General features: G+C 49.0%; 1 protein-coding gene across 3 annotated transcripts; it reads right to left on the bottom strand.

The window, feature by feature from the left end:
- Positions 1–2,637: 2,637 nt before the first annotated feature.
- On the bottom strand, positions 2,638–16,688 carry SALL4 (spalt like transcription factor 4). 3 transcript variants are annotated; one of them, XM_021534037.3, is made up of 4 exons: positions 16,480–16,688; positions 6,753–9,275; positions 5,870–6,177; positions 2,638–4,800 (listed from the first exon to the last, which is right to left on the bottom strand). In XM_021534037.3, exons 1-4 carry the CDS (start codon positions 16,547–16,549, stop codon positions 4,387–4,389), a joined length of 3,315 nt encoding a protein of 1,104 aa, XP_021389712.2. In that variant the 5' UTR covers positions 16,550–16,688; the 3' UTR covers positions 2,638–4,386. The 3 variants fall into 3 exon arrangements, with proteins under 3 accessions (XP_021389712.2, XP_085414438.1, XP_085414437.1); XM_085558312.1 differs by lacking the exon at positions 16,480–16,688 and adding an exon at positions 15,842–15,956; XM_085558311.1 differs by lacking the exon at positions 16,480–16,688 and adding an exon at positions 13,819–13,924.
- Between the last annotated feature and the right edge of the window lie 46,323 nt (positions 16,689–63,011).

The following is a 63,011-nucleotide window of genomic DNA, read 5'->3' as shown; positions in this document are numbered from 1 at the left end:
GATTTTGCCTAAACCAAGTATGGAAAAGAAGGCCCATGATGAGCTCCACCTGTTCTCATTCTGACTTGAGACTTCCCTTTCTGCACCAAGAAACTGAGTCAGAGAAGTGAATCTCGGGCCTGTGAGATGTGACAATCAGACACATCAATAAAGAAGTTTAAAAGGAGAGTGATGCTGGCAGAGAGTGGCTGGGAAGTCCAGCACAAAATCACTTATAACAGGCATTAACAAAGAAGCTTTCCAATGAAGCAGCCAGCACCAACAGCAACCAGAACGTTGCAAAGAACACAGCCCTTAAATGCAGTGAACTCCAAGTGCACGGAGCAGAAGCTATGCTAACAGAAGAGACAGCATGCAATAGGCTCCAGGAGTGTGTAATTGCTGCTCTTTCTGTGCCTCCGAGCTCTTTCCTGTCCTGCTGGGGCTGTGCAGTGCCAGGAGCTTTTCTAGGTCAGTGGTGAATGTGAGCTGGAGTCAAACACGTGAGCCCAGCGCTCAGCACAGCCCGGCAGCAGAGGCAGGGCAAGGGCAGGCAGAGAGGAGCCCTCTGAGCTGAGCTCTCAGCACAGAAAAGCACCAAGAAAGTCTCAGCTCTGAGCAGGAACTTCTTGGAATCTCACAGATTTCTGTCCTTGCATCACCTTCCCCGACTCCAGACTGCAAACCCTGCACGGAGCCCCATGGCCTTCAACAGAAAAAAATTGAACATTAATGTCATACTCATCTCTTTACTGTTGTTTCAGCCCCTCTCTGCCAGTTCAAGCACCTCAGCCAGGTCCTTCCCTCCCTGCCAGCTGTGGAAAGGCAAATCAGCCTCGCTGAGCTCAGCCCAGAGCTGCTCATCTGCAATTGTCAAATTCCCTCCTCAAAGCTCCCATCGACTTTTTGGGAAGCTTTGAACAGAAAGGGCAGGTTAAAAGAAATCTTTCCTTAGAGGAATACGTGAGGCAATACATTAAGGTAAAGCAAATGCACTTACTGACTGTTCAGCTGTTTTGTTTTAAACAATGCAACATTTAAGTTCAAATCTGACATTTCAAGCAAGCCAGATTTTACCTTAGCTCATGCAAGCAAATATGCTACTCACACAACAGCAACAGCCTGCAAATCCTGTGAGTGAGGGGCAAAGCAAGGAATAACAAACAGCAAGAAGAAAGTCCTCCAGGCAAGAGGAGAGGCTAATGGGCAGAGACAGTGCACATACCGAGCTCACTCTGCTCTCCACTGCAGCTGCACCAGCACGGTGAACTCCCTCCTCATTCACATCAGCAAGGCCACAAGACAATCAACTGTCTCTTTTAATTGTTGAGATGCAAGTGGAGGTGTTACTGTAAGCTGAGCACACTTGCCACAGTGGGCACTTCCAGCACACTGACTTGCCCCAGGCTTGGCTCAGCTCTCACACGTGGGAGGGCAGGTAATCCCCACCCTGCTGGCTTTGCAAACCCTCCCTTGCAGCAGGAGCATCCCTGTGGCCCAGCTCCCGCTGTGGGGACAGCCTCAGAGAGGTCCTACCTGTCACCCAGGTGTTGTGGGAAGATCAGGACTCGGTGGCTTAGCCAGGCATCTCCCCCTGTTCCAGCCTGGAGCTGCCTTGTCAGCAGGCTGCCACAGCCTGGGACACAGCCAGCACCTGCCTGCCACCCTGGCCTGGAGAGCAAAGCCCTGCAGTGCCCGGGGCAGCTCACAGCCCCCAGGGCAGCCTGACCCCAGTGCCCACCACACCTGCCTGCCACAGCCTCCTGCTGTCCTGCTTTGCCCACGTTCCTCGGGGTTTATTTCCACCCCAGCACTCAGGCTTTCCAAAACTCCTTCCCTCATCTCCCCTCACTGTCCAGCCTGCTGAGCCACACACCCGAAGGCAGCAGAGGTGTGAATATGGAATTATGCTGCTATGGATGGTAAAGAAGAGGCAGAGCCCCTCAGCTTGGCCAGAAATCCATTGGAAGGGACAAGAGGTTCCTGGACCTCGGACTTGTCCTGCCCTCCCTACACCTTCCTCGAGAGCTTGGGGCAGAGATGAGAAAACAAGTGTTTGCTTTCTGCCTTTCTTTGCACCCAAGGATTGAGCACAGAGCACCACGGTCAGGCAGCTCTGATGTTGGAAAGGTGCAGCTTTTGGGGTTCCCTGGTTCTGAACCCCTTTTCCTCCTCTCTTACCTCCCAAAGGCAAAATACATTTGCTGGATTATGTTGTCAGAATCAGGGTCTCAGCACTTCTCCATTTTATCAGGGCTGTTCTCAGAACTGTTTCTTTGCTCTTTAGGGGAAGTTATTTATCCCTTTTCTATGCAGCCAGCATCTTCAAGCACTGGCAATTTGACAACTTAATATTATTTTTTCCCTTTGTAGGATGATCACAGCAGAAAAAGGATTGCACATATTCCTGTAATTCTATTCTAGTGTGGAAATCAACATCCCTGGCACATCCCAACCCCTGCATCAAACCCCAGCTGTTCCTGAGGAATGGATCTCCAATTCCTCCATGGCTTCCTAGCTCCTCTTGCTCCAAGGAATGAACTAAAGCCTAACTCTAGCTCCTGGATCTCAGGTCCCTGGAGTGAAGCAGCATGCTGCTCCTGAACTCGCTCTCCAGCAGACAAAAAGCTTTTTGCCAGAAAAATGTTCAGCACCAAGTGTGAAAAAGCCATCCCAAAATTTATTCTCAAAAATGTCAACAGAAACGCATCAGTAGATACTCAAAACTACAGAGTTCTTAGAAATCATACATTCACAATGTAGAAACGTGACCATTGGGATGCCTTTTGCGTGGTCTATGTAACAATATCCATTTTACAGTGTAAACAGGTACTGGTATGTTCTTACCCACGAGTCCAGCAGGAAAGGCACAACTCGGCATACAGAGATCATAAGCAAGAATCAGGTGCAACAGCATCACACAAACTTTTGGTAAATCTGCATTTCTGGGGCCTTCCACAAGAGACTGGACTTGAAGCTTTCCTGCAGTCAACAGCCAGGTTTCTTTCCTTCCTTCAGTCCTTCCACACCAAATGCTCCCTTTGCAGCCTGGTTCAGATCCCATTCCACATCCAGTTCCAGCAGGCGTTCGAGGAATAGTGAAAGGTCAGTCCAGCAACTCCTCAGGTGCTTCCACTAATAATACAACAGGTTTTGGTTTCACATAGTGCATGGAAGCATCTGCTCAAATCTCAGTCATTACAGTGGTCATTATTAGAAAAAATAGACACTACAACTACAAAAGGAAAAAAATGAGGTAGATAACTTAGAATCCAGATGACTATCCCAGCAACCTTCATACAACACACATGGATCATTAATTACCATTTTGGTGGAATGCAGGCTCACAGACCACCAAAAAAGCCTTAATGACCAGAGTAGGAATGCCATCCAAAAACCCACAAAACATTTAACCTAAGCATGAATACTTCATATTTAAATACAGGTTTACATAGACTGATCTCCTAAATTACCCAAACGAAAAAAAAAAAAAAAAAAAAAAGTCTCTTGCTAAGGAAACCAGTTCCCATGGCAAATTGCAACAGTCACCTGAGATTCCTTGCAGAGCTTTCAGACCTGACTTCCCAAGGCAAGCCTTCCCTTTCAAGAGGAGACAACAATAAAAAAAAAAGTATATACATACCCACCCATGCTTGTTTGGGGCTCTTGGTATTGAAATAAAACATCTAGGAAAAACTGCACATCTTTGGAAGCAGGAATTTTGGCACTATACTTGAAGGACTGTCCTAGTAGTAGTATTAAATAAGCAGCAGTCAACAACACAATTAATTACTTAATAGCAGTGACTAAAGAAAAACAGCAACTTCCTTTTCATAGAACTTCTGAGGCAAAAAAACCAAAGGAATTAAAAAAAAAAAAACCAACTTTGTAGTTTTCATAGCAATTATTAAGAAAAAGTACATTCAGAAACCACACAGAGCCAAAAATCCAAACAGAAAAATTCTAAGAGGGTGGCAGACATTCTAGGATATTTACCCGCATCAATAGTTTCCATTTCTCATCAGTAAATAGAAGCTTTTCCATCAACAGTAGGTTGTTTCCACTCTATTCAAAACCCCCATTATCACTCTAAACAAAGAGGTAAATAGTCTAACCTTTGGAATTTCAAGTTGTAGAAACTTCTGTAAGGCTTGTACACATTAAAGTCACACGTAAGAACTACTTTGCAAGACCCGCATCTTTCCAAATAGAAGGAAATCCTATTCTTTATTAATTACTATTTGCAAAGCAACGTCATGATTGTACTCTGGGCAACTCTTACAAAGACAACCATAAAATCATTTGCACGTTGATAGGAAAATAGGAGGCCGAAGTGGAATCTCTTAAAAATATATGTTTGCGTCTATATATATTTGTTCTTTGTGTAGGTCAACTCCTCTCGAGTCTTTAGCTAACGGCGATTTTGTTCTCCTCCAGGAAGAGAGGGAACTGGTGTTTTGGCACACTGTCTGCAGCAGCGCCGCCCGCCTTCTCCGCCTCCGAGGCGGCGCCAGCCTGGCCCGGGTCCGCCTTGGAGGCCGGGCCGGAGTTCACGGGCGAGCCCCCGGGCACGGGCACGGGCAGGGCCCCGCTCTGGATCACCGAGATCTCGTTGGTTTTCACGGCCAGCCCGTTGCTGAGCACGGCCGCGTACTGGTTCCACACGGCGGGGTCGATGCTCACCGAGGGCGCCACCATCTCCTTGGGGAACATCTCCGACACCTTCTTGGGGTCGTTGCCCAGCAGGGCCATGGGGTTATCGATGGACAGCCGCCTGCCCCGCCTGGCCGAGTTGTTCCACATGTGGGTTCCTACGTGGACCTTCCGGAGAGGGGGGGAAGCAAAGAGAATTGTTAATGCTGCAGCTCTTCCGTGGCGCACCCGAATTCTACTTTGCTTGCAGCCAAGTAGCCCAGAGAAGTCAGGCTTGCTCCGTTTGCATTCTGGTAAATATTAAGTTGGGTGATTCTTGTAAGAGCTCCCTTCCTGGCACGTGTAAGACACAGTCATTCACTGTCTGACATCACCGTGGCTCTCTGGAGTTGGCTGCTAGAGGGCTTAGAGGACAGTTTTACACTCGGAATAAGCGCCGTTGGCAAAGACACCCTCTCTCTGCCCAAAACAGAAACCACATTATCTGCTGCAAACAGACCATACTGAAAAAAAATACTGGGTAATGCAAAAAAAACCCCAAAAAACACTAAGTAATTTGGCAGAGAGGTTCATTTAAGCTGAAATCTTCCACACCACATTCTGCTGGTGCTTCCAGCAAGGCACTGCAGAGTATTTTCTCTCCCTCCCCATCAGCATTTATGCAAGAGGACTGAAGAGCTTGAAGAGGTTCCCACAGGGAGGGAAAAACCTCTGTGCAAGTGAGGGAGCTGAATCCCTCACAGGGCAAATGGATTCATCTGGCAAAGGGACAGACTCACAGCACTTCTTCAGCATGTGCTTAGCCACAATCCCCAAGCACTTTCTGCCATCTCAGGATTATCCTAGTTTATCCCTTCTCATCTCACAAAATTTCAAGCAGCGCAGTGTAATGCATTTACTCAGCAGGCAGCGTTTTGTAGCAGTCTATGGAATGCTTATGTCTTGACACATCCAAATCCAAATTAAAAAAGAAAGCAATCTGCTTAGTGAGTGCTAAGCCTCCCCTTCCATCCCAAAAGGAAAGTCAAGGACGGCAGCAAAGACCTGTGGGTGATCTCAGTAGCACACAAAAAACTGTGTGGAAAAAGTCAGGAAGGAGACAAGGGTCAAAAGTAAGTACTCGAGGAACTAAAAGAAAATCAGTGCTGTCTCAGAGGCAGGTCAAATATCAGAAACAGCCTTTCCATCTCTAGTCTTAGTCTCAGAGACCAAGGAGATGACAACAGACAGGACCCACCTTCAGGTTTCCTTTGGTGGTGAAGGCTCTCCCACAGATGGTGCAGGCAAAGGGCTTCTCCCCGGTGTGGGTGCGCTCGTGGATCTGCAGGGCGCTGGCAGAGGAGAAGTTCTTCCCACAGGTAGTGCAGATGTGCTGTTTGGCAGGACGGCAGAACTTGGGGCGTGGCACCAGCAGAGGGGCGACCCCAGGGGACAGAGCTGGAGGGCCAATGAAGTGGCCAGTGCTGAGGGGACGATCGCTGGGCAGCTCCATTTTTATCAGGGCTGGTGGGGCTCTGACAAAAGCAGCTGGAATACTGCTTCGACCTGGAAAGAAAGCAAAGGTGATGCTTATCCCAGCCTAATTCTGCTGCCAAGCTTAAGCCTGGCTGAGACTCCAGGCCCCACCTTTGAAGCTGTGTGTGCCTGAAGAGCACATCTGCAGAGGCCACCACACTTCCCAGGATACCCTAAAACTGATCAGTTCATTCCTGGGTTTGTTGGTGAGATTGAAATACAAAATCTTCCGGCCACATTTAGATCAACCCTAACACCTCAATGCTAAAGAGCCTGAAAACCCCACAAACTATTTTAGGGTCTCCATGTCACACTCCTGGGATAAGCAGTTTTCCCTTAAAACACAAATGTGTATTTTTAAAGAACTATAAAGACATGTTAAGTGGGCCCATGAAAGACAGAGAGGGCACAGTCTGCATTAATTTTAAGGAGATGACAGCATTTAAGCCTTTGAATTTTGGGTCTTAATCAGGAAAACTTTACAGGGCCTTATCCAAACAGAGCAGGAAGAGGGGAAAGCTGAGCAAGTTTTGTTCTACTGCTGGTCCTTTTAGGATTGATTTCCTACTGCCCCATGCCAAATCCCTGGCAGCATTTTGCCTTACCATATTCTCCATTTGCAAAGTGTAGCCCAGGCTCTTCCTTAATGACCTTGCGACCAATATTGCCGTAGGTTAAATCCAACGCGCCGACAACCCCTTCCACTTCTGCAGGAGCATTCTCGGGAGCCTCCGACTTGCTGCCCGTGCCTGCATCCTCCTGGGTGTTGAAGGCAGGCGACTTGGACCTGACGCTCTCAGCCTGGCTGTTGGCCGGGGACGGCGCCTGCAGGGACGCGGCCTCGGAGGCGGCGGGGCTCCTGCCGTTCTGGTAGTCGGCGTCGCCCGCCACCGAGGACGAGTCGTTGGTCATGCCATCGCTCTCTGCCGAGCCGTTGTCGCTGGACTTGAGGCTGCTCTGCCGCTGCAAGCTCAGAGAGGAGGCGACCATCTTCATCTGGTTCTCCAGCGCTGCAACCCCTGAGAAGGCGGGCGACTCTGACTGCGCATCGTACGGAGTGGGAGGCTTGGAAGAGCTCCTGGGGCCATCCTGAGAGTCCACGTCGTCTTCCATGTCTATGCTTTCCACCGTCTCCTCCGGGCGCCCGACGTCTCCGTTCTTCTCGGGCGCGGCGGCCTCGGCCTCGGCGCTGTCGCAGGGGGGTTCTGGCATCGGCGTGTTGGGGATCTGCCCGCCCATGTGCATGCGGATGTGCTGCTGCAGCACCACGGCATTGGTGAACTTCTTCTGGCAAATGGGGCACGAATGCTGCATCTTCAAGGGGGTATTGGCCCGGTGGACGCCGTAGTGGGTTTTAAGGTTCCCTTTAGTGGAGAAGGCACGGCCGCAGATCTTGCACTTGAAGGGCCTCTCCCCAGTGTGGGTGCGGTAATGCATTTTCAGCGAGCTCTGGCAGCTCAACACTCTGTGGCAGATCAGGCACTCGTTGGGGTCAGCAGTGGATTTGTCGATATTTTCAACCAGCTGCTGGAGCTTTGATGTCTCTGAGCCTTGCTCGTTTGACCCACCTACGTGGAAGATGCTCACACTGCAGGCAGCTTGTGGTGAGCTCAAGCTCTGCTCCGTTCCCGACTCGTGACCGACCGCCCCCGATGAGGAGGAGCCACCCTCGCTTTCGGGAGAGGGCCTTGACTGCAGCTCACTTGAGAACGGACTAGGCAGAGCCTCTTTGATGCCTGCCAGGCTGGAGATGCTCTGAGGCGCGCCGCTGGCCACGGAGGTAGGCAGAGTTGTTAGGAGAGGTTTGCTGTCCACAATCAGGTTGGACTCATCCAGTGGCACAGACATCCCGTACGGGATTCCAGTGCTGGTAGGAACATTGTCCAGGTGCTCAGGAACTGGGTAAGGATTCATCTTTATGTGGGGGTACTTGTCTTTGTGACGCTGAAAATGCACTTTGAGGTTTCCTTTGGTCGTGAAGCGGTTCCCACAGATGTTGCATTTATAGGGTCTTTCCCCGGTGTGGGAGCGGAGGTGGATCTGCAGGGCACTGTCGTTGCCAAAGACCTTCCCACAGAATTTACACTTGTGTTTGAAGAACGGCTCCTCTGCGTTCGGTTTGCTTTCAGACACGCTGATGTTGGGGGGCTTCCCCTTGCCCTTCTTTGCGGAATCCATCACAGACGAGACGGCCGAAAGCGGGTTCTGGAAGATGACCGAGCCGGAGGACTGAGGTAGCAAAGGATTTGGGAACTGAGAGATGGAGCCGGGGAGGCCTCGGCTCCCCTCTGGCTTCAGGGGGAAGGAGGAGGAGAGCCCAGCAGCCAGCGAGCTGGCGGCCGCAATGCCAGTGTTCGAGTGAGGTAGTTTTCCTTGCTTCAAGGACTCCAGCGACAGGCTCTGGCTCCCCGCCTTCTGCCCGATTAAAGCCACGGCAGCCGAGAGCTGCTGGGACATGTGGGCACCCAGAGCCTTGAGCGGGTCAGTAGCAGCTGCTATGGAGGGGTGCAGGGCGTGGGGAGCCATCATGGCAATCTGGATGCGGATCTGCTCCGTCAGCTGGATCTGCTGGAGCTGCTGCTGCTGCAAGCACACCAGCTGCTCCAGGATCATGGGGATGGCGTTGAAGCCCGCCGCCGAGGAGGAGATGGCGTCGGACGCCCGCTGGTTCACGGCCACCTTGGTGCCGCGGATGGTCTGCAGAGTCACGTTAGTGTTTGGTACTTTGGCTTTGGGTAGATAGCTTAGGCTGGCAGCCGCAGGCGTGAGGGGGGGCTCTATTTTAAGGTACATTCCTCCTACCGGTTCAGCGTCCATTTTTCCTTCTCTCTTTTCCACAGAGCCAGTGCAGCCCTTGGCCTGAACGTCCTTGCGTGTCCTGCCATCCACTCGGTCGCCTGGGAAGGTCCCCAGAGGAGCCTCGGAGAAGCTCTCGGGGGGGACTGTTCCCTCACTGTCGTTCATGATTAGAACAGGCGGATTTTTAGTGCAATTTTTCTTATGCTCAAGGAATTCGGAGAGAACAAAGAATTCTGCACAGCATTTCTCACAGATTTTGGTTTCCTCCGTGCGGCACCTTTTGGAACTCATTTCACCATCTCTATCACCTGGGACGTCTTGTGGACTCCCTTAAAATAAAAGAAAGTCACATTATTAATTGGTAGATTTAGACCAAGCATTCCCTATTAAGATCACTGACTGCACCTGAATTGCAAGTTAAAGTACATGACACTGGAATCAAGTTTGCAGATCAGTCTGAAGTTCTGCTCTTTGTTTTGAGGCCAATTCCTTCACAATTCAAAATTAATCTGCATCTCAGTTCAGTTTACGAGAAAAAACATATTTTAAAAGGACTCTCACAAGGCTCAATGAAAAGGGATTTCGAAAAAATCTCTTTTCATACAGGTAAAAATCCCCTGGAACAGTTCTGCAAGGCAGCACCTGCAACACAGCTTAAAAGGAACACCAGGACAGAGGAGGCATTGAAACACTGAGCAAAACACCACACATGAGTTATCTGTTACCACATGTTTACACTTCAGGTCCTAATTCTTTGTTACCCACCTCTCAAAAATTCATACAAGATCGTTGACACAGGAATTTTGAGCAATTCTTACTGTACCGATCTAAACGAGTTTTGCTTTATCATTATGAAAATAATTACAACCCAAAAGGGCTGACAACAGCAAAGCAATGCCAATAATTAGCTCTAAAATCCTTTGAAAGCCAACACACCCCAAGCAGTAATCTCTACATGGACACAGTAGCACAGACGTGATTAAATTTCGGAACTTGACACTTGAGTATGCCCGTCCATTGATACTTATGAGAATTAAAATATAATACAAGTAACAAGTCCTGCTTGCAAAACTACACCAAGGCATTTCCGACCTCGTACGAGGCCTCCTTCAAGTGCACCCACAACTCACCCACTTCTGGGAAGGGGCAGGGAAAGCCAAGCTGGGCTCCAAGTCCACTCCTGCCCTTCCACCACCAGCACACCACAGCTCAGAATGAGCAGAATTTGCACGTGGGGAAAAAAGAAAAAAAAAAAATCGGGGAAATATCTGAACTGCAAGAGGTTAAGAGAAATGATAACCAAAACAGGATGTTTTTGCTCAGCCTTGCCATCCCTCAAACAACAAACTCCCAGCCCGCTGGAGGCAGGGCAGGGCTCAGGGCAGCAGTGCTCAGGAGGGAAAAGCTCCAGAGATGGGCAGGCAGAAAGGGCTGGGGCAGGATTCCAGCCCCGTGGGCTGAGACTCACTGGAGCTGACTGGATCTGCCCTAATTTGAAGGGTGCCAAGGCTGCAGTGGGCACAGGCCAGCGGTGTCACCCCTCTGTCCTGCCCAGACCTCCTGGCTCCAGCCCGGTCCCCCATGCCCCCGGCATGGAAGAGCTGAAGCTCAGCAGCTCCTTGTGGCTTTGGTTTGTGCAAAGTGTGGGCAAACCACACCCGGGTGTGTCCTGAATGTGGAGGGGACCATGTCCAGGTGACAACTGGAGCTCGTTACCCTGCTGGAGGGGGTGGAAAAGCACTCTGAGGGAGGATATTGCAAACTCTGCCATTTCTCACCTCAACAAGGGCACTGTGTGTGCTCAACAAAGCCAGCTTCAACTGTTTAATGTTGTGTGGCACGAAGAGCTTGTGAAAGTTTACTTTTAAAAATAAACATTTGATCAATAACAAAAACTCCCAAGTATCAGAGGCCTGCTCTGCTGTGATCTGCAGAGCAATAAATCCAAACCTGCACAAGTCCTTGAACGGGGAGGAAGGGAGTTCTCAGCAGCTATGTTTGGATGCCTCCCATTTAAACAGGGAAAATTAAACACTTCCCCTTCAGCCCAAACAAGTCCTGTAAGTGAAAGAAACAAGAATGGCAGCAGGCATTTCCCATCCCAGGTATCATTAAAGTGATGTCTCTAAAGCTGATTTAACTCTAAAAACACAGAGAAGTCCAGCCTGCAGACAAGTACTACTACACAATTCAGAACTTTGTTGTCAACAGAGTCAACCAGGATCAAGAACAAATTATTTTAAACTCATTTTGCACGAGTCTGAGTAGATATACTTGGAAAAAAGGTATCTAGATTAAAAAAAAAAAAAAAAAAAAAAAAAGAAAAAAAAAAAAAGACAAACTTCCAGAACTACTCTACACTGGTTTGAGAGGTTTTGACTTTCCTATTTCATGCAGTACACTAAAACATGAAAACCTCTTTTCCATGTCCTTAAGTGTTTGGGGCTTTCCCAGTCCCATCTCCCAGGCAGAACGACATTGTTTCCACATCACAAAATATTAAAAAATAAACCTCAGCTTTTACTTTTTCCAGTGGCACAAAAACATGTACACCAAACACTGTTGCCCACCCCTCAGGAGATATTCCAGGATAATGTCTAGACAAGTCCTCAAACTTTAACTGCTTCAAAGCATCCGATCATTTATCTCCTTTCCCTTGATAAAACTTCTTATTTTTCTACTTCTGTGCTGATAAGATCACACTGAATTCAATGCCCCTTTCCCAATCTCCAGCACAGCTCACATTCCTCATTTTCATAATTCTGAGGCTCTCTGGTAACTTCTGTGGTTCTGAGCAGCAGTTGCCATCTCAGAGAAAGGGACTCCAGTACACTGAAGGTCCCTGTGCTGGGCAGCAGAGGTTGGCAGCCCTGCCCTGTCACATATTTTTGTGTCCCTGAAGCATTAGCTTAACTCTGAATAAATTCAATTCAGAGCTTTGAAACGACTTGCTGCATGGCAAATAGAGAAGTCATGCATTATTTTCCCTTTTGCCTTAAAGAAAGGGTTTTAGATAAATTCACAAGCAGGACGCTGGGTTATTTTACAGTAGCTGGAATAACAAAGGAGCAATTGACTATTTCTGTAAAAAACCCAACAGCTCCTGTGAAACCCATCGTGATTTGTAACCTCCTCTGCCAGCCCAAGTGCTGCCATCAGAGCACCTCGGGCACCCGAGCCCAGCAGAGAAATGAAAGAACGGGCTGAGCTCGGGGCTGCCCACGCCAGGAGGGCAGCTCTGCCCACCCAGGATTTATTTATCCATCAGTGAAATGAAAGAACGGGCTGAGCTCGGGGCTGCCCACGCCAGGAGGGCAGCTCTGCCCACCCAGGATTTATTTATCCATCAGTGAAATGAAAGAACGGGCTGAGCTCGGGGCTGCCCATGCCAGGAAGGCAGCTCTGCCCACCCAGGATTTACCCAGCTCTGCCCTGCCAGGCAATTCCTCGTGCACTTCACTTAACCCTCTCCAAAGGCTTCCCAGGGACAGGACTTCTACTGTGGTTTTTTTGGTTTTTTTTTATCTCCCCACCCCCGAATTTCAGGAATGTTATCTCTCAGCATCTAGTTATCCAATAAGTTAGAAGAATGCAGTAAACCCAGCAGGGGGGTTAGATTCAATCACTGGCAAATGGATGGATAAAATCCACTATTGTGTAGGACAAGGCAGTCATCGACAAGGAAGGCTGATAAAATCCACACTGCTTGAATTTTTTTTTTATTTTTTTTTTTTTAGGAAAACAGTAAAAGGAGTGAAGTAAATCTGGTTTGATGTGATTTCAAGCAGGGTGCTGCTGGCCTATCACTCATCTAGGCCATTAATGACTTTTTTTCTCAACTTTATTTCACTTGACTTAGAGTAAAACACAACTCAAGCTTTCCCACCCACTTTTTTAAATGAAGAGTTTTAATACCTTTGGTGAGGTTACTTTCCCCACAGCTTACATTTGATCAACTACTTTTACTTTAAGGTTAACAAAAACCATGCACTTCCCCGGTTTAAATTAACTCGTGAAGGATTGATTACCCACCCTCCACTCCTGACACGAACCCTCTGCCATGAGCTCGCTGTCGCTCTCAGGGTCGCGCTTCCCTGATGCTTTTATTCTCCAAAGGAGAGGACTGCCAAAAACTCCAAACTGCCCCAAATCGCCCTTCTCCTACTATCAAACACCATTCAACTGCGACAAAATCACTTTCTTGACTAAGATGCACAACTGACAACTTGCAGAGCTACTCCAAAGGCCTCGATGCTTTCTAGGCTGAATCCATCAGCTGCCTTTTCCTACCCAAGAACGAGGCAGAATCGCGCATCACCCACAATCACCAGCATTTCACGGGCTTGCGGCCTCTCTCTCAAGCCTTTAATTAATTATCTACTTACTAATTCCCCCTTTGGCCTATCCACAACTTCAAGCGACACATCCAGCTGGAAGGCAGAACAAACCAGAGCGGTTGTGAAGGGCAGAGCCGGCGCTGAAAGGCGCGGGGAGCGGCGGCGCTGCCCCCGGGGGCTCCGGGCTGCCGGCCCCGCTCCGGGCCGGTACTCGCGGCCCCGCTCCGGTACTCGCGGCCCCGGAGCTGCCGGGGCCGGTCGGTGGAGGGCACTCACGGCCCGCCGGGCCACCGCCGCCCCGGGCGGGGCCGCCGCCGCCCCGGCACCCACCGGAGCCGCCGGCCGGCCCCGCACACCGCGACCCACAACCACGGGGGTCGCTCCGGCCGGCCCCCAGCCCGCCGCCCCCCGAGCCCCCCGGCCCGGAGCGCACTTAAACACTCGCACGGTGTTCGGGAGCGAGCTAAACGGCACAAACCCCGCTGCCAAGGTCAATTGCATGAGAGTCCTAATTGTGAGCCTGACATCAACTTACCACCCACAGCAAGCAGGAGGAGGCAAAGGTTAGAGCAGCAGCTCTGTCAAAACGTCACACGCCGCCCGAGCGCGGCGAAAGGGCTCCATCCCTGCTACGAATATAATGTTTCACTTACGTAAAAGGAAAAGCAAGCCGGGCATCGCCCCCCTCCGCCCCCCGGCACCCTCTCCCCCTTCCCGGGGCTGCGGCACCCCGGGGATGCTCCCGCACCCCGGGGATGCTCCCGCACCCCGGGGATGCTCCCGGCCACCCTCGCCAGCGCCTTCGGGCAACCGAGACAAACCTAAGATCAACCACCACAAAACTCGGGCTTTCCTTGTTCAACCTTTCCTCCTCCAACATCCCTCTCCAGTTCTACAGAGCTCGGCACACGAATCGGAGATACAATTGAAGCAAAGCTACGCTAATTTTACCCTAAGGAGGAAAAAAAAAAAAAAGTTGCAGTTTGATACTGTATTTTTAAGAATGAATCCGATTTTTAATGGCAGCAATCCAGCACAATAGGCATTTTCAAGCCCTTTGTGGAAATGCTAATTTCCAGTATGTAGCATTATTCCCCTGTGACCACCTGCTGATTTTTTGACCTGTTAATGGATCCCCAGGTTCGCGGGACACTTTAACCCGCTGCATTGTTCACAGAGGTGGGTCCCAAATCGCTCTGCGAAAAAAGGGAATGCTTGCAAAAAAGGAGATAAGGACTTGATTTTATTATTACGAGTATGTGTATATCCTCGCTAATGCCCCAGACAAATCCCTGCGGAATTTCGACTTTGTTATTCAACTTCATCACTTATTATTTACGGGCACACCTGGAGCGGGGAATATCAAGACTTATTTGGGAGATTGGCGGGCGGTCCGAGCCGTCGGAGCCGCAGCCTCGGGTTGCATTTCGGAGAGCGGAGATCCCGCACGGATCAGTGCGGGACCTGCCCCGACCCCCCAAATCCACAGCACCCCACGAGCAGCAGGAGAATCCCCCGGGCGGCGCCACAGCTTCCGCAGATCCGCCGGCCTGGGCGGCCGCCGAGGACTCCCGGAGGGATTTCATCCCGCGTTTGGTTGTTAAAACTGAGAACGGGAGGGGGAGGAAAAAAAAAAAAAAAAAAGCCCGAACAACAATAACAAAAAAGCAGCTGGCCATTGCCCCGGAGAGCGCGGTGTGGAGCGATCCTCCCTCCCTCCCGCACGCCTCCCCCGCCCCAGCGCCGCATCAGGAGTGATTAACCCTTTTGTTTCAGCGCGGGGCCGGAGGTGCCTTTCCAGCAGCGGGCAGAGATTTACATGTGGAAACATCACCTCCATCCCCCCAACCTAACCATATGCACAAAGGAAAACAGTCATGCATTAAACATGGGATTTATTGCCTTCTGGCCAGCATGCTGTTTCTTAAGTCACCATTAACCGGACCCAACAATTGCACATTTCGACTCAAAGAAGAGAAGGGGGAGGAGGGGAAAAAAAAAAAAAATTAAAGAGCCCGAACCTCCTGCGGGCTGGGAATAAGCAGCTCCCGTAACGTGCGTGGGTTTCGATCAGTTCTAGGCACGGAAACAAAACCAGTCCCAAAAGCAAGCAAACATCCCAAAGAAAGTTCTTGGGGGGCACATTCGGGCACAACAACCGCAACAACTCCGAACAAACTCTCCCCATCCGGGCGGGCCGTGCCTTCCTCCCGCCGCATTCCGGCCGGGAGCGGGACGGGCACCGCGGAGCGTCCCGAGCTCCGCTCCGAGCACCGAGGGAGCGATCGCGGCGGGCCCGGGAGCCGCGGGTCCCGCAGCCGGCTCGGGAAGATGCTGCTCCGGGAGCCCGGGCCCGCTCCCGCGGGGGACCGGCGAGTGCCCCCGTCCCTTCCCCCGCCCCACCGGCAGCTCCCGGCCGATTTCAGGCAGAATTTCTGCTTTTCCCGAACGCGGCCCCGAAATGCGAGCTCCCCGAAGATGGGGAGAGCGCTCCGCGGTGGCGAGTCCCCCACGCCGCCCAAATACAAAGCGCTCGCGCACACCCCGCATTAGCTCACCGGAGTTATTTTAGGAAGTCGGAAATCAAAGATGGCTGGAGGTCAAGCTACAAAAGGTCCAGGGCGATTGTGATCTCCAACAAAAATAGTCCGAGCGTGGAAGTTTTTCCCCCCGTTTTCTATTTTTTTTTTTTTTTTAAACCCCACAAAAATTCTCATCGAACTCCCGACAAAGTGCTAAGCACACCGAGGAAACCCAGCCCGAGCCATTTCCTACCCCTCCGAAGTTCTCGGTAATTTCTCCCCCTGCTCCCCCACCCCTTACCCCCATCCCCCCAATTCCCTCCGCCTGGGGAGGCTTTGGGGTTCCCCTCCCGCGCGGCCGCGGCCCCACGCGGGACCCGGCGGAGGCTCCGCGGGCGCGGGGGGAGCGTGCGGGGCATCGCGGGGCACCCGCCCAAAGCCGAACCCCCCCAAAAATAACGAGGAGCCCGCGCCTCGCTCAGCCCCGCGGGGGAGTTGGGCCCCCCAAAAAAGCCGGGGCGAGCCGAGGGTCGGCTCCTGGCGGAGCCCGCGGGGGGAAAGGCGCGGGGGCGAAGCACGAGGGTGGAAAAAGCCCCCCGGGAAGCGCCCCTCGCTCCCCGCCGCCTCCGCGCATCAGCCGAGCCGCGGCCGCCCCGCGCCCCCTCTGCGCTCACCACTTGCAGCATCTGGGGGCTGCTCCTCGGAGTTGATGTGCTGGGGCTTCGCCTGCTTCCGTCGCGACATGGTGCACCAGCATCGGGAGCGTGCAATAGTAGCAATTATTTTCCTCTTCACAACAAATTCCTAGAGTTGGGAAATTTGGGCGGAATGCGCATGTCAGAGTAATTATTATTATCAATAATGCATTGCGATTTATCATGGGTCCCTGACGGCTGATTGGCCTGAGTCCAAGGGCTCACAGATTATTCAAATCAGCCCCATTGATCCGCGCAGCGGGGCACGCTGGGCCATGTAGTCCCCGCGCCCGGCCCGCCCCGGCGGGCGACAAAGGCGAGAGCCCCGCGGGGCCGCGGCCGCCCCGCTAAACAAACAGCGCGGCTCTCCGCCCGCATGGGACGCTGCCTCTGCTGTCTCACCTGCGCCTTTGCTAGGTGCTGGAACGAGTTTTCCCCCTCCCCCCCTGTGGCAAGCGGGACAATGCTCCTTCTTCCCTTTGTGGCCCGAGAAGGTGGCCGGGGACGCGCCCCGAGAGATGCGCGGGGTCCCGCGGCGGGGCGGCCGGCCGGAGGGGCTTTAAAAGCGGATGCAGACAGCGTAATTAGGCGGGTTTGCTTCAGCTGTTTGAGGACTCTTTAAAGTCTCGCTTTCTGGGAATCGGGCGAAGCTGAGCCAGTGGTATTTTTAACAGCGAGTAAAACGTGAGGCACGTGAAGGCTCGTGTGAAAAAGTTGAAGCAGAAGCGCTTTGAGAGTGTTTTCCCACACTAAGCTGGCTGCGTTAATACAGGCTGGAATAATTTTCATCTTTACTCCCCTTTTCGGCTGTTGGGGTCCATGGGAACGTGAGCCACGTGGAAATCTTCCCCACAGCCCCGGCCGGGTGGCCCCCGGTGTTGGGTGGCACATTGGGGACAGTCCGAGTGGCTGCAGGTGACTGCAGGACCCGGCTCAGCTGAGCCTCCCACTGAACTGTGCTGTAAAACCCCGAGTGGCACAGCAGAGTCACCCCAACCCCTCTGACCCCAAAGCCAGACTGGTCCTGCAAAAGTGAAAATGTGAGCATCCTTGAATGTGCGGAGATCTGGACTGCACACCTCCAAAAACTGCAAACAACTCACAAAAACTGCAAATGCCCCAAAGTCCTCCAAAAACTGCAAACACTCCAAACAACTCCAAAAACTGCAAATGCCCCAAACAACTCCAAAACCTGCAAATGCTCCAAACATTGCAAAATCTCTGTGGGACACACAATTACTTTTTGATTTAATGTAGAACAACACACACGCCCCAGGTCTATCTGTGAAAAATGAAATGGTTTGCTGGAAAAGACTGGGGAGAGATTGATTTGATGATGATGATGATGATGTGGAGGAGGAGGAGATGAGAGAGGGGTCCAGGAGAATCAGGTCCAGCTGAAGGCACGCTCGGTTTGCACTTCCCATTGCATTCATCAGCAAGCAATCGAGCAGGGTCCGTGCCTCAGTTTCCTGCCTGTGCAGTGAGGGTTCCAGCTGCAGAGCTGCTGTGTGAGCAGCATCCACCCCAGGTGATGGGGTGGTGCAGGAAGGTGGTGCAGAGTGGAAAACCCAAATCTGACTGATGGGGTGGTGCAGGAGTGTGGTGCAGAGTGGAAAACCCAAACATGACTCGCCAGCGGGAGGGAGGAAGCGATGGCACCTCAGGCAGCCACAGGACTGCCACAGGACATTGCACAACCCCAAGTTTCACCTGGTTCTCTGCTGGCACTTTTACCCTGCAAAACCCCCGGGGGCTGTACAACATCTGCTCAGTACCAAAATTCGTGCTTGTGCACAGTCATGCCAAATACTGGTCAGGATTATTTTTATTTTGGTGGTGCTTGATGAGGGGGGACCTGCATGGGACAGGCATAAAATATCTTAGTATAGTAGATCGAGGTAAGCAGCGCATCCTGATCTAATTAGTTCTGTATCCTCCCGGGGCTTGGTTTTGTTTTTATAGTGTCTCATAAGGGGGTTCTATTTAGCTAAGGATAACACAAATCTTGCAGAGCAGAAGGTGCCACCCTCCTCCTTGGACAATGTCTGAACATGGAGGTCAGGGGACAAATGTTGGTTTCCAGGCCACTTTCTTCTGTAAGCAAAAAATGGTTTGAAAGGCCCATTCTTGATGCACTTGATGACATCAAGAGAAACTCTGAACTTACTAATATGAGATGGGAGAGATGAACAGGTATTTGAAATCACTGACCATTTTTGTCTGGCGTTTACTCCACCCCCAAGTTGCCCAAAGAGCTTCTCTATATTTGTTTGTTTAACCAACAGTTTGAAATGCTCTTTGTTCCCAAAGTGAGTCCCGAGGAAACAGACTGTTAAACAAGATTGATACCAATCGATCCACAGATAGATATTCACATTGATGAATCCTCTCCTTTTACACTTGATATGCTCAGTGTGACCTGCAGATTTTCAGTTATTACACGGAAAGCTCCCAAGCCACACCAATGAATTTATTAAACCATGCTGGTTTATGTATCCAGCTGAGACTGACAGCCCTGTACAGTAGATCCATACTTAAAACAGACAACTCCTGCGGAGCGTTTGTACTGAATTTAAAGGAATATATTATATGAAATCAATAGAAGTTTTGGTATTGATTTCACAGGACTGGGATTTCACTCAGCACGGCTCTGAAACACGGATAAAATAGAGTGCATGGCAAGCATTAGTTTAAAATAAAAAATTAAAAAGGTGTTGTATTTAAGGCTGGGAAGACAGCACAAATAGGCAAAAGAGTACAAAGAAAGTGAAAAATGCAGGGAGGAAGAGGAAGAATGTGACCAAGGGAAAGCTGTCCTGATTGTATTTTTCTGGGAAGGTGCTCCCAGCCAGTGCTGGTTATAAATAGGCTACCCTGGCTGATTACATCATATGCAAAAGGCATTTTGCTTGGCTTTAGCACGATCATATGGATTAGCATGATTACAGCTCCTGGATTTGAAAAGTAGCAGGCTTCCTTTTTCGGGCTTGACATTTGATTTATTTTTTTAAGAAAAGTCCAGAGGAACAATCTCCCCTACCACCAACAGAGCTGCGGCAGCGTCCCTGGCAGGCGAATTTCCAGGAGCGGCTGGCGGTGATAGCGGAGCTTTTCAACGCCCTGCCCCGGCAGCACGTGGAGCTCCTGCCTCCAGAAAGCCACCGCTGCCAGCCCTGGAAATTCCTCCTCTGGAATGGCGCTGCAAATGGTTACATCCACGGGAAAACCTGATGGGGCTGTTTGCTGAATATACAATATATTGCGTTCATCTCCCCGTGCTCGCTTCCTAGCTCGCAGCGAGGGGAAGGCGCTGCCTTCAATCCCGCCTCGTCTCCTCCGAGCAGCTCTGGTTGTTGCTGGGAGGAACACGCAGGTTTCAATGGGAAGTCTTCTATTTGTTCAGAATCCAAAAGTAACTACAAACGTCCTTTCCTGTGTGTTACCTCCATCATGGAGGTAACCTGTGTGTTATCTCCAGCATGGAGAGCCGAGGAAGGGAAAGGTTTTTGGGGCACGCTTGGCCGAGGTGCTCCTGCCCTGCTCCTGCTGCAGCTGCCAGGCTCAGCTCCAGCGCCTGGCAGGCACCTGGAGCTCCCCGCTGCAACACGTTCGGGGAGCTGCGAGGTTGTTGATATGAAGTTGCCCGTAGCTCTGCAGGCAATGTAAATCAGGGTCATTAACATTCATGGTTGGGCCAGTTAATCAAGATTGAGTGCGGAGACGCAGACATTCAAATTCAGCAGCTCTTAAGGGTGTTAAACCCAGTGTTGGCAAGGGCAGTGCCTCCTCCAGACTAGGCTCTGTCCCAGTCCAAACCCAGGAGACTCCTCCTTAAACACCTTTTATACCGTTGTAACTATGATAATGGAGGGATTTTTTTTTTCCTCCTGTATACCAAAATAAACGTTGTGTTTTCCCTCAGTCTATTTTCCTTTTTAAAGCTGCTGAGCACCTTGGTCAAACCTGAGAGAAGTTCTGCCATGAGTTTGTGTTCACTGTGTAACAATCATCACCTGGAGAGAGAAGAAATATCCAAATTAATGTGCTCACTGGAGGCAGAACTGGGGTTCAAACCCTACCCACGCAGCAGCCAGCAAGGCAGAGGCACCAAAGAGAGACTGAGCAGTGGGAGAAGGACGGAGAAGAATCCTTCAGCAGCCCCAGGCACCACCCAGGGAACTGCCTGGCCTGGTGCTGCTTCGGTCCAGCTGCAGAGGATGCAGGCACAGCATCGCTGAGAGATGAGGCAGGAGAAGCAGCTTCCCTCATTTTCTTCTGAGGGAAGAGAAGCAGGGAATTGGTGGTAATGCACACAGCACTGCCTGCCATCATTGTCTCAAAAAAACGCGATTTCAATGCTTTATCCCCAGCTTTGCTGACATTTCCAACACCATCCTTTGACATGAACTGAGCGGGTTTTGTCTGGCTTTTCAGAGGTGCTGAAGTGCCACAGCAGCACGAGCCCTCTGAAGTTAGGCTTGTACTTTTAATATTATTTGATATCTCTGCTCAGACTGGGCACCCAGGCCACGTTCCTGGTTTTGTGAGTGTTTTCAGGCTGATACAATTACAGGCTGCCCTGTTCATTACCAGCCTTCTGGCCAGAGTTAGAAACTTTCTTTCCAAGCTCAGCTCTCCCCAGCAAGGGAAGGGAATAACAGGGGAATTTAAGTTTTTGAAAGACCCACCAAGGAGCTCCCAGCCAGGAGGAATGAACGGCATGTGGGTTAGGCAGGTAAACAAACAAATCTCGGGGTGTTTGTTAAAATGCCCGAGCGTTTCACCTGCGCAGGAGTAAACTGGATCAGCTCTGATTTCTCACAGCGTGCAAAGTGTCCTTGTGCAATGTCTTGTATTAGATGTCAGCTGCAATCTGAGAGCAGGAGGTCCAGCCTTCCCCAAGAATACCAGGATTTTTTGAATGGGTTTTCAGGGTGTTAAGTGAATAACATTCCCCCTCCTCTGCAATATTTGTTCAATTTCAAACACTTACTTGCTTCTGAATAAACCTAAGATCAGAGGTAGGTGCAACTTGGCTTTGTCTGCCGTCTTCTTTGAATTTCATGGCCCAGTGATACATCAGGGAGAGTAACAGGAATCCTGTGAGATCCTCTCCTCCCAGACAAGGTACACAAACCCTTTCTTTTAGCACTGGGCTGCAACGGAGCCTAGGGAGGTGTCTCATTATTGCCCCTTTTCACAGCAGTGCTCTGAGGGTGCACCAGGGCTGCCACAGCCTGTGCTGAATCCCCTGCATGCTTTGGAATTGGGCTAGGAGGCTTTTTTTTTTATTTTTATTTTTTTTTTATTTAATTCAGGGAATACCAAACAGTATCTGAATGTGCCGGTGAAATATTGAACCGGCTGGCAATGAAAATGCAGCTTAGTGGGCAGCACAGGAGGACAGCCTCGCTGGGTCCCTGTCTCAGACACTGCTGCTCCATCCCCCTGTGCTGCTGCACTTTGTGTTACCCTCAAAAGCAGCTCCGAGAGGCACCAGAGCTCGCTGCCTGCTCTGCCACAGGGCTGGTTTTGGTCCCAGCTCCGTGTTCCTGGAGCCTGCACAGAAAATCGTCTGTGTGGGGATGACTTGAGACAGCAGCTCCAGAGAGAATTATCAATTTCCTTGCTCGTGCCAGCGGAGCACCAAGATCGAAACTGAATTATTTTCAGATGTCAAAATACCACTTAGCAGGGGGCTTTTACTTAGTAAAATTAGCTTTCATTTTCTGCTTTTATGACTATGATTAATAACATTTTTTTTAATGTGGTAGGCCTAATCCCATTTTTTCTGCTACAGCAGTTTTTCAATTACTTTTATCAGTTATATCCCAGTCCTGAATTTGGTACTTTCCATATGGGTGAATTTGGTTCATGCTACACTTTGAGAAGGCTGGCGACCAATTGGAGATTCAGAGCAGGTTTGGGAGGTCCCATCTGCTCTTTGATAACTCAACTTTTAGTTAAAAAAAATATTATCAACAACTAAAAAATCCCCAAGCCCCTTGTCTTCAACTGTTGTGGCTGGAAGTCAATAGGAAAAAACCCAACCCAAAACATTAACACTTAAAACCATGAATAGAAATGAACACAAAACTATCCAAATAAAAGCTGTTAGAAAAAAAAGGACACAAATGTATGAGTTGTTATTTTTTTGAAGTGTTAGCCTGGAACGATGACTTGTATCCCTAAAATGATTAAATTTAGTGCTCTGCTCTTTATGCCAGGAGGGAGGGGGAAATGCAGGGGATGGAACAGAGTGATCACTCTTCAGCAGCTGCAGAATTTACTCTGTGTTGTCTTTTTATCACAATTTATAGATCTTACCAAGAGTAAAGTGTGGAAGGAGCTCATCCCTTCCTTGTCCCCATTCCAACTTCCCTGCAGGTCATTTCTTGTCCAGGACTCAAAGCTGCTGCTCTGCTCTGCCTGCCATCGTCCTCTCACCAAATGATGATTTCAATGCATTACCCCCAGCTTTGCTGACATTTCCAACACCGCCTTCCACATGAGCTGAGGGGTTTTGTCTGGCTTTTCAGAGGTGCTGAAGTGCCACAGCACAACGAGCCCACCGAAGTTAAAACTACACTTTTAATGTTATTTGCTATCTCTGGTCAGACTGGGCACAGCTGAGTGTAGCAGCTCCTCTGAGAGCCTTGGGAAGCTCTTGGGGTGGCAGGTGAGGCTGGATTTGTGCCACCCCTGGGTGCCAGGCTGGCTGCTCCAGCTGTGCCAGGCTGTCTGTTCCAGCTGTGCCAGGCTGGCTGCTCCAGCTGTGCCAGCTCCAGCTGTGCCAGCCTGGCTGCTCCAGCTGTGCCCCAGCTCCAGCTGTGCCAGCTCCAGCTGTGCCAGGCTGGCTGCTCCAGCTGTGCCACACGCTGAGCAGGGAAGGTGCCAGGCAGCTGCACAGTTTCAGGGCGATGCCCCTGTGGATGTGGCTCTGCCTCTGTGGAAGGAGCTGGGATGGAGAATTCGGGAGGCAGGAAACAACCAGCCAGAGCTGAATCGCTCGTGTTTGGCTCAGAACAAAAGGACTTTTGAAGGTCCTTCACAATTATCATCTTGGCAGGGATTTGGCTGCAAGGAGAGCTGGTGCAGGGTTTGGATTCCACGAGGATAAACCCATTTCCATTGCCAACCTCCCACTTTCCAGCTAGTTCTGTCTTGTAACTTGGTTGTCCCTGGATCAACAGCTAAATTTTAATGTAGTTATGTTGGCTGAGGTCCAGTCTACTCCACAGATTTTAACTAGATTAAGAGGCAGATCAGCTATAATTGGAGTCCCTGATTGAATTAGATTGGGATTACAAATATAATTGGATACTACCCTATTTGTGACACTTCAAAGGAAATATATCTTCGGAGCATGAAAGCTGAAAAATCAACAAACCTTTGGGAATCCTTGAGCCTGTTTCCTGTGTGGATGCAGGCAGGCCCGTGGAGCTCCAGAAAGATATTTTTTAACAGACAGTTCACTCGTAAAAACCCTAAATCAGATTCCTGATTTACATTCAATGTAACCTTGCCACTTTTTAATCTTGCCGTGGTGGTGGTACAGCCAGATTAGGCTAAAACTGTGCCTGAAAGAAGCTTTAAAACCTTGTAGCAAGTCCTAAGTATGGACTAACAGGACTGAGGTTTTATTGTGGGGTATAAGCAGCAGCCAGAGTGGAAGTCAAAACCTCCTTTGGCTGATGTGGCTTGTGCAGAATTTCCATTTGAAAGGGGCAGTCGGGTGAACAATGCTCCCGGCCTGGCTCAGTGCTTGACACCTTGCAGCACGTCAAGGACAAAAGCTGAAAACGGTTTTTTTTCCCCCCACCTATGATATCTTTTCCTGTTTGTGGCCTTTAGTCTGTCACTCCTGCCAGCCTCCAGCCACTGGGTAAGTAGGTCAGGCCGTGAACAGGCTGATCACAGTCACAGCAGGCGCACAGAAAAACCTCCCGGGGACAGTTTGGGAAGAAAACCAAAAATCCGACTGCCTCTGAAGGGACCGGCCATGAGAGGGAAGGAAATTTCAGCTGCACCCTCCGAGTGCCCAGTCCTGCTCAGCGTGAGCCCCCGGAGGATCCAGCGCTGCCGGGAGGATGCTCCAGCCTGGTCCAGGCACCAGCTCCCATCTTCCCCGCCTCAATCTCCTAATCCTGGCCTCCCCAAAGCCCCAAACGCTCCATTTTACATGGAAATAAACCATTATGTGAGGGGTGTTCTCACGGAAACACCCAGCCTGGGCTGCTGTGTGTTCTTTTTTGGACGTTCCCTTTCTTCACCTTCTCCTTGCACAGAAATTTGTTGCCCGCAGAAAGAGCTGGGGTTGTGCACAGCTCAGGGTCTCAAAGTGCCTTCCACACATGAAATATGGGTTAGAGAATAAAAACCGGCCCCAGCCAACCACAATGCCCTGACCTATTCCCCATAACACTCCTGGCTCTGTCTCCACCAAAACTCCAGAGCAGCAAAGCCCCTCCACAGGACACTGGGATAAATGAATTAATTGTACCCTCACACTCGTGTTTCCCCACGCTCTTTTGGTGATTAATTGTTAACAACATCCCTGTTTAAAAGTGTGCCAGGACACACTTGGTCCTGATTTATGTTTGGACATTCCACTTTTAGGTATTTCTAGGCAAAAAGATAAATGCATTAAAGTAATTCCGTGGCCCATAGTGAGACCTGTAACCACGAAAAATACAGGAGATATGGGACTCCTGGCTCCTTTGTGTAACAGATCATGGGAAGCTGGGAGAGCTTTTATTTATATGTCATTTGTAAACACAAGATTTATGCTTGCAATTAAGTTTCAGTGTAAATTGGCCTGGCCTGGGTGCATGTTTAATTGCAGGTGCAAATCAAGCTGGTAACACATCTCTTTTCTGCCCCTTCCGATTTGGTGTCAGCTCACATCGGAGCTCCCAAAATCCGGGTGGGGATTCGCAGATGGCAGAAAGCCTCACAGGAAGATCCGAGCTCTTACCTGTAAATGGCCCCTTATAGGTTTTAATTAAAGAGCTTTTCCACAAGAAGCCACTCTTGTTAGGTTCGGGTGCACAAATTCACTCCATTGTGCACATCAAGAGAGTAAATCGTCTCCAAATATTGATATATGTTGAAACTATTGATCCAGCCGGGCAGGTATCTTCCCTGTAGCTGCGATTGTCCAATTTCTGAGGCCGGTGTTGTGTGACATCTTTAGCATGAGCAATCTTTATCTCGGTGCTGCTTAATTGGGAGGGCTCAGGTTTCCCTGAGCCAGCCATTCCGGCTGGGGGTTGCTGTCATTCGGGACATCAGGAATTTGGGCTCCAAGAACAATTCTTTTCAAACTTTTCATCTCCAAGATTAACTGGGAAGTTTGCAGGGAGGAAAGGGAGAATAGTTTGGGTGGGAAGCACTGAAGAGATTGGCAGTCACCTTGCCTGTGCTAAAGGGTGACCAAAGAGAGGAAGAAAATGCAATTTCCTTTATTTACTAAGCTTGCTCCGTTCTCGGTTTTGTACCACTTGGGAACAATGTATTGATTTTCAGGAGTTTCTTTTTACAATTACAAAAGAAAAAGAAATTACTGATCGGGAAGGAAAACTTCTTTGTTCTGTTTTGTAAAAGAACCAGGGAGTTTCGTGTGTTTGGAAGAAATAGAAATGCATTAAAAGATGAAAAAGGGAAGGAAGAAGATGATGCCACAGAAATCAATACAGAGAATTAGGTGAAATAGAACACCTTGTATGTTCTTCAGAAAATCATTTTCCATACACTAAATACATTTACAGACTTGTTTCCTACAAACCTTTTCAAGCTGTTATTGGAGTCTGAAGCCACAAGTTTCAAAATGGCTGAGGAATATTTCTTATTTTCTGGGGGGGGGGGGGAGCAAAAGACTGGGAGGCACTTTGGGCTTTCAGAGACCAGGTGAGGTGACCTCAAGAGATGCACACATTTTATCGAGGCAGAAGAGCCTGAATTTTGGGTGAAATTTAGTCAGAGGAGCCTGAATTTTGGGCGAAATCAAAGATGAGTGGCCTGAATTTTGGGTGAAATCAGAGCTGAGGAGCCTGGATTTTGGGTGAAACCAAGACTGAGGAGCCTGAATTTTGGGTGAAATTGAGGCAGAGGAGCCTGAATTTTGGGCGAAATAAAGGCAGAGGAGCCTAAATTTTGGGAGCTGATACCCCTGGCAGAAATGGAGTCTCTGCAGCCCCATCCCCTCGGGCTGCCCCTGGTTTTTACTCAGGGCTCTCAGTGTGCTCAGGGCTGTGAAACCAGGACGGGGCAAAGCCCAGGAGGCTCAGCCAGGAGCCTGACGTGGAGCAAAGGTTGGGATGAGCCCAATTCCTGCTTCCAGGAGCCATGGGCACAGGCAGGACGGTGGCAGCAGGGCCAAACCCTCCCCTGCACTCGGGGACATGGGAGCACCAGCAGCATCATGGCTCAGCCAGCCTGTGCTCCCACCTCGCTTTTGTCCCTTTTGTGCTGCACTGGCTGAAAAAGAACCCAGTTACAAAAAAAGAAAAAGAGCTGCAGGCTCAGCGGGGTCATTTCCTCAGCCCACAGCTCAGAAAGTGTCTGTGGGTCCCTGCAGGGAGGAGGGGAGGCTCCATGGGGCTCAGAACCCCAGAGCTGCCCAGCCAGGCTCAGCCCAGCTTTGTGCAGGAACATTTCTGCTCCTGAAAAGGCTCCGCTGGTCTTTTTGCCACCAGGGTAACTTCACCTCGAGGAAAGGGGAAATTAGGCTGCAATTATGTAATTATCAGCCACCCTGCAGCTCAATTAATGCCTTTTGTAACTCTTCCTGGGGAGGGGGATGTCTGTTGGGTGCAGGGGGTAAAAGTGAGCTGGGGGATTTCTCCCTGCAGCCTTGCCTGGCTCTGGTTTAGCTCGAGGCAGGCTGAGCTCACGCAGGGTTTGCCTCTGCACCCCTGGCCTGGCTGGGCTCATCTCAGGAATTCTGCTGGGAACACACAGAGTGCATCTCCTGCCTGGGCTACATTTACCTCCCCATGGATGGGACAGCAGAGCAGAATCCTTAAAATCACCTAAAATCTCTTAAAATCCCCTAAAATCTCATAAAATCCCCTACAATCCCCTAAAAGCCTCTGCTCCCTGCTTGGCAGTGCAGTGCTGCAGGTGCCCCCCAGGTGAAGCAGCTTTGCCAATACTGAGGTGTCAGCAGAGCTGAGCAGGGGCAGTGGCACCAAAATAAGGTTTGCTGTAGAAAAGGAGCTTAGCAAGGCTTTGAAATGTTGTGTAACAAGGCAAGGCTTGGTCCTGGCCCTGCACAAACACCGGGGCTGGTGTCCCAAGGGGCGTTGCAGCCCCCCCTGCAATGGGTTTGTCCCTTTGCCAGCTCCCAGGCAGGGAATGGCACTGCCATGCAGGAGGGCAAGGCCACAGGAATCCATAAATTCACTTTTCCCTCTTGCCCAGCAGTGGGATCAGCTCTGCTGCAGCTCCACAGCCAGGGAGCAGCATCTGCCCCCAGCCCCGTCCCCAGGGCTCGGCTCCTTCCCCAGCACGGCCCTGCTGGGCAGATTGGGGTGCTCAGAGCCCTGCTGGGGCAGATTGGGGTGCTCAGGGCTCCCCTGGGATGGATTGGGGTGCTCAGGGCTCTGCTGGGATGGATTGGGGTGCTCAGGGATCCCCTGGGATGGGTTGGGGTGCTCAGGGCTCTCCTTGGATGGATTGGGGTGCTCAGGGATCCTCTGGGCTGGATTGGGGTGCTCAGAGCCTTGGTGGATGGATTGGGGTGCTCAGGGCTCCCCTGGGATGGATTGGGGTGCTCACAGCCCTGCTGGGATGGGTTGGGGTGCTCAGGGATCCTCTGGGCTGGATTGGGGTGCTCAGGGCTCCCCTGGGATGGATTGGGGTGCTCACAGCCCTGCTGGGATGGGTTGGGGTGCTCAGGGATCCTCTGGGCTGGATTGGGGTGCTCAGGGCTCCCCTGGGATGGATTGGGGTGCTCAGGGATCCTCTGGAATGGGTTGGGGTGCTCAGGGCTCTCCTGGGATGGATTGGGGTGCTCAGAGCCCTGGTGGATGGGTTGGGGTGCTCAGGGCTCTCCTGGGATGGATTGGGGTGCTCAGGGCTCCCCTGGGATGGATTGGGGTGCTAAAAGCCCTGCTGGGGTGGATTGGAGTGCTCAGAGCCCTGGTGGATGGATTGGGGTGCTCAGAGATCCCCTGGGCTGGATTGGGGTGCTCAGGGATCCCCTGGAATGGGTTGGGGTGCTCAGGGCTCTCCTGGGATGGATTGGGGTGCTCAGGGCTCCCCTGGGCTGGGTCGGGGTGCCCATGAGCAGTGGGGTGTGGGAACACCTGAGGCTCTGGCCCCACAGTGCTGGTGACCCATCAGCTCCTTCCTGCCCTCTTTCAACATTCACTCTGGAAAAACAGATTTTATTTCATAGAGCCAAGAGTCTCCTGGGTTAAAAGGGACCCACAAAGATCCCCTGACACCCCCAAAGCCCAGCTGAGAGCGTTCTCCAGGGATCCTGGAGCTCTGGCAACCAAACCTCACGTGGGATTTTGTTATCTGTGAAACCTGATGGAGCTTCCACCCCTGTGTGCTCAGAAAACAGGCAAAAAGGGGTTTAATTCAGGTGTGAGGGGCTATTTTTGCAAACTTCCATGACTTTGGGGCTCTGCAGTTACAGAGGCAGCTGATGGTCATTCTGAGCATGAATGAGGACTATTCAGAGCCTCATGCTCACATCCAGCAGGTTCTTGATGCAAACTCTGGTTTCAGGTTTCCAGCTCCCAGGATATTTGAGGTTTCGTGTAGAACTGAAGCTCCTAGAGAAACAAATGCTTGTAAGAGAAGCTTTTCTTCTGCAGATCTCAAAAGTAATCTTAAAATATGGGATAATAAAGAGGAGCTTGAAAATGTGGGGTCTTGGTGGGGTTCATCCCAAGGTCATAAACCCTCAGAAAGTAAACAGAACATTTATATATATACATATATATAGTATATAGATATTTCCAGTATTTATATATAACCTCTCTATGTGTATATATGTATTTACTTATACACACAGAGTGACACTTTCCTGCAGGCACAAAGATCCCTCAGCAAGGCTGAGCTTAACTAAGTGGCAGATCCACACTGGGCCTGCAGCCATCAAACAGATTTGCCAAGCTGCCTTTGATTCATTATGAGCTCAAAAAGCACGTTAAATATTTTTATTTAATTTTTTTCCTCCCTCAGGAAGGGATTACCATAAATAATGCAGCAGAAGGCTGAGTGCAGCACTCAGTGGTGCCCACCTGAACCCTGCTGAGTCTGGAATTAGGGCAGGTGTGTGTGGGTTCAGTGTGGGCACAAACCAGCACCCAGGGAGAGAGAATTATCTGAGCTGCTGCTTATTGCTGGGCTTTCGAGCTCATCCTGAGGGACATCTCACCTTTCCTGCAGAGTGTGAGCACCGAAACCTGATTTTAGGATAACAGAAATGGGTGTGTGGGACAGAAAGAACCAAACCAGGAGGCAGAAATGCTCAAACCAGGAGGAGGGAAAGGTTCCTGTCCCATCCAGCAACGGGTTTTGATACTGGGCATCATCTGATGCTCAGGAAAGATGGTGTCAAAGAGCAGCAAGATAATCAGGCACCACATTTGGTTCTGTTTTCAGCTGAAAATCAGAGTACAGATCCCACTCTGAAGCCCGAGGTGAAAGCAGCAGAAATGCCATTAACAACAGCAGCTAAACCAAGATACTTCTGTCATCCAGTCTGTGCAGGAAACTTTTAAAATCCTTGTTGGTGGCCATGAGTCCCACAGTTCAATAAATCACCTCCCTGAGAAAGCATTTCCTATGAAGCTGCTGTCTAATGAAATGAAATATCTCTCGAATGTCATGTCCCCTTTTTGTGTATCTCACTGCAAATTAGAAATGATTTTCCTTCCTGCTGGAACTGGGCTGTTGTTCAATCTGAAAAAGCCTCTTGTCTGATTCCAGAAGTGCTGAGCAGCCACAAACAGAGCCAGTGGCCTCTGAGGGAGCCAAGAGCTCCTTAGGATCTCCTTAGGATCTCCTTAGGATCTTCTCAGGGCTCTGTGAGGGCTCAGAGCTCCTTTAGGATCTCCACAGGATCTCCTTTAGGATCTCCTCAGGATCTCTTCAGGGCTCTGTGAGAGCTGAGATCTCCTTTAGAATCTCCTTTAGGATCTCCTCAGGCCTCTGTGAGGACTGAGATCTCCTCAGGATCTCCTGAGGGTTCTGTGGGAGCTGAGATCTCCTCAGGATCTCCTGAGGGTTCTGTGGGAGCTGAGATCTCCTCAGGATCTCCTCAGGATCTCCTGAGGGCTCTGTGGGAGCTGAGATCTCCTCAGGATCTCCTCAGGATCTCCTGAGGGCCCTGTGGGAGCTGAGATCTCCTCAGGATCTCCTCAGGATCTCCTCAGGGCCCTGTGGGGGCTGAGATCTCCTCAGGATCTCCTCAGGATCTCCTGAGGGCTCTGTGGGAGCTGAGATCTCCTCAGGATCTCCTCAGGATCTCCTGAGGGCCCTGTGGGAGCTGAGATCTCCTCAGGATCTCCTCAGGATCTCCTGAGGGCTCTGTGGGAGCTGAGATCTCCTCAGGATCTCCTCAGGATCTCCTCAGGGCCCTGTGGGGGCTGAGATCTCCTCAGGATCTCCTCAGGATCTCCTCAGGGCCCTGTGGGGGCTGAGGGCTCCTCAGGACCAGGGCAGGTGCTGGTGCTCGGGCGCTCAGTGCTGAATTCCCCATGAGCAGCCAGAGCAGGGTCACAGCTCGGAGTACATATGTACTTTCCCCTGTGGAGGGATGCACTACCTGCTCTAAAGACATGTTTCAAGAATTCAGTCCAAAGCTGGCTCCCAATCCAACTGACCTCTCACCTTGGCATCTCCAGGGGATTTTAACCTCCTGAGTGACAATTGCAGCGAACCAGCCCGGGACGGCCGCGTGTCCCAGGCTCCTGCTGTGGTGACGTGGGTGGGCTGGGGGCTGAATTCCCAAATTAAAGTTGCACAGGAGAGGGCTGCACCAGCCCATGGCTGTTCTGTAGCTGAGCTCGCTCCGTGCAAGTAAAATATTTTGCTTATAAAGAATTTTCATAAACATGTCTTGGGATGTGTATGAGAGGTGGGTGCATTAGGGGAAGCTAAACACGCTGGTATAAACACAGGCCTGGCTCTGCAGGGCAGCAGGATAAATGGCTCTGCTCTGTCCCACCGAGCCCCAGACCTGCAGGGTCAAACCCAAAACAGAGATCCTGCCTCGTCCCAAATGCCTTTAAACTGCAACCACACCTAACCCACCTTCAGCTAAAATACCAAAGGGCAGCTCTGCCTCAGTGCTGAAAATACCTGAGATTTCCCAGGCGTGGAAAGGACAAATCCCAGAGAGGGAGGGGAGTTTGCTGGGTTTGCTGGTGAACACGTTCTCCAAGTGCCCCGCCGGGTTTTGGAAGGGATTTTGGCACTGAGGGCAGAGTCAGGCATGGAAGGGGCTGTCAGGAGAGTCTGAGCTCTTCAGGTGCCCAATTCCCCCTGGAATTCAGACTCACCTCAGAATTCTCCCTTCGCTTTCATCTGCAGCCTTGATTCCCATTAAACCCCAGCTCAGGCAAACCTCAGCTGGAAAAATCAGATGTTCAGCATTTAAACTCTGGGAGTTGCCTAAATATAGATGCAAGTGCCTAATTTGAGACTTCCACTAAACCCGTGTTTAAAACTGCCACCACGTCTGACCCATACAAAGGCACAAACCCACCCTGGATAATCAAACCAATAATTGAATTCAAACGCTTTCATCCAGATAAAGGGCAGCAATTGAATTAAAATCCACAAGGATTTTTGGAGCCAGGGTGGACAGTGTAGGTTATAATCTAGTTTATGGTATAAAGTACTAATTATATGTCCATGGTATTCATCAGACTGAAATGCTTCCTGTGTGAGGTAAGAAAAAGTATGGTAAGGATTAATTTAATTATACATTTTATAGAAGAAACTATGTTTCTAATATTTTGTAACTAACAATAACTTTAAAGGGCAACTGTAAATATATAGTATTTTGAGACCTTAAAAGACTAAAACAAATAACATATGGAGCAAAGTAACGCGTGAGGCCTGGATTACAGTTTTGCTAACATCACTTTCAGAAGCACAATACCTCAATACCTTCCTGACAAGTGTGACCAGCAGGACACCCAGCTCCATAGAAACTCTGAAATATTGCCCAGAAAAGGATTTTTACAGGAGAAGCTGGGAGGTGTTTAAGCTAAATTGCCAAAAGTGAGGCAGGGAGGGCTGGCAGGAGGGAGGCAGCTCAGAGCCTGGCTGTGCTGGACAGACCTGCCAGGGGATCTGCATTTCCCAGCTGTCAGCACCATCCATTGAAAGGCCACATAGTAAATGACAATTCCCACCTCATTTGTCTCATTTCCTCAATCCTGCCTCACCTCTGTGCTGACACTTTGGGGCAGGGGGATCTCTGTGCCTGGTCACTGTGTGCTGCTGGAGCATCCTCTGCATCACCATGACTGCTCAGGAAGGTGAAGTCCAGAGAAGCCAGAGCTCAGGTGAACCTTCCTCTGCTCCTCATCCTCAGCTGGGAATGGCTGTCTCTGCCTCTGGGAACCCAGAGCTTCCCTCTGGCTGCCCTGGGACCCTGGCAGGGGCCAGGAACCCCTGGACAGAGCCCCAGAGACACTGTCTTGATCTCTGTCCATGGAAAAGAGTTTTCAATCTCACAGGATGAATTACTAGCTCTGAGTGTTTGATATAAGTGATAATTGTGTGGCACAAGTGCAAAAGTAGAATTTTAAGATTCTAGATAAGGGGTTCAAAAGAAGCAAGATAGAAGAAATTGGGTGTGTCTTGTCTTTTTCTTCTTCTTCATGCCCTCCATGTTTCACTGTAGTGTTGGCATTTTTCTATTAATTTAGACTAGAGACACACTATTCAACGTAGGTGACAGATATTGGCACGTTCTTGTAAATCCAGCCCAGGGAGTTTCTGGTATTGAATGTTTGTCACATCCCACTGAGGGCAGAGCCCCACACGCTGTCCCACACCTGCCCATCCCACAGCTCCTGGTGCCACATGACAAACCCATCAGGGACAGACCCTGCTAACCAAACAGCCCCAAGTTTGCTTTCCCGGCACAGTAATTAATTGTGGTGATTATTTCCTGAGCCAGAGGCTCTGTTCTCTGCCTGGGACAGGAGTTAAATCATTGCTGTGGGAAAGGAGGCTGGGGGCAGCAGCAGCTGTGGAAACCATTGCTGCTCCAAAAGCCCCGACACAGAAGGAGCAGAGCAATCTCCCTGCCGCAGCAAACAAAGAATTTCTATGTGAAGATGTCTACGTGTGGCCACTCTTGTCCAAAGCCTTTCCCCCTTCTTTTTTCCCCTGTTTATTTTGTGGCCTCTGTCTGATTAAGGCCCCTTTTTGTGTTCTGCAGGGCCTCGTAGGCTGCATCAGTAACAACTCGGTGCTATTTAGTTTTATTTGCTCTTAAAATGAACAAGGCATTCTTAGGATGTGTTACGTGATACTCCTGGTTTGTTACTTCCCCTGGATAATAAACAGTCTGGAAATTAATGATTTATAAAGGGTTAGTGTTTGGGTGACAGAAACTAGGACAAGTGGCTTGACTCAGATCTCCTGTGCCTGTAACTCCAAATATTTCAGATAATTCTGAATAAATTTGCATTTGTTCAGACTCCTGCACCTCTTTTAGCACACGGGAGCCAGCTGAGCTTTCAGCACTGATGTCCTGGCCTCTGATGAGGGAACCCGGTGCCAGCCATGCCTGTATTTTCTCTGCAATGAAATACACTCACAGCTGAGTTATATTAGGGGACAATTCTGCGTGGTAGACTCCAACTGGGCCCTGTTTGATGTACAAATGAGCTTCAGCCCTCCAGGAGTTTGGAAGACAGAGCATCAACCCTGCTGGGGAGGGATTCTCCCATGGGAACAGCATCATCTGCAGGCTGGGGCCATCCTTAACCTGAGCTGCAGATTCTTTACCGTGGCTTGGGCACGCTTGTGCTGTCCAGTAATCCTGATTCCCTCCATGCTGCACCAAAAATCCTTCCTTGCTGGAACTCAAAATGTCCCTCAGACATTTTTGGAGGTTCCAGGCCCTGGTCAGAAGCATTTGAGACCCTGGCAGGCAGCTGGAAACAGCTGTGATTTTGGGTTTGAGCCATGGAATGATTGACCAACCTTGCAGGAAGAACAAGAAGTCACAAAAGTTTAGATATTAGAGTAGAAGTAGTCACAAAGTAGAGGGAAGAATTTTTGAGTGCTGTACAGGGGGGTTTTGGTTTTGTACATGGGGGTCAGAGGGTTTAAGATGGATTTGGGATTTGGGCCTGCCCTGTCCTCCCTCTTTCTCCTTCTTACCTCCATGTTCTTGGTGATGTTGGCACTCACAGATTGGTTTAGAGTAGAAAAGCACCATTTAATATAGGTAATAGGCATTGGGGAAAAACTGTAAACATGTAACACGTAATGTACCATATAAAAGATAGAAAATCACCATTTAATATAGGTAATAGGCATTGGGGAAAACTGTAACCATGTCACACGTAATGTACCATATAAAAGATAGAAAATCACCATTTAATATAGGTAATAGGCATTGGGGAAAACTGTAACCATGTCACACGTAATGTCCCATATAAACGACAGCAGCAGCCCTGGCGGGGAGAGAAGAAGCAGTCGGGGTCAGAGAGGATGTCAGGGTGTGTGTGTGCCTCTGCCTGAGCTGTGAGCAAACCACAGCAGCCCCAGGAGAAAATCTTTGAGATAACTTGCAATAAACTGCCTTGAGACCCAACACCAGAGACTGCTGAGCCTTTCTTGGGAAGCAGGGTTGGAGGAGAGACTTTTCCAGCACACGGAGCCCCTGACCCAGGCTGGGTTCTGACATTTCCTGTGCTGGCCCACCTTGTTCTGAGATCTGTCACCCAGCCAGGGAACTGGTCCAGTTTAAAACCACAGAAATTAAGGGATGGAGCCTGGGAAAGGGGCAAGGATGAGCTGAGCCCTGGCTGCCAAGAAGCCACGGCCACAATCCAGAGACTTTGGGCCTCTGGAGTAGTTTTCAGCATGAGGATTATGCTGCCTGCACATAATAAGGTTTGATTCTGCAATTAAACATAATTGTTTGCTAACTAACACAACATTTGCACTAAAATGAAGTTATGAATAGCTGCACACATCCTCAGCTGCTTTGGACTTGATTAAGCACTGGCTGGACTGCACAAACTGCCCCACCTATGTAATATATTTAAATGAAATATACTCAAACACATCATTACTAAATAAAACCGAGCAATTCTCTGTGGTGCAACACAAAATTAGGAGATCACTGCTAAAAATCAACCTTCAGATTGCTGTGGAGGGCTCTTGCTGCAGCTGAAATTTGGACCAGCTCTGCACAGCCTGAGGAAAAAGCCCTTTTTTAAGCTGTGCACCTGCACAAATGCCACTAAGAACCCAGAGAGAAGTAGCAGCAAGCAGATCTGTTGCTGCATTTTTCTGACAGATCCGTGCCAGCTTTTCCAGATAAGGACCTGTCTGCAGGCTGCTAATTTATTACCAGTAAAGCTTGGTTTAATAAACCTGTGGCAAATATTTTCTGCTTTTAAGACCCTCTCAGGCTTCAAAGGCCCCCGTTTGCTTTAGGTCCCTGGGGGTGCTGGTGCCAATGAGACATTTCATTAATTACGTTGCACAAATAAGCCAAATATTGCACAAGTGTGCAGCAGCGTGGTGAGGAATGCACACCCAGCTGGGTGCTCTTTGGAGGGACACTGGCACCTCTCCACACCCCACAGTTTTAGTGTTCCTCTGTAGGGCAGGACAGAATTGCCAATCATTTCCCCCTGGAATTCACAGACACACGGCTGGCTTTCCCAGCTAGAACTGGGATAAGGGAAGAAGCAGAGTCCCATCCCCTCAGGCTGGGAATTGGGCAAACACCAGGAGACAGCAGAGGGTGAGGAAGGCTGGGGAGGTGTTCCCAGAAGTTTTCTTTGCCTGGCCAAGGTCAGAGTGGGCATCTTGCTGAGAGGAGCCCGGGGATGCTCCTGGCTCCTGTTCAGAGCCTGGTGCTTTGGGGCTGGAAAATGAGAGCAGCAGTGCTGGGGGCAGGTCCAGGGCAGGGCAAGGCAGCAGCCAGGGCTACTCCACAGCCATTAACAGCAAACAATGATCGGGGATATTCTCAGTCCAGTCAGAGAGAAAAAGAGAAAGATTTCTGCCAGGATAAGCCTGGGGAAAAAAAAAAATCTTTCTCTTTTTCTCTCTGACTCAACTGAGAATATCCACAGAGGGATGAAAAGCCACATTTTGAGCCTCACCTCCCCTTTCTGCTCCTAACCCAGAGCAGAGCAGCAAAAAGCTGCCTCCTGTCAGGGCAGGGGAACGCCCTGCTGAACAGGGATGCAGAAATGCTGCGGATAAACTGCTGAGCAGCCACTCTCCCAGCTGTGCTTTCCTGGGAGCTGAGGAGGAAAACTGGCAACAGCCGAGCCACACCTGGGCAATGTGGAGATGCTTTTTGTCTGGCTGGGACAGGGGAGCAGCCACAGGAGCACTGCAGTGCTCAGAGCAGCCCCTGGCAGCCTGTGCCACACTTTGCAGTGCCCTGCCAGTGAGCTGGGCCTGCCTCCTGTATGAATTTTAAATGAATTGTTAACACATTTTATGAATCTGGTTAAAGGGGTGCCGATGTGGGCGAGAGCACGCGTCTGGTCCGCAAGATGGAGTAAATAAATCGCGAGTTCCACGAGATAAAACTTTATTGAGCAGCAATAAACGGCAGAAATGCTGCTCGGAGCCTTTAAAGGCACGTAAAAAATCAAACTCTGAGGGCTGAGAGCCCCCAGACCCCGTGCCTGCAACAGCTCGGGCTGGGCTGGGGAGAGGGTGCCAGGGGCAGGGACTGCCACCCCTGGTGTCACCCCTGGTGTCACCCCCAGGGCTGGCTCTGAGCCTCCCAGAGCTGCACTTGCTGCTCACAGGCCCTCCAGGGGTTTTTTTGGTGCCTTTCCCCAGACAGAATCCTCGCCTCACTCTCTTTCCCCAGCATAAATTCCTCTGCTCCCTTGTCCCCAGCACAGCCCACGTTGGCTGTGCCAGCCTCCTGCCTGGGCTCACACTCTGAAGTTGTTTTTATTATTATTTTTTACTATTATTATTATTATTATTATTATTATTATTGTTGTTGTTGTTATATTATCATTATCATTATAATAATTATCATTATTATAATTATAATTATGATCATTATTGTCATTATTATTATTATCATTATTATTGTTGTCATCATTATTATCATTATTATTATCATTATCCTTATTATTTTACAATAACAACACCACCAACTCAAGGCCATCAGGGAGCAGAACATCAAATTTAGGCTGAAAAGGGGACAAACCAATTTCTCATTTATCTCTCCTAAAATTTTTCACAAGAGTGCCCTGACTCCTGTCAGAGCCCTCCGGCCCTTCGTAGTGGGGTGGGCAGGAGCTGACCCGGCCCTGGGGGCTCTGGGGCACCCCTGGGTCAGGGATGGTGCTGGTGGCTGGCATGCTGCTGCCCATCCTGAGCACAAAGCTGCCCGAATTTGTGCCAAAAAGCTCTGGCAGCTGGAGCAGGGTGGGCCAGTGTCCTGCCACAGCCAACCACACAACCCCTCCTAGGCAGAGTCGCTGCACCTGCAGAGAGCTGGGCTCTAAAGAGAATATTTTGCTGCTATTTTTACCAGCAAATTTCGTGTCAAATCCTCTCAGGCAGCACCAGATTCTCACTTTTGTTAGAAAGTACCCAAATAATTTGTCTGGGCATTGAAAACTGCACAACTACAGTTCTGCATTTGGCATCGATGTTATGGGTTTACCTGACAATCCTGTTAGTGAAAATCTCGGGGCCCAAACAAGCAGCAGCTCCTGGGTTGCTGGGCTCTGGTGCATGCCAGCCTCTCCTCCTGGCACCTCTCTGCCCACCAGGCATCCAGCTGAGGTGCTGCCAGCCTGCTTGGCTCTGCAGCCCTGCCCTGCACGCTGGGTTTGTGTCTGCCTTGGCCTGGGACTGTGCTGCTCTCTGACATCAAGCTGTTTCAGACAGAGCTATTTCAAATAGAGCTATTTCAAACAGAGCTATTTCAAATAGAGCTATTTCAAACAGAGCTATTTCAGATAGATCTATTTCAAAAGGCACCTTATTGTTCTGTGCTTGTGTTTGTGTCTCTGGTCCTGGGAGAAGACAGAGCAGATTCTGGGAGGGCGTGCTGGGGAATATTGTGTTTATTTATTTATTTACCTGAGTGTCCTCCTCTTCTTCACTGGCTTGGCAGTCTGACTTTGGGGTCTCCAGGAACGTCTGGGTCTCTTTCAAAAGTGCATCAGCTTCTTGCTCTGAGGCTGCTGCTGTCCAGGAGCTGCAGGGTGAGCCAGGAGACCCAGGCAGAGCCTGCACAGAGCCCAGCCTTCCTCCAGAGCCTGCACAGAGCCCAGCCTTCCTCTTCCTCCCAGAGCTGCAGAAAGCCCAGCCTTCCTCCCTGCTGCCTTCCTCCCCAGGGCTCTGCCTCTGCCCCTCTCGGGGCATCTCTCACCCCAGTCTGGCTCTGGGGGTGCCAGGGATGCTCTGGAGTGTCAGAAATGCTCTGGGGTTCCAGGGATGCTCAGGGAGTACCAGGGATGCTCAGGGGGTGCCAGGGATGCTCTGGAGGCTCAGCTCTGCCCTGGCTGGGTGTGGGGACTCAGAGGTGGAATGCAGCCACTGCAGCAGGGGGGAATGAAAAGCAGAAAAGCAAAGTAGTGCTGGGGGAGCTTGGAGAGGCAGGGCTGATCTCCACACTCCATGAGGGGGTAAAAATCCCAACCCGAGCGTTTTCTGCCATTTCTCTGCAGCTGCTCCAGAGGTGGTGAAGAACCATGGAGCAGCTTTTTGGGGCTGTTTCAGTGTCAAATCCCCAGCACCAGCTTTTGCAGGCAAAGCCAAGGTGCCCACGTGCAAAGACTCCTCAGGTCAGCTGCATTTGGCAGCCGAGGCCTGGCAGAAATTCCCTTTCAGGGCTTCTCCCGACCCAGCCCAGCGACATTCCCAATTTAACTGATATTCCCAATTTAACTGCCATTCCCAATGTAACTGCCATTCCCAGCCCAGAGGGGCTGCTCTGCAAAGGATTCTTCTGCCCCAGTATTGAATTAAAGCTATTTAGCTAAACTTACCCAAGATTTTTCTCCAAAATCTTGCACAAACGGGCACTGATAAAGGGAGAACTCATGCTGCTTTGCCCCAGCACAGCCAGCTGGATCAGGAAGCAGCTGCCAAGCCTTGGAGGTACCGTGGGATCAGAAATTATTATTACTGTTATTGTTGGTGTGATTGTTGTAAAAAAAAAAAAAAATGCAGATAACAACAAGCAGCTGACAAACCTTGCAGGTACTGTGGGATCAGAAATTATTATTACTGTTATTGTATAATAATAATAATAATAATAATAATACAGATAACAACAAGCAGCTGCCAAGCCTTGGAGGTACCGTGGGATTAGTAATTATTGTTACTGTTATTGTTGGTGTTATTGTATAATAATAATAATAATAATAATAATAATAATAATAATAATAATAATAATAATAATAATAATCTGACAAACCTTGCAGGTACTGTGGGATTGTGGCATCAGGAAAGGCAGGGGCTGCATTTCCTCTCGGGGGGGCAGAATGGCAGCCCAGCCTTTGGGGAATTGGATTTCTCCAGATTTAGGTCTCTGCTTTGATTTTTCTCCAGAACTACAATCTCTCCTGTTATTTCTTTGGTCCTCAGGGATATTGGGATGATTATAATCTGTCAAAACTGGGAAATGAACATAATACAAAGATGTCTTGCCCAAAACATCATTTGATGCTCCCAGGGAAAGCTGGCACTCTGCTTCATGCAATTATTCCCTTAGCCCAGCTCAGTGCTTAATAGAGAGGAATTTCCACCATCCTAAAAGTTTCTTGGTTTCCAAAACAGCTCCCTGTCACTCCCAGAGATGCTCACAGAAGCAGACAGATAAATCTTCCTTCTTAGCAAAGCAGAGTAATAAAGTTTAAAAAAAGGGGAAAAGCCTCTTGCCTGATGGGTCCCCTTTGGCTGAAGGGAGTGGGATGAGCCCTCCTGCCATGGGCCAGCCTGGCTGGCCCCGCAGTGCCCTCGGTGGGGCTGCAGCCCCATAAATCCCCTCCTCAGGGCATCCCCAACCCCACAGCTGGCCCAGGCAGCGCTGGGTGAGCGCTGGATGCCTCTGATGATACAGCAGAGGCCCCAGATAAGTAACTTCCTATACACATGGCACTAATCCCCTCTCCATCCAGACATTTTTAAAGCATCTCGATACAGAATTCAGCCAGGGAGATGTGAAACGAGGTGAAATTATTCAGGATATACAATGGAGGATTTTTATTACTGAGCTGACTGCATTATAAATCAAGTACTCTGTAAATGCAATAAAACAATTGTTTAGTCTGCATGATTCATACCACAAACCTCAGTATTCTGTGTTTTGATCTTATTGCAGCAATAAACTGTCTAGACAGCAATTAACAAACTGTTTTTTCTTCAGATGTTTGGAGTGCCTTTGCTGCCTGATCAGCACTCAGAAATACAGGGCTTTTTCTCTATTCCTATTAATTATCAGGTTGATCAAGAAGCAAGGTCAGCTGTGGTTGTGCAGCATTTCTCTTTCCATGAATTGCTACAGGAAAGGTACCAATAACAGTGTTCTTTATTAGTGCCAAGATAAGGATTGCTTTCACCACGACGCTCCAAAAAGAGGTTTAAAGTGTAATTTAGACGAGAAGGTGCCAGGCTGGGCAGTTTATGCTGGCAGCCAAGTTTAAGCATCTCAGCGATGCCAGGAGAGGCGTGCCTGGAAATCGGTGTGGGTGGGACGGGCAGGGCTGGGCAGGGAATACGGGCACCGGGGATGCTCCCGGGCTGGGCAGGGGATGGGCAGGGGCTGGGCAGGGGATGGGCAGAGGCTGGGCAGGGGATGGAGGCACCGGGGATGCTCCCGGGCTGAGCCTGCTCTCCCCAAGCCTCGTCCCTCCCTTCCCGGGGGCAGCTCCGCGCCATCCCCAGAGGATGCCAGCGCCCAGCTCCTGCTCCCCAAATTCCCTGGGGCTTTTCCCGAGCGCGGAGCGGCAGAGCAGGAGCGGGGCTTGCGGAGCATCCCGGGCTGAGCGGCGGAGCCGCTGCCCTGCTGGACAGCTCCGGCTCCCCCGGGCGCTCCGGGATCCGCTCACACCCGCACCGGGCTGGGCTCACCCCCTGTCCGGATCTGAGCTATTGAGGATTCTGAGATTGTAAAAGTCTCTGTCTGTCAGCCCCCTGCCAAAGCAGAAGCCATCATTGGTCTGTGCTGGTTTCCAGGTTGTTTATTCTGTTTATCTCTCACATGTTCTGCTGCCCTGCCCAGCTCTGTCCTGCAGGGCAGCGTGTGGGGCTCTGCCCTCAGTGGGATGTGACAAACATTAAATACCAGAAACTCCCTGGGCTGCATTTACAAGAACGTGCCAATATCTGTCACCTACGTTGGACAGTGTGTCCCCAGCCTGAACCAACAGAAAAATGCCAACACCACAGTGAGACATGGAGGGCATGGAGAAGGAGAAAAAGGACAAGGCACACCCAATTTCCTCCAGCTTGTCCCCTTTGGACCCCTCATCTAGAACCCTAAAATTTTACTTTTGCACCCGTGCCACACTTAATTATTACTGATATCAAATCCTCAGAGCTGGTAATTCATGCTGTAAGATTGAAAACTCTTTTCCATGGACAGAGATCACAGCCAGTGTCCCTGGGGCTCTGTCCATCGGTTCCTGACCCCTGCCAGGGTCCCAGAGCTGCCAGAGGGATGCTCTGGGTTCCCACAACCCCCACACCACAATTCCCCAGGAAATCCCACCGGGAGCTGGGAGGGACACAGAGAATCCAGCCCAGCTGCTCCGTGCTCTGCTTTGCAGGAAGAACTCCATGGCTTTGACTATTTAGTCATGAGTAAATATGTGATGTCTTCAGAACAAAGTGAGAAAAATAACGCTGAGGCTGCTGTTCTGAAGTTATTTCAATAATAAAAAGTGTCCCCTAACCCACGGACAGGTACTTGCTGTGGTGGTTTTGGGTTTGCATTTCAGCTGTGCTTGCAGTTGCACACTGCTTACAGAACTCTCCTCCTCCCCAGTCATATTTTGTTTTTTAACTGAACTCATTCCTTACAGAACCCTCCTCCTCCCCAATCACCTTTTCCTTTTCTAACTGAACTCATTCCTTTGGGAACCTTACAAAGGAAGTTGTTTTTCATTCAAAAATGTTTTTCCTCTATTTTTGCAAAGGCTGGGCAGATTTTGCAGGGTTGCTCATGGAGTCAGACCTGCAGCTTTGATGCATGTCCCTGGAGGAATTTATTTTTCCCTCCTCAAGATAAAAAGATGTAGAACTATGCAGAATTAGGGAACATGCACAGCCAGTCAAATCAAATTCTGAGCTTGCTAACCTTGGCAGTGCCCCTTTAAATTAACTTTGCAGCCTGAAGATGCACAAACAAAAGCGTTTAAAGACTTTCTCTGAAGCAGCAGCACAGAGGAGGAAAAAAAATCCCATCTTGAATTTTTCCTAATTTGGTAATTTTAATCTTGGGCATGAAAACTCATTGTCACCGTTCACTTGGAGATTTTTCTTTGGCTTAAAGACAATGCAGAGGGTCAGGGCTGAGCTGATGAGTCTTGGGAAGGTGGGTGCAAGGGGGGATAAAAATCCAAATTGTCTCTTTTGTGCTACTGCACGAAATCTGCTGCATGCAACACCACAGCCAAACAGCAAAGCAGCCACATTGTTTGGCTAAATGGTGAATTTAATTAGCTTCTATATTTATTCCTTTCTTTTACACAGAGGTAAACCCCTGTCTTTCCAGAAGATGGAAAAGGAGGCTCCTTTAATTATTTTGGAAGATTTATTTTTTGTAGAAGAACAAACCAGTTTCTAGAAGAGGGAGATGCTTCTGTACCTCTCTGCTAAACTAAATTCAGCTGTTGCACTTTTATTTCTTTCAGCTTATTTTTTATTAATTAATGTTGCATACTTCAAATAAAAAAGCCACTCCTGGTATCCATCTTGCAACCCACAAACTCTTTAGGAAAAAATCAATTTAAAAAGGGAAACTATTAGGAGCAGGGAATTGTTGAAAACAGGAATCCCATAAGGCTCATCCGCTTTGTGGTTTTATTCCAAACTCTACTTCTGTCATTTCCCAATCCACTGAATTCAGTGAAACACAAAAGTTTTATGGCAGCAGAGTCCCCCTGGCTCAGAGTTTTATATCCAAATAAAGGAAAAACTCATTTCACCTGGTGTGCCTCAAAAGTCAGGTGATGTTCACCCATTTCAAAGCACTTTAACTTTCAGAATGCAAGTTAGCTGCCAGAAACCGGCAGAATTTTCTAATGACACCTTTTATCTGTCACCATCGAGTTTACATCCTCTCAGGGCAGCCTTAAAGACAAACCCAGCTGAAAATGTCAATGTTCCGGATTCATTTTGGTGCTTAAAATTTCAATATTGTGGATTCATTTTGGGGTTTAAAATTTCAATATTGCGAATTCATTTTGATGTTTAAAATTTCAATATTGAGAATTCATTTTGGAGTTTAAAATTTCAATATTCCAAATTAATTTTGGTGCTTAAAATTTCAATATTCAGAATTCATTTTGGTGCTTAAGATTTCAATATTCCGAATTAATTTTGGGATTTAAAATTTCAATATTCCAAATTAATTTTGGTGCTCAAAATTTCAATATTCCAAATAAATTTTGGTGCAGTGCTCCCAGTTCATGCTGCATCCCAGTGGATCTAATTAGCTGGGCAGGGGAGGGTCTTTATGAATGGAATGTAACATAACCACCCAAAATAATCTCGTTAGGTTGGAACAAGAGGTTAAATACCACTTCCTGCTCTGCAGGAGCTGTTAAGTATAGTATTGATGAAAAATATGCTAATAACGGGTGCTGGAAAGAATGGCCAGGCTCTTGTCAGCCCAGCTCCGCGGGCTGGTCCTGGGCACCTTTTGTGCTCCACTTTTGCACATCCAGCACTGCCCCAGCTCCCACCCCGGCCTGGGGCTTTCCTTCCTCCGCGGGGAATTTATGTATCTGCACAAATAACTGTAAATGTGACTAGAAAATAACTGTCAATATGAATAGAAATGTGATTTTAAATAAAATAAACATACACGTAACTAGAAATATAAATGTTGAATAAATGTAAATATAAAATAATATAACTAACTATAACTATAACAACTATAACTATAGATATAGATATAGATAAATATATAATAACTATAACTATACTATATCTATATCTATATAAATATCTATATAAATATAAATATAAATGTAAATATAAATATACATATACACATATATATAAATATTAATATTAATATTAATATTAATATTAATATTAATATTAATAGAAATATAGACAAATGAGCAGGGGCTGCTCCTCTGTGCCCTGCTCTGCCTCCCGAGGAGCTGCCAGGCCTGGGCTGGGCACTGGGATGCTCTGCTGGGCCAGGCTGGAGGCAGAGCTTGGTGATGCAAGAACCCCAGAGTTTCCAACAGGACAGATTGAGTCTGCTTTTTATACAGATTTGTTCCAAGAAGGGAGAAATTCCCGTGTAAAGCTGCTCATAAATCATTACGACTTCCATCAGAGGGATAATAACTCAGCAAAGCTGGCAGTTAGAGCTGGAACTTTAACTTGAGGACAAGGCTGGGAAGGCAGCGGGGCTGGGTTTCATCCCCTGGGCTGGATTTTCATCCCCTGGGCTAGGTTTTCAATCCTTGGGTTGGGTTTTTATCCCCTGAGCTGGGTTTCATCCCCTGGGCTGGGTTTTCAATCCTTGGGTTGGGTTTTTATCCCCTGAGCTGGATTTCATCCCCTGGGTTGGGTTTTCAATCCTTGGGTTCGGTTTTTATCCCCTGGGCTGGGTTACATCCCCTGTGTAGGGTTTCATCCCCTGGGCTGGGTTTTATCCCCTGGGCTGGGTTTTTATCCCCTGGGCTGGGTTTTATCCCCTGGGATGGGCTCTCAGCCCCTGGGCTGGGTTTTATCCCCTGGGCTGGGTTTTATCCCCTGGGCTGGGTTTTATCCCCTGGGCTGGGTTTTTATCCCCTGGGCTGGGTTTTATCCCCTGGGCTGGGTTTTATCCCCTGGGCTGGGCTCTCAGCCCCTGGGCTGGGTTTTTATCCCCTGGGCTGGGTTTTTATCCCCTGGGCTGGGTTTTATCCCCTGGGCTGGGCTCTCAGCCCCTGGGCTGAGTTTTATCCCCTGGGCTGGGTTTTATCCCCTGGGCTGGGCTCTCAGCCCCTGGGCTGGGTTTTTATCCCCTGGGCTGGGTTTTATCCCCTGGGCTTGGTTTTTATCCCCTGTGCTGGGTTTCATCCCCTGGGCTGGGTTTTATCCCCTGGGCTGGGTTTTATCCCCTGGGCTGGGTTTTATCCCCTGGGCTGGGTTTTTATCCCCTGGGCTGGGTTTTATCCCCTGGGCTGGGCTCTCAGCCCCTGGGCTGGGTTTTTATCCCCTGGGCTGGGTTTTTATCCCCTGTGCTGGGTTTCATCCCCTGTGCTGGGTTTTATCCCCTGGGCTGGGCTCTCATTCCCTGGGCTGGGTTTTATCCCCTGGGCTGGTTTTTATCCCCTGGGCTGGGTTTTATCCCCTGGGCTGGGTTTTATCCCCTGGGCTGGGTTTTTATCCCCTGGGCTGGGTTTTATCCCCTGGGCTGGGCTCTCATTCCCGGGCTGTTTGCATTTTTCGGGCCAGCAGCATCTCCCAGCAGTGTCCCCAGGGCAGGCAGGACATCACCGCCAGCCCAGGTTTGTCCTGTGCACGACGGGCCCATCCCCAACTGGGGAGGAACTCCCGCTCTCCTCCTCCCTCCCCTCCCACAGAATTATGCACAATTCTCCCAATTCTGCCTTCAGTCTGCAGGGAAAGGCGGGGGCTGAGTACATTTGCTTCTCACCAAGTATTTGTGGGGTCGCTGAGTTAACATTGAAGAGTTGCTGCTGGGATGAGCCCGGGAGCAGCGGGATTTGTGCTTGAGCTGCACAAAAGCACTCGGGGCAGGGCAGAACAGGACATTTACTGGGGAGCTTTGTTCCCCCAGCTCACAGGAGAAGAATCCTTTTCTTGTAGCAGCTCTGAGTTCCTCGTATTGCTGCGTAACCCAGCTCACTGTAAGTCACTTTTGTTAGTCGCAGCAGAGGAAAGAGAGTGAAAGAGGTGCGATTTCAGAAATAAAAATTAAATATAACTGTTCGCTCAGCTCACTGTTGAGCTGCTTTGTTTCTCTGCACATCATGAGGGTGAGCAGTCGTCAAACTATTGTGCTGTGTTTCCATGCAAATAAAATTCCCCAAGGAAAGAGCGTTTTAAAGAATGAGAAGCCAAGTGAGGTGCCAAGGATCCAGCTGCTGTGGGCTTGCACCAGGTTATTGTCACCCTTCCTCCTCCCGGGAGTGTCCCTGGTGTGGCTGAGAGCTGCAAGGAGCAGTGACAAAATGCTGGGCACATGGGTAATTGCTGATGATTGCATCCCACACAAAGGGCTGGAACCCAGCAGCAAGGCAGAGATCCCCACTGCAATAAAAAGTTACACAGCTGCCCTGGAGCTGTTAGTGCAGGCAGGGATAATCTAAAGTCACTCAGCTCCTTTTGGAGTGCCAGGTCAGAGTCAGGACCTGATATTTCAGGAGAATTCAAAAATCAAAATTCGATTGTGCCTGAAAAGATTATAGATCAGTGGAAAAATCACTGCAGGTTAGGATCCTTTAATCCTCCATCAATCTTCCTGGGAGACAGAGCTAGAAAGTAGAGCCTGGGCTGGTACTCCAGGTGAGACTGAGCTCTTTATTTTTGGACACTGCTCTGGTAAGTGCCAGCTGAACACTGGAGCGTTCTGCTCAGACTGCTGCAGGTAGGACACGGCTGCTTCTGCAGCAGAGCATGACTGCTGCATGGAACAATAACAGCGATAATCAAGTTACTCATCTGATTATTCAGTAAAAAATAGGTTGTAGATGATACATTTCAATCCAAATAAAGCTGAGTGATCCTCTGAGCTGATGAGCGATCCACTGAGCGATCCACTGAATGATTCGCTGAGCTGCTGAGTGATGGGCTGAGTGATCCATTGATTGATCCACTGAGAGCTCCATTGACTGATCCCCTGAGTGATCCATTGGTCAATCCCCTGAGTGATCCATTGATCGATCTCCTGAGTGATCCATTGGTCATTTCCCTGAGTGATCCATTTATTGATCCACTGAGTGAACCATTGGTCATTTCCCTGAGTGATCCACTGATCCATCCCCTGAGTGACCCCCTGAATGATCCCCTGAGTGATCCATTGATTGATCCATTGATCGATCCCCTGAGAGATCCATGCCCGATTGATCCCCTGAGTGATCCCCTGAGCAATCCCCTGAGTGATGCATTGATCGATTGATTCCCTGATCCATCCCCTGATCCATCCTCTGATTGATTCCCTAAGCAATCCATTGATTGATCCCCTGATCAATCCCCTGATCGATCCTCTGATTGATTCCCTAAGCAATCCATTGATTGATCCCCTGATCAATCCCCTGATCGATCCTCTGATTGATTCCCTAAACAATCCATTGATTGATCCCCTGATCCATCCCCTGATCCAACCCCTGATCCATCCCCTGACTGATCCCCTGAGTGATCCCCTGAGCGATCCATTGATCTATGCCCTGATCCATCCCCCGATGGATCCATGCCCTGAGCTGCTGCTTGGAATCTGGGGCTGGTTTCCATGCCGGGAATGGTCGGGGAGGTTTCCCTGGGTGCCATCGGGAGCAGGGCTGGGGGAGCTCTGAAAGGAAAATAGCAAATTCCACACTTATGACTCCGGTAAAACCGACTCAGGCGTTAAAATGATGGCACTTCCTAGTGCCCAGAGATCCTCCTTTCTGTGGGACTGTCCCGGGAAGGGATGGCATCAGGGATCATAAATTCTCTTTTGGCTTCTCAGCACTTTACAGGCTCCCATGCACCGCCGACAATAGGACTGGGGAATGGCTCTTAACAGCTCATTAAGGCTGTTTTTGCCAAATGCAAATAATAAAAAGGCCTCTTAAGAGGCTGTCTCATTTTTATTCAGAAAAGGCTACTGCAGAATAAAAAAAGATGCCATAAAATGGAAATGCAATAGAAGACCCAGTGCAGTTATCTTTGGGGTCCTTTGAAAGATTTCCAGGCTAACTTTAAATCATCTCAGGGCATTTCTTGGAGGATTCTGGATGGTTAATTCAGGAGGAAAATTAAAACAAACAAACAAACAAATCACATACTGATGCTGTGCTGGCAACACACAAATATCTGGGGAGTAAGGGAGCAGAAATAAACAGGAATGAGATATTCATGGACTGGCCTCACATTTACCAGTTCTTTTATACTCCCAGTTCACTTCTCCTGCCTTGGTCTGGTGCTTCAGTGCTTTTGACCTTCCCACAGACCAAGAAAATGCACTTTGGCCATACATGGAACACCATTTGTGTCTCCAAACAGGAAACCCTCTCCCCACTCAGGTGCCAAGTGCTGGACTCGAGTTTCCTGGAGCAGTGCAAGCCCGGAGGAGCAGCAGGGTGGAGTTTGGGGGTTCCCAGACACATCTCCCCCCTGTTCCACCTGCTTGGGAGGCCAATCCCAGGGACCTCCAGGGCCCATCCCAGGGCTCCTGGCCACTGCAGCTCGTACCCAAATCACTGTGAGAGTTTTGGCACTGATATTTCTTAATTTTTCCTCCCCAGAAAGAGGCAGGATTTTGGCTTGGTGACGTTATCACCTAAATTTTCGAGATATTTTCTATTTCCTCTACATTTTCCTTCATTCCTTCATTCGGGGGACTGGAATATTTATTAATTAAAGCCAGGCCTGCAGGCTGCCTGTGGTAAATGGGATATCTGGAGGTTGTTCTGGACACTGTGACAATCCTGGTTTGTATGGACAGGAGCTTTGGCTCCATCTCCTCCTGTCGGTTAATCCAGTTTACACCAAAGGCACGGAACAAAGATCATGGATTTCAACTGAATAAGACAATTCCTTGTGCACAGCTTTAGAATGATTCCATGAAAAAAACAGAATGGCAACGCACTGCTTGTCATTCCCATACTGCCACTGATTTACACAGGCGACCAATGGTGATGTATTTATGAGATATTTACTTCATCTCTGTCCCAGAAAGATTTTCTTATATTGTTTGGAAAAAAATGCTTCCCAAGATCTGAACAATTGCTTAACTATCAATGGTTTGAATGTTGGTAGATTTTCTGGGGTTTTTTTAATTGAAAGAATTGGGATTTATTATGTAGCAACAGCAGAAATCCCCCAGTAAGAGCCAAGCTGTTGTTGTGGGAATTGAGTCTGTTACCAGAATTCCCCAGAAAATCACTGAACACCCCCACGGGGAGCCTGCAGTCTGCAGAATGAAACTCTTCATAAATTTATTCCTCTCTCTTAAATCGAGTTTAAGAATTAACATGAAAATTTGATCTGGTTACTTCTCTTGATAAAGAAATAAAACATGAGGAAAATCCACTTGTAGAATTTGGACCAGGCATGATCCACTCTGGGAATTATTCGTGGGCCAGTGCTGGCCCAGATTAACTCTTTCATCACCTTCCTCAGCACTTCCCTCTGCCCAGCCTGAGCAAGCAGGGCCACACCTCAAAATCCGGGCTGGGTTTTCCTGAAACAGAAACGGGGATGAACAAACCAACACAAACCAAAACCAACCAAACAAATCCCAAGCAGACAAAAAAAACCAACAGAAAGATGATGAGAAACAAGACAAAAGCTTTGGTTTGGGGCTTTTGTCTGGGGTAGGACTCAGGGAAGATCCTTGGCTGGTGCTGTGCCCCACACAAAATGTGATTTATTGCACTTTTCACTTGGTCTTTCAGGGTGGAAGGGCAGACTTGACTTTTTAAAATGCACATGAACCAGAACCTTGAAGGGCCTTGGAATATTTTGCTGACTTCCTGGAGCCCATCCAAACGTGTCTGTGGGGTTGTGTGGTGATGGGAACCCCCAAGGGGCAGCACAACGAGGAATGGGCTGAGGCAGAGATGGAGCCCAGCCCCAGAGCTCCGAGCTGGGCTCAGGCTGGAGGTTCCAGCCCTGTCCCTGCTGTCCCTGCTGTCCCTGTGAGCCCACACTGCACGTCCCATGGATTCCAGAGTGGCTCCTTGGCTCTGTGCCCTCGAGGAGACGGGCAGGAGGGTTGAACTGTGAGGAGCCCCGAGCTCTGGAAAGTGCTGAGCTCCACCATCTGGGCTGCTCCGTGGCAAGGAATATGCTTTATTGGCGTGGCTCGGAGGTTTACAAGCAAGCTGCTTGAAGTTTTAATGGTTGCTTGGGTGATTTATCCTGTCTTGAGAGTCAGCGCTGCTAGGAGGCACCCAGTTCTTGAGCTCTTGCTTTCCTTTATTATGAAAACCTTTAATCTTTCCTACATGTACCATAAATAACCCCATTATGGCCACACAGAGAAAATGGAACTGTCCCCATGTAAGTTTGGACTTTCTGCTTCGCACTTTTATGAGCTGCTTTAACTTCACCAGGGGGATGCTGAATTTACAGCAGCAGGGATTTGGAGTCTGAGGAGCAGCAAAGTGTCATATTCAATTTTTGCCTTTGTGGCCAGCAGGCCCAGCAGCATTTATTCCCTGGTTTTTCCAGGATGAGGATATAAAGGTGATACAACAAGGGTCAGCACGACCTTCCCTTCTGCAGGGCCTGTGGGTTTGTGGATTTGGTCTGAAATTGGTCTGAAAAAAAGGCAGTAAATGCTGGCATGGACACAGGCACAGCTTCCTTCACACCCCCAAGGGCATCTTGTGCTGCTTCTCCAGAGCTTTGGTGCCTCAGTATCGATGCCTCAAGCTCCTGTTTCTCCTCCTTGCTGCTGAACCTGCTCTGTGGAAGGCAGAGGGGACACCTCGGGGTTGGGCTGCCCTGGCAGAGTTAAACCAAAGGCACAGGGGTTGAGGTTCAGAGCAGGAGAAACCCCCTGCACGTATTTCTGACCAAAAACCAGGGAAGAACAGCTCAGGCAGCTCCAAACCTCTGTGCTCCACATCAGGGCTGGCCTTGTCCAGATGTGCCAGGAGGCACTTTCTGCTCTGGCTCAGCTCATGCACCTCTGAAATGCAGATGAACACGTTTGCTCCTCTCTGTCAGCTCTGTGGAGAGAAAAATCTGCAATCATGGTCGCCTCTAGCATTTCTATTTTTTCCTTTCGCTTTAGTGATTCTGCCCCAGGGGATTTTCTTTAACAAAACCTTGTCCCAGTTCCCTCTGGGACCATGATTACCACACCCATGGGTGGAAAGCCTCCAAATCTGAGATAAGGAGGGAACAATTAAAGAATTCAGGCTGATGCTTCATGCAAAAGGACGTTTAAATTAGCATCGAGCAGCAGAGCCTCGAGAGGAGGGATCTGTAATTGAAGCGAAGCTCTAAGTGCATCTCTTGAGCTAATTGCCATCTCAGAGCCTGTAAAAAAGAGAGAGAGGCAGAAAAGGACTGCAGGGCAAATTACAACTTTGCAGCAGGGATGGACTAAAGTCAGAGGATGCATGTGAGAGTTATGCAGGGAATTTGCAAAGGGTTGGGCAGTGTTTTATGGAACAGTTGCCCTTAAGTTTTAAATATGTCCTTGGCTGGGTAAGGGGGATGGGGAGTGCAGGCTCTGAGAAGCTTCTCTTTTTGCATAGAGGACATTGGGTTTGACATGAGATAGAAGAAACACAAAAGCCATAACAATAATATATTCAATTAGGCCATCATTTCCTTGCTTACAGCGATCCTGATGTCACAACGTGAAGACCAAAGCCAAGCCCCAGTCCCAGCTAGAACATTCCAGCTGTAGCTGGGAGATTTCCCCCTTGCCCAGAGCACAGACATTGTCCCCAGCCAGGAGCAGGAGCCCGGAGCTGACAGAGCAGTGGCAAACTGGCAAAACCCCACGAAAAACATCATAAAAATCCCAGCTGGCTTCATTAGCACCAGCTCATTCCTGCTGGAAGTGCATGAGTACACAACGTAGATGGGGATGCTTTATCCATATAATCAATCAGTTGTCCAGTTAAAATCTAATCATAAACCTATATTGCTGGAATTCCAGAGGTTCAGATTCTTAACCCAATCCATCTGCTTTCTGTCCCACTTTGTTCCCTAAAAATATTTTCAGCACCTAATACACTCAAAATCTGTGATTTGAAAAACTCCAGCATCATTAAACTAGGCTTTTAGTTGTACTTTACCAAACGTGGATCATTTTCCCCTTTGGGAAGCTCAGTAAGGTCTGTGCATGTGATGTCAGCAGTAAACTTATTTTTCTCCTCGACATGCAGTGATGGTGGTGAGGGAATGGCACTGGGCAGCAATCCTGCTGCATTTCCAGGCTGGGCAGCTGGCTCTGGGAGCAGCAGGAGGGAGCCAGGCTGTGGGTGAGGAGAAACCCAGCACAAAGAATCACATCTGGGCTTTCCCCCTCCCCTCGAGTGCATCCACAGGGAAGGGATCAATAACCAATCCCGCAGAATGAATTCATCTGCATTAGTGGAGAAATGGGGAATCTCTTCTGGGGGAAGCAAAGCAAGCCCAAGGCAGCCTGATGCCATGGCAGGGGAGCACTCAGGGCTCTGCTGTCCCTCTCCTGCCTCACCCAGACTTCTCCCTTCTTGTGAGGATTTGGCCTCCAGAGGCAATTTTCTGGGATAAAGGCAGATTATACAAGTTAGCAATATATTATCAGATGCTTTCAGATGCTCCTGCTATGCAGACGATCGGTTATTGACCCTAAGGAGCTGATCCCACAGACAAACGTGCCCTAATCTCCCCAAGAGTTCATGTTAATGTTAATGTTAATGTTAATGTTCATGTTCTCCCTCTGGGGCTCCCACCAGGCCCACCTGTGCCCGGGCTTGGGGCCACACAGTCTGTGAGAGCTGTTTACTTTAACTCAGCAGCATATTCCCATAAGTCTGGGGCTATTTCCCAATTTTGAAGATGGTGTGGGGAGGGGATTGCGAGCTGATGATAACGGGATGGAGGAGATTAGGCAGCTAAGCCATCCATTTTAGTTCCAGTGATCAAATTTCACAGCCTTTATCTGAAGCACTGCCCAGCTAACTCCTCAAGCCGGGCTAAAATGAGGCAGTGCAGCTATAACCAATAACTTCATGCCTGCTGATCAGCACCAGGAAAGCGCCAAAGGTGCTGGGTCTTTGTGGCCCAGCTGCAGAGTCTGAGCCTAGAAATGTTTATTCTCGCTGTCTGCAGAGTTACTTGGGGCACAAATGGATTGCAATCTCGCAGCAAGCAGCAGCAGAGGGCTGGGGTGGGTTAGATCACTGCAGATACCAGCACGGGCTCTGCTGGGGCTAACAGAACGCTCAAGGTTTCAATAGAAAATGCTGCACGGGACCATTAGGCAGAAACTTCTTATCAAGAAGAGTTAAAAACCAGCTCAGAAGAACTCAAAGTCGGTGCTGCCCAGACATTTTACAAGGAACTGTAAAAGCTTAATACTATGGGTGCAAAATGCTATGAAATACAATTAAATGTTATTAAGCTTTTTTATGGTAAGTGGGAACTTTTTCTTAGGAATAGTTTTTAGCTAGCAGCTTTACTTGTTTATCCTCAAAAAGAAAGGTCTTTACATGTTGTATTTAAAACTGAAAATGCAGTGTTATACATATTAACATTCTTTGAAAGCTCCCAAGAGTTTTCCAGACCTCCCATAGGTACCCTGAGGGGAAAATCAAAACCACATATGGGGAAGTGTGGGGGTGAGAAGAGAAAGAAAAGTTAGTTCCACATGGATTTTAATGCATCTGATCTCAGGAGGCATTAAACAATCAAAAAAAAAGTGCATTTTACAAGGTGAACACTGTATTGATTTGAGACTTTTATATCAGAAGGAGCTCAATTAATCCGATTTCAATTGAGTGACAAAACCCCCCACCTTTCAAAACCAGAGGCAACTGCCATAGCAACAAAACATGAATAACCACACAGCAAAGCCACCACGACCAGTGGCTATGGGTAACTAATCACTGCAAAGCTAATTGTTCAAACTGGAAAAGATTTTAGCTGAGGTCCCCAAAGCTTCCGAGGTGCTCCCAGCAGCATTTCTGTCCCAGGGAAGGCTCCAGGTCACTTTTAAATGCTAAATACAGATGGCGATTTGGGCTTTGTTGTTATTTTATTCTAATGATTACGTGCTCTATAAACAGAACTAGACAAGTCTTGTTTCTCACGAGCTGCTGCAGTAATAAACAGGTTATTTGCATGAACCCTGCAGGACTGCTGAGGGGAGGTGCAGTGAAAGGGGAAGGGAAGGGGAGAATTCAGTAACAAACACCCACACCAGCTCCTGTGCCCTGTGTGCCTCAGCTGGCACTGCTGGCACTGCCCGAGGGCATCCATGGGCACTCCTGGCACTTCTTTCCCAAGGGCTTCCATGGGCACTGCTGGCATTTCCCAAGGGTTTCCATGGGCACTCCTGGCATCATCTGTGCCCAGCTGGGATGCTGCCAGTGCTGCCCTTGGCACTGGGGACCCAGAATCCTCTTTTTGTTTGCATGTGGGGGGACAGATGTGTGACCTGGGGCTCTTTTGGGTGCTTTGCCACAGGAGGGAAATAAAGCATCTCTGTACCCAAGTGCCCTCAGCTGCCACCCAGAGTGGTCAGGGATACTCAGGGGGTGCTGCAGTGGCTGAAGTCCAGAATTTTTATGCATATTTAAACGCATTAAAATCTGATTTTCAAATGAGATTAGAATAACTAATTCCCACTATTTTGCCTTACAGAAACACCACAAGCCAAGCCCGCGAGAGCAGTAATTTCTGCCCAGTTTGTCTCAAAGGATGACCAAGAATTTGGGCTGCAGGGCTACCTTGGCTGTGCAGAAATGGCAGCAGGTGCCTGCCAAAGGACTGTCCCCTTCTCCAGGGACCTGAGGCACTTTTACAGAAACCCTCACCCACAGAGTGCCAGGACAGGGACGTGCCCATGAACCTGCTGCTGCCCAGGCACCTGCCTGGCAGAACATGACTGAGACCTTCCCCACTTCCCTCAAAAAGGAATTTCTGGAGCAGGAATGTTTTCTTATCAAGAGCAGCCAACTTTCAGACAGGCAGACTCATGACTGCTGGATCAGATAAAGAGAGATGGAATTTATATGGTCCCCATGAGGGAGTAGCTGAATATGATGTGTCACAACAGCACGCTGGCCTTGGGAAACACCGAAACCTGCGCTGAGGGGAAACTGAGGCAAAGGGAGCAGCAAGGTTGCTCCGGGTTGCCCAGGAAGTTTCCAGCTGAGGGAGGACGTGGCCACTGTGAGTGTCCTCAGCCAGCAGAGCGTCCCGACCCTCTGCTCTTCTCTTCCTCTCTGAGCACAGGGGGGTTTCATCAGCTGATGGATGGGGGTGTCAGAGGTCTGCAAGGGGCCACAGGTGTCCCTCCATGCCCTGTGGAGAAGCTGTGCTGCTTCCCGTGCCACACAGAGCTGATCATGGCTTTCAGCAGCCCAGGGCTGGGTTCTTCTGCCCTCTTTGCTCAGGTGAGGCTGGCCTGGAGCTGAGAACTGTCCAGCTCCTCTCCCCGGGAAGTTTGGGATCTCAGGGGTCACTGAAGACACCAGGGTGTGGGATGGGGTAGAGGGAGCTGTTCTGACAGCAAAGAACACCCTCAGACAGCACCAGCCCTTGGCCATCACCAGCCCCAGCTCTCAGCTTCCCCCTCCCCTCACCCCACACAGGGATGAGTTCCTACCCTGGAGCTTGAGCATCATTGGGATTTTGTGTCCCCTCTGCAGGGAGCTGGACACCAAACCTCTCTGAGGGCCTGATGGAGCTCCCAGGGAGCTCCTGGAGGGACATCCCAGCCTAACCCCACTGCTCTGCTGCTGCCTCTGCTGCAGAGGCTGGACAGAGCTAAATAAAGCAGGGAATTATTAAAGGATCTCCTCCGTGGATCCACCGTGGGCAGCACAAGAGCCCAGCCAGGGCTGCACCCAAGATGAACCAAAATGGCACAAAATGAACCCAAATGAACCAAAATGGTGCAAAATGAACCCAAATGACCCAAAATGGTCCCAAAATGCACGAGCGCTCCCGGGGCTCTCCCTGGGATCAGTTCTGCTCCATTGGCACCTTGGAGTTCATTGTCCCATTCCAGCTTCAGCCCATCAGTCCCACCCTGCTTGTTTTTCTCTCTCCAGCCCACGCTGTTTGTGCTCCTGGGCTGAGGTTTGGATCATTTGTCCTTGGTGCCCAGCTGGAGCAGGAATTGTTTTGTCTCTGCTCTGTGCAGAGAGCTCAGCATCCCTCATGTGAAGCTCAGAATTACACACGGAAGCAGCTCAGAATGTGAAAAATAGAAAAGCCAAAAGCTGAGGCAGCAGCAGCAGGGTGAGGGGGTCCTGTCCCAGCCCTGCTCTGCCTGTTGTCCCTGCAGAGTGCCCAGGGCTCCCTGGCAGGTGAACCAGCTCTGCCCCCGACCACAATAACGGCCCCGGAGCAGCTGAGCCTGAGAAGAGCGAGGAGGAACCCTCCGAATTCAACCCAGAGCTTTGTGCTCACACCGAGATCTTATCTGTGCTCAGCAAAAGTCACTTTTTGGTGCGAGAGGAAGAGATAAGAGAATATGAAAAACATTAGACCTGTATTTCCACTGCTCGTGTTCAGATGTACAGGGCTTTAAAGTGTTCGAGGGCCTTTTCTTAGGAGATATTACACAAGATACTGCTAGTCTAATCAAAGAAACAGGCTTGCTCAGGCAGCAAATTAGAAGTTGATAGACAGCGCTGATGAAGTTTAAATGATTTTAGATTCTAACAAAAAATTGCCAAGAAGTAATTGCTTGGGTTTGGTAACACTAAGGAAAAGGGCTATTGGAAAAAATGTAACTGTTGCTTTTTAATAGTCAAAGTGTATCTGCACAGAGAGCGAGAACACACGTGTAAGATGGATTGTATCATCACATGGATGCTGCAAATCTAGAGAGAAACCCGGGCCTTACATCTATAATTTATTTTTTGGAAGGCAAATATCACGTTTACGTGATTTAAAAACCCCAGAATGCTCCCCCTGAAAACTTATGAATCCTGTCTTTGTTCCAGGTGATTGTAACACTTCAGGATCAGCCAAACCATTTGGTGTGTGCGTGCGAGAGTGGCGAATGAATTTTATTACAGCTACAAACCAGATTTTCGGGAGCCGCTGAGTAACTGTGAGCAGATGAAAGGGAACCAGCTGAGATCTGTGCACTGCAAATTGTTTCCCCGTGATTAAACTATTTCATCCTCCGGGCTAACATCTCTGTACTTGTTTGGCAACAAGTGATAATGTCGGTGATAAAAGTCCCTCCTGGATGAGCAGGGAAGGATGAGGACAGTTATTAGAACCTTTTTTTTTTTTTCCTTTGTGGTTAGCAATCATTTCTTTTACAGGTATTTTGTAAAGTAGAATGAAATATGATTAGTTTAAATCATCATCATCATAAAGATACTCACATTGTCCTATTTTGAGAAGCTGGTGATGAGTATCTAGAGTTCTGCCCAGGGAAAATGCTGAGCCCACTGTTGATATTTAAAATTTCAGTGTGTGGCTGTGTTCCAGTTTGGTTAATTATTTTTGCTTCAATAATAATATTTTTTTGGCTTAATTAGAAATAATTAATGCAGATTATTATTTTTTTTGTACTCACAGCAAAACCTACAGCCAGTTACTAAATAACTGACTCTACAGAGGGAGAGAAATATTACTTGTTGCCCAGGGTAAAATTTAATTAATGTGTTGAAAAAATGTTCGTTGCTTCATTTTTAATTTTTTACAGTGTTATGTTTTGGGCAGAGCACTGCAAACATGTGGGCCTGATTTTCCAAGGTGAGTCCAGCCCAAAGCTGTGCATTTGTGTTTTGCTCAGTTCAGAGGGAATCCAAAGCAATCTGTAATTTTGCAAATCAAATCACAATTGCAGGTGTTGTCACAGCCTGAATTTTGACCAGCACTTAAAAATATGAGCCATGTTTAAAGCATTCCTGAATAAAGGCTTGATTGTCAATTCATATGTTTGTTTTCAGCCATCCAAATTTACAGTTTAGGCTTCGTGTGCATGAGTGTGAAAACTTTGAAATCACCAGTTTCAAGAAACACAGATAAGCACAAAGAAAGATTTTAATTTTTTTTGAGGCATTTAAAATCAGATAGAGATGAAAAAAAACAAATAATCACAGGAAATAGCAATGGAGAATCAGTGCTACAGGAGTCTGAGCAGCTGGACTCCCAAATGCTGCTGGACACAAACCCCCCTGATCCAGCATCCATGTGGGAGCAGCCAGGGGAGGTTTTTTCTGTGCAGCCTATTCAACGGCAGAACTTCTGCTCCTAAATGGTTTTCAAATACAGTTCATTTTCATGGCACAATCTTTAATGAAAAGTGCCTGCTGAGTGCAGTACAAACCATTTGGTGCCCCAGTGTCAGGGGAGGAAAAGAACAACATTCAGTAAAGCTGAAGGTTTTTATTATCACGTCGTAAATGAACAAATGGCATCTGTCAATACAAAGGAACTCATAGGGGGTATAGAAAGGAAGCTTAGTTATTACACTCAGGGTGTGCTGCTGAAGTGACAAACTGGAGTTTTATTAACATGCCACTTATAGATCTCCTCTTCCTCCCCCACCGCCCCAGCCCTTTTACCTCCCTCAATTTGGCCCATACCAGCACTGCTGTAAAATGAGCTTTGCTCAGACAGTGCTCCTCAGCTCGTGCTGGAAGCTGCAATCATCACCAGCAGCAATTAAAAACTGGGGGCCCCGCATTTGGAATGAAAACCTGGCCCCACGTCCAGCCCGGTCAGCGCACGGGATCGGGGAGTCTCGGGGAGCCCTGATCCCATCAGAGTTTTCTGTCTGGCCAATAAACATCCCTGCTGCACTGATAAATGCCAGAGGTGTTTATGAGCTCCAGGAAATGTTTGTACCAAAAGGACCCAACCAGGGATGAGTTTGCTGCCAGCAGCCAGGGGCTGGAGCTGCAGAGGGACGGGAGGGGAGGCTCAGCAGCGATTTTACTGCGAGGTATCCAGGCTTTCCTCATAAAAGGGGCGAGTGGGCTGGAGCAGGTGTGGCTGCAAGCTGGCAAACAGCAGCCAGGGAGGCAGTGCCCGGGGCAGGGGGCAGCCCTGGGGACCCTGGAGGAGGAAGTGGGGCTGGGAGTGCCCCTGTGCCCCGCTGGGACACCGAGCCGGGCTGCAGGGTCACAGCAGGAGCACTTCTGGGCCATGGAAAGGGCAAACCTGGGGTTCTCTTTGGAAAAATTGTACTGTTAGACCTACAGTAGAGAGAAAAGAGCTCGGCAGGCCGGAGGGAAATCACATTGGCAACCGTGCAAATAGAGGCGTGGAGCATTTTTAATGGGAACAGGAAAATACCAGAATCACTTATGTGCTTTCCCAGCTTTTTCAAGTGCAGGGACCAGGCTGCATTTATGACCAGCGAGCATCAGAGCTGCATTTAAAGGGAGGCATGAAAAGAAGTGCCTCTCAGTTATGATGGGAAGCAGCAATTTCAGCAAGGCTTCCTTTAGAAACTGCCCAGAGCACCAGGGCACTCTGCCACTGCTGATGGGCTGAATGCAAGCAGGACTTTCATACCGTGCCCAAAAGAAAGGATTCCACTCAATGAACCCAATTGAACAAATAGTGAAGCCAGGAAATTCAGAGGATGCACAAACAGGTCTAGATCAATTTGCAATTTAGACTGACCTTGTAAATTCAAGGCTCGCCAGTGCCTGGCAATGCCTGGGAGTGCTGGGATGGTTGTGCCCATCCTGGGCTGGCCTGGTGGATGTTACCCTCCAAAGGAACATCTTTAGCTCCACTTTCTAACAGCAGTAGGGTCCCCCAGGTTTTTAGGGAGCATTACAGTTGTTGTCCTGCTGGGGATGAAGCACAAGCAGCCCCCGTTGCACCTCTGGCAATGAATCACAGCCCTGAGTGCTGGAGCAAACTTGTCACAAGTGGAAATTGTGCAGGCACTGAAGAGCCTGCCTGGGATAACACCTGCTCATTGTTTGTCACCTTCACCTCTCGATTCCACCTTGCTCCAATGTCACTAACAAAAATGTGTCACCAAAAGAGAAGTGCATCTCTCAGATAGGCTGTGATATTAAAGGAAAAGAACCCAAAAAATGTTTGATCAAAGCCTTTTGGAGGCTGAGTTACACTTGGCAGGGACCCTGTCCTCAGCTGAGAGCTCTGGGTGGGCACGGAGCCATTTCACACCTGCAGGGTGACTTGTCCACTGCCTCTTGTCACACAGAGATTTATCAGAACCTCTGCACAAAAGCCACATTTCCTTTCACCCATGGACAAATTAAAAAGCCTCTTAAAACCAGAATAATCTCAGGGACGTCACCTTTTGTAGGGGATGGCTTTGTGTGCCCATTTCCTTCTGCTGCAGACTCCTGCTTTTACACCTAATGACAGCAGCCCCTCACTGCAGCTCTGCTGAGGAGAGACCACCCCAGGGCACCTGGCTGGGCTGTCCTGCCCTCTGCTCATGCCAGAGCTCCCCTCAGAGCCCTCTCGCCCTGCCTGCCCTGAGAACACACCCAGGGAACACCCTGAGCTGAGCACAGCACCTCTCCGAGCTCCCCGGAATATCAGTGCAGGAATCCTGCCTGGGTAACACCACCCTGCAGCAGAGTTACACTGGGTTTCTGGAAAAGCAGCTCCCTGTGCCCTGCCAGGGACGTGGCGACACTCTCAGAGACAGGAACTTGCCTTCAGCAGAGTTTTAACTCAAAATGATCATAAAATGCTGATGAACGAGATAAGGATGGCCCGGCTGTTCCAACATCTTCCTTGGTTTTGTTTTAGGTGGTGGGGATGAAATAGGAACAAACTTCCTTGGCACAGGGAACAAACTTCAAGGTTTGTTTCAAATGAAAAATCCTGCCTCATAGTCACTTTTCTTGGTTGTGCTCATGTCCTTTTGGTTTGGGCCTCTGTGAGGGATTTGCTTGCTGGGGGAAGTCTTACAGCAAGAGCAGCTGTTGTACCAGCAATGAAATTAATGGAGGTTTCCTGTGTATTTTGCAGTCCAATAAAGACTGAGCACATCAGAGCCCTTTCTGCAGCCTGGAAATAAAAATGCCCTTCTCTGATATCCAGCACTTTTCATTAAATTAATCACAATCTTTGAGGCTTCTGCCTCCATCTCAAATTCAGGCAACAAATCCGAGAGCTGCTGGGGGTGACGTGTCTCCAAAAAAGGACAGACACCACGTTACCACACGGGTCCCCTCCCTGCACAAACCACCACGAGAGGCTTTACATGGACGACTTGTGATTTATAAAGGTTTGCTTTACACCATGAGACCTGGGGGCTGTGCTAAGGATACTGACTGCTCCTGCAGGTGACCAAAATGCTGCTTTTGCTGGTTCTTTTGCCCTTGCTCCTACAGCGCTTGGAGATGGTTAATTAATGAGTTAATTATTGTGAATGAGATACCAATCACGTAAAAGTTGCCTATTTTCTCTCTTAATGCAGATTTATACATAACATGCCCAAGCTCCTTTTGTAAGTGATACGCATGTGACACAGTCACATGAGAATTTAAGCACAAAACTCTCCCCCCCAAATTGTCATGTACAAACAAAGGAAAAATCCATTCAGTTGAGAAGGGGGAAAAGCTTCAGCTCAGGCCTTTGGGGCTTTTTATTTTAACGAGAAAGTAATTTTTTGAATCATGTCAGGAAAGGAGTTTTATGAAAGAAAGCCCAGACAACACCATCCTTATCTAAGGACCCTAAAATAAATAAGGTGAGAACACCCAAAGAAGTTACAAAACACATCAGCTGTGCTGAGCACAGGCTCTGTGACCCACGGTCATCTTCGGTGCAGTATAGTGACTACAAAAGGGATATAAAATGTATGGAACTTTTCCCCTTTTAGCTCATGCAGTGGTAAATTGTCTCGTCCTGCTGATACATTGCTGTTTGTCATGAGTGATCTAGAAATGAAAGGAACAAACACAAAACAAATCACTGAAACATTTCACACCTCCTCATCAAACCCATGTTCAGAACTCTTTTGTTGTGCTCTGCCAATAATCAGGAGGGGACAATCAGCCCATATATTTTTTATGAGAGGCACTAAAAGTTCTGCTGTGGCTGGAAAAATCTCTACTATGGATTTTTGAAATCTGTAATCTTTTTAAGAAGCAAAACCAATACAGATTTATAGCAGCGAATACTTGCATCGTACCAAACTTCCCAAAGCATTCCAAATGAGGGAAAACACTCTTGTGTGATGAGTATAACTGAACCTTTAGTCATTATTTTATTTTTTTTTTTTTTTTTACACAAGAAAA

Source organism: Lonchura striata, chromosome 20 (genome assembly GCF_050655825.1).
Source record: "Lonchura striata isolate lonStrDom1 chromosome 20, ASM5065582v1, whole genome shotgun sequence".
NCBI lineage: Eukaryota > Metazoa > Chordata > Aves > Passeriformes > Estrildidae > Lonchura > Lonchura striata.
Note: the sequence above shows the minus strand (reverse complement) of the source record. Positions and strands in the feature narration are given on the sequence as shown.

Excerpts from the sequence above, each read along its gene's own strand:
- SALL4 (XM_021534037.3), bottom strand. The coding sequence starts at position 16,549 with ATGTCGCGACGGAAGCAGGCGAAGCCCCAGCACATCAACTCCGAGGAG. Across the intron at positions 9,276-16,479 it reads GCCCCCAGATGCTGCAAGTG|GGAGTCCACAAGACGTCCCA; the intron begins GTGAGCGCAGAG and ends TTTTATTTTAAG. Across the intron at positions 4,801-5,869 it reads CCACCAAAGGAAACCTGAAG|GTCCACGTAGGAACCCACAT; the intron begins GTGGGTCCTGTC and ends CCTCTCCGGAAG.